General features: G+C 36.8%; 1 protein-coding gene across 1 annotated transcript; it reads right to left on the reverse strand.

Annotated features, from left to right (window-relative positions):
* Positions 1–18,082: 18,082 nt before the first annotated feature.
* LOC143559328 (ent-copalyl diphosphate synthase 1-like) lies at positions 18,083–54,761 on the reverse strand. The gene is made up of 12 exons (XM_077047934.1): positions 54,660–54,761; positions 53,852–54,194; positions 51,206–51,389; positions 50,909–51,123; positions 50,345–50,465; positions 50,161–50,273; positions 49,856–50,082; positions 24,551–24,666; positions 24,355–24,453; positions 19,029–19,368; positions 18,751–18,939; positions 18,083–18,292 (listed from the first exon to the last, which is right to left on the reverse strand). Exons 1-12 carry the CDS (start codon positions 54,759–54,761, stop codon positions 18,083–18,085), a joined length of 2,259 nt encoding a protein of 752 aa, XP_076904049.1.
* Between the last annotated feature and the right edge of the window lie 17,328 nt (positions 54,762–72,089).

Consider the following 72,089-nt stretch of genomic DNA (forward strand, 5'->3'; position numbering starts at 1 on the left):
ACTGACTCGTTTATTAAGTGCCTTGTCACCAGGTCCTCCAGACCATGGTACGTGTTAGCCAAAATTACACCCGCTCGACCTCCAGTCGAGTTTAGCGTTGGGTGGGGTTTGTCAAACCCAGTAGTACTACTCAACAGTGACTCGCTATTCAAAATATTAACCGGTTCGATGTGTAGGACTTCAAATGTTTCGTTTGCCACTTAGCCTTTACAAGTGATATATAATTTATAACAAAATCTTAAATGCGTTGTGGAGTATGTTATCTCCCCCAAGTGAAAAGCGTTTGAAAACAGTTTAAAGAGGGGAAAGTGAAACTCACTGTTTGCTAAGAATTTCCCAAATTAAATCACCAAGATGCGCGTCACCGAAAAACTCTCTCTAGCGTTCTAAAACAATAAAGAGATTTTTCTAAGTGTCGGAATATTATCGAGTCTCTAGACCCGGCACATAATACCTATGCACATAACATGTTTCGTATTTCGTTTGTGAATCATGTGTGACTTTAACAAGTGTTTTTGTGACACATTACATGTGTAAGCAATCATATACGTGTCATGTATTCATAAAGTACATCTCTATCAATTATTCACCGTAAGGGCATTTTGGTCAACAAATAACAATTAACTAGCCATTATTCCCCATGAGGGCAATTTGGTCAAATCATGGCAATCAATTAGCAATTATTCCCCGCAAGGGTATTTTGGTCAAAACAAAACAATTATATAGCAAGTATCATGTTTCATGCATTTTTACACAACTCAGCAGCTAGTTTCACCAAGACAGAAATTCTACTTAAAAGATTGTACTATTCCACCGATCATAGCATCACAATTAATTTACCAAAAATCATCACAGAAGCATATATGTCTTAGGTTTCCAGAACATATTTTATTATATTTTTATTCCACATAGTTTTCTCACAATCATCAAATCATTACAGCAAACTCATAACAGTCAAATTCATGCGCAACAGAATGTTATTTGCAATTCCCGTTAAACGAAAAATCCAATAAATGCAAGACCACTTGGGTTAGGTTCCTAACTCAATAAGTCAACTTCCAGAAGTGGAACCAACCCAATTGGTCTCGTAGTTCATGAGATATAACATTTACAACACAACCTAACAGCAGGTCTAACAGCTCAGCTTTGCACAATGTTTTTGTAAAATCATAAAAGTTAACCTTTACTTGTCCAAAAATTACAAATTTATATTCTATAGAAACTAGACTCAACCTAGTTTACTGTAGTACCAATAACCTCAACCTATTTTCATCTTTACTCTTCGTTACAATCACTTAAACATCAATAACACATTCTGTCCAGAAACTGTTTGTATCCAAACTCAACATATTAACAATCTATGAACTATCATGCATTCATATAACCCTCTAGACTCCATAGACACCATCCATGCACATCAATTACACATTGCATACAAGATTAGGGTTTTTGTTTGAACTCAAATCAAAGACACAACAATCAACATGTTACAATATCAATTCTACTTATCAAATCATTACTCAATCAACAACAATCATACTGATTACATGTATACATGAAATCGGCTGCTAGGGTTTGTTATTAACCCAACAAACATCAAAATCAAGTAGTAAAGATGTATAGGATGATCAATTATACCTTCCTAGCACCTAGTTCTTCAATCACAAGCTTGATTTCTTGATGTATGTGTGTGTGAAAGTCGACGGCAGCCAAGGGTTTTGGGTGGGAGAGTTCCGATCGGGGTTGGGGTTATAATAATAATAGTTAGGGTTTACTTGTTAATGATCTATTTATAAACACACAAGTTACACTCAAGTCCCTCTACTTTCAATTGTTGTTTTTCTAACTTAACTAACTAGTTTACATCTTGAGTTAATGTTCATAACCATGTTATCACGTAACACATAAGTCTAACACATAATTATCACATAATTACTGTTTTGACGTTTTTCGTTTATTCATCAATCGTTTGCGTCAACTCGTTTGCGTTTCGGTGCAAATCCCGAAAGACTACACATGTAGTAAGTGTTAAGCGTCATTTAAACCCTAGTTTAAATGTAATGAAGTGTGCGTTATAGATTCAATGATCTTAAGTTTGAATTGACGAAGTTGAGTTAACGGAGTTAACCTGAAATTGACGATTGTCACACTATACCAAAAGAAACTCAAGAGAATATCGCATTAATGGCGGGATTTATGAATTGTTACCATGCTTTTCTGGCAGGAGATTTAGTCCAACCCATGGCTGCTACTGAATTTGATCAGATTCACTCTGATGATGTTGAAGAAATGGACATCTCGTGGCAAATTGCCATGGTGGTTTTCCGTGCTAAGAAGTTTACTAAAAGGACGGGTAGAAATAATTGGAACATGCCAAATAACCAAACAGTAGGTTTTAACAAGGAGACTCTCAGGTGTTACAACTGTCACGAGCCGGTTCATTTTTCTCGTGAATGCACTAATCCGGCTAAGGATGGGAATACGGTACGGGCTTTGGTTTCAGTTGGAAATGCTCGGGGTGAAGCTGGAGGTAGCTCGGGAAATAGTGAAAGGGGTATGGTTGCTCAAAAGTTCTCTTGGGAAGATCAGATGGCTGCGCTGAACATTGGAAATCAGACTTCGAACTTCGCAACTGTTGAAGATTCTGAAGATGAAAACACTGCTGAGGAGAAGGTCAGGGAATTCTGTTTGCATACATGGCGTTCACTTCTTCGGATTTAACTGAGGTACGTTTTCAACCATGTTCTTTGAATTGTGGTGAGAAAATAGAAATGTATAAACTTCATAATGACAGTCTAAGTAGAGATATGGAAAGAATAAAATCAGAGAGTTTTAAACTTAAGAAAAATGAAAAGGGCTTTCTAGACAAAATAGAATCTCTTAACAAAGACATTAAAAAACTTAAGTCTGATTTTAGTATAAAAAGGTGTCATCACCTTAATGCCAAACAAGAAATCGTTGAATTAACTGCTAAACTGGAAGCCTCCAAGCTAGAAATCTTGAATCTCACTAGAAAGTTTGAAAAGGCTGAACTTGATTTTAAAAAGTTCGATGGTTCCAGTAAAGTAGTTGATTCAATGATTGAAAATCAACTGTTGTGGAAAGAAAATGAAGGTGAAGGCATAGGATATAGTCAGGTTCCCCCACCATATAATCACAATTATGTTCCTACTCCTGTCACCAAAGAACAGGAAGAAAAGATAAAGGGTATGAAGTATGGTAAACCAGACAAAGGTGATGGAACCAGCTCTACTGATGTTGTTTCGTCTACTTTAAAGATGAACGATTCTAATGTCTCTACTTCATGTACAGAAAGAGTAATTGTGAAGGAATGGACTGATGAGGATGACGACCCGTGTTTTGATTTTGATAATAATGCTGTTTCTGATATCTCTTTAGAACTTCCTGTTTTGAATTCTGTTGTTCCGACTGTTTGTGTGGGCTCTGTTTTAAAGAGCAAAGATTCTTGTGTGGTCAATTCGGTTGAGACTTTAAAATCTAATAATGTGGTTTCTAATAAAAGCAAAATTTCAAAAAATTCAAAAACATCAGTAAAATATGTTGCACCTAAGTTTGTCAAGGAGGGATGCTCTAATGACAAATAAGGTGATAAGTTCAAAAGGCAAAATGTGAATTCTCACAAATCTAAATAGACTGGTCCACACAACAAGTCCAGACAAGGAGCTGCCCAGATTGAATTTTTCATAAAACGTCAAACATGTTTTAACTGTGGCACTCCTGGTCATATTGGCAAAAATTGTCCACATCGTCCGTACATTCCATACTACGGATTTTATCAAAGGAATATGCCATTTGTGCCTCCTAATGCATATAGGAAAGGGTTTAGACATTTTTCGGCTAGTTCCTTTGACGATGATTGGAATCGAAACAAATCTGGCAGGTTTAGTCCTCATCAGACCAAACACAACATGATCAAAAGAAGGGTTAGTAAAGGTGTTTCAAGTTCAAAATCACATATAAACACTAACACTAGACCTAAACAGGAGAAGAAAACGGTTTCATCTAATCAATCTACGTCTAAAACACCGGAGATCATGACAACCATTCGTACATATAACTCCAAGTCTCACAGACACAGATGGTTGCCTAAATCTCCGGCCAAAGTGTCAACAAAATCTATTTTTGATGATCAAAAGGACATGTCATGGCAATCCGTGACAACTGTAGACGAATCAGGGTCACCCAGTGTAAGTATGGACTGGGTACCAAAAACTAACTAATCCCGCGTTTCGTGCAGGGACAGCTATGGAGGAATATCATCAGACCTTGGTATGTTGATAGTGGCTTTTCCAGGCACATGACAGGAGACATAACCCAGCTACACGACATTCAAACATTTAATGGTGGGTATGTGTCCTTTGCGGGAGGAGAGAAAGGAAAGATCACTCAAAAGGGTAATGTAAGTAACGGTGTTTTAAAATTTGAAAATGTTAATTTTGTTCCAGAATTGAAGCATAGTCTTTTGAGCGTGTCACAAATTTGTGACAAAGATTTTTCAACTCACTTTACTAAAAAGGAGTGCTTAATTCTGAAACCTGGTATAATCATACCAGAAGGGTGGATTCTTGTTCGATCACAACGAAAAGATAATGCTTATGTGATCGACATGAACAAAAATGTTCCTGACGAAATAACCTGTCTATTTTCAAAAGTATCAGAACATAATGCGATGCTTTGGCATCGTCGGCTTGGTCATGCAAATACTAAAAACCTGAATCGTCTTGCTAAAAACAATCTAGTGCGTGGTTTACCAATCAAGGATTTTGTGACTATTGAAAAATGTGTGGCTTGTGCTTTAGGAAAACATCATCGAAAATCTCATAAACCTAAGTTAATTAATACAATTTCGTCAGTTTTTTTCAACTACTTCATATGGACCTTTTCGGGCCAGTTCATGTTCTAAGTTTGTCTCGTAGCTCTTATTGTCTTGTTAATACTGATGACTACTCACGTTTTACATGGGTATTTTTCTTGTCAAATAAGAGTGAAACTGTAGATCTCAGCAAGAGGTTTATTGTGCTCATGGAAAATCAATTGAATCTAAAGCTGAAGGGAATTCACTGTGACAATGGAACAGAATTCAAGAATGCGACTTTGAATCATTTCTGCTCAGAAAAGGGAGTACTCCGTCAGTACAGTGCTCCACGAACTCCTCAACAAAATGGTGTGGCTGAAAGAAGAAACCGAACCCTTATCGAAGCTGCAAGAACAATGTTGTGCGATTCCAAACTGCCTTTGTTCTTTTGGGCAGAAGTTGTTAACACGGCATGTTATGTTCAGAATCGGGTGATAATCAACAAGTCAAAGATGAAAACTCCCTATGAAATTTTCTATGGTCATCAGCCCACGGTTGCACATTTCAGAGCATTTGGTTGCATATTTTAGAGTCGTATGAGGTTCGTTGGTTGGAAGAAAATGAGACTGATGCTCGTGTCGGTCCCGATTGGTTATTCGATTACAATGAATTTTTCAAACCATTCAATGTTTTTCCAGCCATCAACTCCGAACCTCCTTGTGATCCCTCGGTGGAAGTTGCAAAGGAAATTCCACAAACTGTGTCCCATATTTCCCCTCTGATTGATGATGATGTTGCAGAATCGAATGATGCCTTACCTGCCACTGAAAATCAGTCTAACAATACTCCAGAACCAAACACCAATGAAAGTGCACCCAATGTTGAGGGGAGAGTACCATTCGTTAGATCTTCGAGAGCACCTTGTTTACAAATGACATTCCAAATGAATATGTTGCTGGCACATCATACTATCACAGCACGGCAACATCTGGATGGAAAAACCCTCTTGTTGATGATATCGATAATTTGTCTAATCTGCAGCACACCAGTGATGTCTCTGAACAATTAATTCCGTCAAGAATTCAGAAAGATCATCCGATTGAATGTCATAGGTCCAATTGAAGGAGGTGTGTCCACAAGAAGTCAGACCGGACACATAAACAGTTGTATGTTTTCCTGTTTCATATCTCAAATCGAACCAAAGAACGTTGAGATGGCACTTCAAGAACCTAGTTGGGTCGATGCTATGCATGAAGAACTGAATCAGTTTGATAAGTTGAAAGTGTGGAGATTAGTTAAGCTGCCGAAAGGAAAGAAAGCACTTGATACAAGATGGGTGTTCAGGAACAAGAAAGATGACACCGGGGTTATTGTTTATAACAAGGCACGACTAGTAGTTCGCGGGTTTCGTCAGGTAGAAGGGTTAGATTACACAGAAGTCTATGCTCTAGTAGCTAGACTTGAGGCAATTAGAATTTTTCTGGCCTATGCATCGTATATGGGTTTTTACAGTTTATCAGATGGATGTTAAAACAACGTTTTGTATGGTGAGGTCAAAGAAGAAATTTATGTCGATCAGCCACCGGGTTTCGTTGACTCTAAGAAGCCAAATCATGTTTACAAGTTGACAAGGCTCTGTACAGGTTGCATCAGGCTCCACGGGCGTGGTATGCTACACTGACCACGCACCTACTTGACCACGGTTACAAGCGGGGAACGATTGATCAAACGTTGTTCCAGAAAACTGTCGGAAAGGATTTGATTCTGGTCGACATTTATGTTGATGACATTATTTTTGGATCCACAAGCATGGAGTTGTGTACAGAATTTGAAGAGGTGATGAAAAAGAGGTTTGAGATGAGTTCGCTGGGTGAGATGACTACATTTCTGGGGTTACAGGTTCGTCAGAGTTCTGAAGGGATTTTACTTCATCAAGGGAAGTATGTTGAGGATATGCTAATAAAGTTCGAGTTTCAAGATTCAAAGAGTGCCAATACTCCCATGGCGGAAAGACCACTGCTGTCATCTGATCATGATGGGAGTCCCGTAGATCAAACTTACTACAGATCGATGATCGGGTCTCTGATGTATTTGACGGCAAGTCGTCCTGACATTTTGTTTGCAGTTTGCCAGTGTGCTCATTTCCAGGCTAATCCTAAACTCTCTCACTTAACTGCTGTTAAACGTATTTTTAGATATCTGAAGGGACAACAGAAGTTAGGTCTTTGGTATCCCAAACAATCAGAATTTGATCTTTATGCTTTTGCTGACAGCAATTATGGTGGATATGATATTGACAAGAAATCCACATCAGCCGGTTACCAGTTTCTCGGAGACCGCCTCATCTCATGGCAGTGTAAGAAACAACAAACAGTGTCCACCTCAACCGCCGAAGCAGAGTATGTTGCCGCATCCGCTTGCTGCTCTCAGGTTATCTGGATGCAAAATTAGTTGCTGGATTACGGTTTGGAATTTCTTGATACTCCAATTTTTTGCGATAATGATGCGATCATTGCTATTGTGAAAAACCTTGTCCAACATTCTAAAACCAAGCACATCGATATTAAAGTTCATTTTATTCGTGACTGTTTCAATCGAAAATAGATTCATCTTGAACAGGTCCACACCGATAATAATGTGGCGGACTTATTTACAAAACCGGTCGGAATAACAAAATTTAATGTGCTTGTGAGTTTTCTTAAAATGCTTCGTTTCGAGGATTGAGTATTTTTGGGGATAAATTTGTACATTTTTGTTTAGTGTTTGCACAAATTTAGGGGGGGGGGGGGAATCAAAAAGACAAAAATAGTGTGTGTGCGTTGTTTTTTTTATTATTAAAAAAAAATTTGGGTTTTTCAAAACTCATTTTCGCTTAAAATTATGTCGGTTTCTCAAGTTTTAAGGACATATACTAGTATATGGTTGGTCCGGTGTTCTACTTGTAGTTTCACAGGATAGCCATTTACCCAACGACTGAAAGCACACTGGGCGACTATGATTTGTTTTTAGTGTCTCGTACTCTTTCACTTAAAATTATGCCGGTAACTCTGAGTTGGAGGGACATGTGTTTTCATGCATGTTTGGTCCGGTTAACCACTTGTGGTTACAATGGACAACCATTAACCTGAAGGCATAAAAGTGACTGGGGTGACTGAATGCTTAACACGTGTGTTTTACTTAACTCTCCGGGAAGTGATATTACTATTCAGTTGACAGCTTTTAAGAGCTTTAAAAGGTTTTCAAATGGAAATTGATCCAACCTTTCGAAAGTGATAGATAAATTGTTTTTGTGTGCCTAACGGGTGAAGTTATTAAGCTTAAAAGGCTCTAGAACAGTCATTGATATTGTACGGTAGCTTTCCATGATGCGTAAAAGTTAAAGTGATATAAACTATATTTGCTAAACTTAATGTGGAGGGTCATTTTGAAGACAGGTGCATGTCTCCAGATACATCTCTCCGAATGATAGGCAGAAAAGCAACTGCCCAGTCATACACGAGCCCGTTAGTGTCTTGATCACCAAAAATATTATGCTATTGTGTTTATTATTATGAGTTAAAAAAAATAAAAATAAAAAATAAAAAAAATTTAGCAAAAGAGTTATTTATGAGTTACTTATCTATTATTAAATTACTTTTAATAAAGGCTTAAAGGGACAAACTAGAACTACAGAGATGGGGGTGTTGGGTTTTAACAAGATTATCAAAGTGATAAAATCCCTATTTTACCAAAAACGCAGCGGATATAAAAGTTTTAAATCTTGTTAATATGATATTTATAAAACCAATTTTAAACATGCAAAACCCAAACCCGGATCCAAATACGAATTACACACTATCAAATACATGCATGTCACTATAAGTCCATGCATGTTACTACTACCTTTCAATATGACAAAACCGGGTGAAAGAGATGATGATTGAAAGGTAAGAACTTGAATATGAAAGATCCTCAAGCTAGCATACCCCAAGCTTCAACAACACACCACTTCTAGCTAGGATTTGCACTTGAAATTTTCTTCTTCTTTTCTTATGTTGGATGAAAATACCCAAGAGAGGAAGAGAGAAAAGTTTACTTGGAAATTATGTGTGTTATGAAAGAATGAAAGAGAAAGACTTGGTTTTATTTAAAGGCATCTTTCTCTCCACCAATAATAACCATTGCATGTCTCCACTCAAACATATAATAATATTACATTTGAAAGAGTTATTATCCTTTTCTTTTATAAAACTTTAAACATATATATATATATATATCCATACATATATACTTTTATAAGTTTATAACTTATAACTTATAAAACCTATTATATGTTAAGAGACATGCTTGGTTATTATTATTCACATATTGTTATTTAACCAACTTAAATAACACTATGTAATGTTCTTTCATAAAACATAAATCATCCATATGATTTGTTTATTACACAAGTACATTTTATTTAGAAACCCCTTTCCAAATAACTCAAGTGTTAATATTCATTTGTTATGATCACATCATATATGAACGAATATTATCGGTGTTTGTCTAGCTTGTTATTGGGTATGACCCGACTTGAATCATAACGCACTAGCCACATCAATTTAATATGTCTCTTGGGCAGACCGAGTCCAACAGGGGGCACACAAGTAAGTCCTGTCATGTCTCGAATGAAAGGTTTGTCAGTTTATTGGCACTAAATCCAACGTTCAACCTTAAAGCCTAAAAATTGCGTTTATCAAATTTTTGATCAAGCACTAGGGGGTTGGAGTCAAATTGGGTTGATATGGGGAAAGCCAAATACTCTTTGAGAAGAGATAGGAGGCACCACAGGTCCATGAGTGATGTCCATCTAAGCTTTATGCCGAACTGAACCTTAATCATATCACTGATGCAATGAAAATCATGCTAAGTATGTTATACCTGCTGTCAACCTGTTTCTTTATGTCATAATAACACTGAACATGAATCCTTGTGACAGCACCTTAAACAATATGATTCCATGTTCGGATCTTTTCATAAAAGGCGGCGGTTTTATCAAAAACTGAAATTTGATCCCGATGTTAAATATTTAAGGGAGTTAGTCTTTGTGTGGATAATTATTTTTTAAAATTTTTAATTTAGTTTTATTTGTTATTTTTTATTTTGTCCTGTCTAATATTGCTTTTCCTCAAAATTACTCTCCTTGAAACGTTTGTGTAATTTATGTTTTGTTAAATTTGGGTTATGAAAAATTTGAATCCTGTTATGGGTCATGAACTTACTGGGCTTCTTTGGTTTTTGGTTTATGTTAAAACCCATTGAAGGGTTTTCGGCCCATCAGATCTGAGTATATGTACTCTTATAAGATCTTATTTTTCTTTTATTACTCTTTTAAAATCCCAAACCCTCTCAGCCGAGATCGTCTCATTCAATCATCTTTGCCGAAATCACAATCTCTCTCGCTAATAACCATTTAAAATATTTGTTGTTGACTAGCAGGTACTGGACGAAAGATGTTTCCCATACGCTACTGAGGATCATCTTAGTGCTATCATGAACTGAGTTCATGGGTGACTTTGATTCGAAATTGGATTCATGAGCTATTAGAGCTTTGATGAGAATATTGATTTTGTTTTAGGGTTTTCGGCTAATGCTCTTTAACAAGTGGTTTCAGGTTTTAATGGAGGTTTAGGGATCTCGGTGGGATGATGTTGACTACATGTTTCCCAATGTGGAAACCAAGAGATTTTCTGTCTCCGGCTGTCAAGAATTCTCAGTTGACTTATGTTGACCGAAAACACCATGTCTTGACAGAAAACACTCTTTCTCGGTCAAGATGACCGAAAACTCATGTTCTCGGTTATTTTCTTTGATTTTTATTTTCGCTCTTTGACCGAGAACCCTTCCTGTTGACCGAGACCCCCCTTGCTGGGCCAAATTTTCACTGCTTGGGCCAGATTTTCACTGGGATATAATGTTGGGCCATTCCTTGTAGCCTGGACTTCCACATAAGTTCACTTGGGCCCTTCTATGCTTAATAATCCAAGTATATTTTAATTTATGGTTAACATGTCCATTATTATAATCTAACTTGATATGTTTGGTGCAGACATGGCTGATCAGAACACACTAAAGGTTGCTGAGTCACATAATGTAGCTGGATACTTATATGATCCACCCATGGCTCACAAGGAATTCAATCCGATAATAGTGGCTCTCAACACTTGCAGGATCTCTCATGCACTACGAGAAAATCCTGTCATATTTAAGAAGATGATCTCCGATTTTTGAAACAATGCGTCAATCACTCCTCAAGGACCAGATGGAGCTATGTCTATTGACTCGAAAATACAGAAGATGCCCATTGTTATCACAGAGTGTATTATCAGAGAAGTTCTTTTGTTTGGGGATCAGCCTGATTACCCGACCGAGTATTCTACTGCTGCTGTCCGAGAAGTTCTTACAAGGATGGGTTATGAGGGCTCCTATCCTCCAGCACTCAAGAAACTGTTCCACCCATATTGTAGATTCTTGATTCACACGTTTTTCACTTGCATGTCTGGTAGGAAAGGGGGCTCTGATGAGATCAGTAACACGCAGATGTCCGCAATCGCTGCTCTGATCATGGACTGGAATTACAATTACTCCAAATTCGTCTTCAATGAAATGATAAGCAACCTAAAGGCAAAGAAGAAGGAGATGTTCTTAATGTATCCAAGGTTTCTACAGATGATTTTTGATTCTCACTATCCAAATCTCGTGAAATCTGTAGATACTATGGACATGTAGTCTTTGGGACCCAACACCTTTGGGTTAATGAAACAAAACAGAAAGGGGGCCAAGATCGTCTATTGGGGCCTTCATGCTCTGGTGAAATTCGGATGATTTGCTGAGACAGAAGCTGAGCCTGTTCTGGCTCTGGTTGCTGATGAACATGTGGTACCGGCTCAACCACGTGTTGCCACTTTCGAACTTTCTGATGATGAAGATGAGGAAACTGAACAACGTCAGACAGACACTCCTCAAAGTACTGAAGATTTAAGTGCTTTGGAAGCTGTGAAAGCATTATTACAGTCAACTGTGCTGAAACCTCCTCAGTCTGTTGCTGAAGTCAATGAAGAAAACATAGCTGAAGATCCAACTGCAGACTTAGGTCCTCGAAAACGTAGAAAGAAAGATCTGAGGCCTGGAGTGCTGATAGATGAATATGAGACAACCACTAAACCAACAACAAACGAGACAACCATCCCAGTTTAACATTCCACACAACCTGAGACACCTGCTCTAGAAACACAAGTTGAACAAGTTACACCTGCTAATGAGCCATCGTTCCATGATTTACTGACTAGTGATTTTGGTGATGACTTTGATTTTGATCTTGAGGCAGAAATTCCTCACACCAACACTACAGACATTCCCTCCGGTTCATCTGGCCCAGACACTCAGGGTCAGTCAAGCACCAGTATGTTAGATAAAGTTGCCCAGATTCTGGCAATGCAGGAAACCTATCTTCTAAATAAAGGTAAAGGGGTGATTTTTGAAGATGCTCCTGTTGATGTTCATGCATTGCAACATAGAGTTTTTGAACTCGAACAAGATGCGGTAGTCAAAGATGTTCGTATTCAGGAATTGGAAGCTGGAAATTCTGATAAAGACTCCAAGATTAAGGGATTACAGTCCAATATGGGAGAGTTAACTGCACTATATCTTGACCTCCAACAAAAGATCTTTCAAAAGTTTCGAGATGAATTTAAAGGCAGTAATGATGTAACCTCTGAAGCACCCAATGTGAGTCAAGGTGCTAGTTGTACTGCTCGTCCTGTTGAAAATATTGATGACTTGGAATCTCTGCAACAATATCTAGATGCTCCTCCTGTCTCCAAAGAGAAATCTGACAGAATAAAGAAGAATCTTCTTGAAAAAGGAAAGAAAAAGTTGTTGGTGATGAAAAACTCAAATCAGAATGTGGAATCGTCGGATCATCCAGACAGGTTTGTTATTGAATTTCAAAAGGGTTTTAATGCTAAATATGGTGATCGATCGGGAGTTCTATCATGGGGTTTTGATGCGGATAAAAATATGTGGTGGGTAAAAAGGAAATCAGGGGCCACCGAAAACTACAAGAGGATGAAAGATTTTGGCTCCTGGACGAAAGTGGATTTAAGTGATTTAATCAACTCTCCATTCACTAATCCAACTAAAGATAAACGTGGTACTAAGTTCTGGAATTTCCTGAAACGAGAGGTTGATCGAGGATTCCCGAATATGAAGACTGCTGAATCCTTCCTAAAGAAAGCGAAAGGGGTTCAAGATCCTAGGACTGGAAAACTATGGTCAATGTCATGTGGCCTGCAACAAACAAAGCCACTCACATTCCTGTTCCTGACCAGATTCCAGTTGGCACCTTGGATAATATGAAATTCTGGATATATGATAGCATGTTTGCCACTGTCATTATTAAGCTAGAGAAAGGAAAGGGTCAGTACCGATTTGTTGAACCAAGAGACCTATTAAAGCTGGGAGAAAGAGACATCCACACCCTTAGTAATTTTCAAATAGTTGTTGATCCAATTTTTGAAACGGCCGCTAAAGAATTCACAAGTATGGTAGCCACTATTATTCGTTGCAAGTTTTGGGCAGGTGCTTTGAAGGATGCTGATGTTGATTACATGGAGCAAGATTGATGATAAAGCTACAAACCAAGGGGGAGATTGTTGGGCCTAGTTTTGTGGTTTGAGCTTTGTTTAAGTTTGTCTTATGTTATTTGGGCTTGTTTGTTGGGTTTGTAGGTGAGCCGATAACTACTCTTGGGTTCTCGGTGGGCTTAGGCTTGTTTTGGGGCGTCTACTACTAGTTGGTTCCCTATATATAGATGTATGATGTATAGGGTTAAGGTTGTTCATTCTTATTATTATCAAGTATTGTAAGTGCTTAAGCACCCGACGTATTCAATAATATACGTGTGTTTTGAAGCAATCTTGTGTTACTTTACTTGTTATTTTCGTGTTCTTGAATCACTGAGTGTTGGTATTCCACACCAATACTCGTCGGGTTGATATCATATTGTAGTGATCCAGATTCGGGACTTACAATTTAGTTATGTTTAGTTTTTGTATTTTAGGTCTATACCAGACTATTGTGGGTTTAATTGACCAGTGTAAAGTGTTTGTTTGTGAAAAGGGACTTCCTAGAAACGTTTATCGGGGTCAAAAGACCCAGATGTGAAGAAAATGGTTATTTTGAATAAGGTATATATTTGTTTTTCGAACTTAATTTGAATCGAATCGAATTCATAATTGAATTGAATCAAGTTCAGATTTGACTTGAATTAAAATATGATCACTAAAGTTTTCATAAAGGCAAAAGGAGTCGAATCGCATTCATAATCATTCCATTCAAATCGAATTTGATTCTATCGAATCGAATTTCATTTGAAGTGAATCAAGTTTCAGACTCTATTTGATTTGTTTGAAACTCGATTCGATTCGTTTCAAACTCGATTTGATTCTTTCACAGTTGGACATTTTTCATTTTTACAAGGTAAAAGGATTCATAATGACTGTGACCCTAATAAAATCGAGTCTCTAAAATATCAATCCAATCTAACTCAGTTTCAATCGAATCGAATCTCCAAACTCGATTTGATTCATTTTAAACTCGATTCAATTCGTTTTAGACTCGATTTGAGTTGTTTACTCTTTTGAATATTTTCTTTAAAGAATATCCAAATCAAACCTTTTAAGGCAAATCTTGATTCGATTCAATTATCCTAGGCAGTTTTCAAAATAGTTTTCATATTTGTTTTTATTTTTACTTTTATTTTTAAATTTCAATTTGTATTTTATTTTATTTTAATTTGTTTTTTTTGTTTTTGTTTTTTACTTTTGTTAACTATTTGTATATATATATCCTTATTTTTCTAACTGAATGATAAATCTTATCTTTTTGTTTGATAACGTCATTCCAGCAACACAACATGTGCTGTCCTTTGGATCTCCCAAGGAAGATGAAACACAAAGTATTTACTACAATGATCAAGGGGCTACAAGAATGTCCTCTGATGCATGCTATGTCGGCTAACCCGAACATACATACTTGTTGGGTTGAGGAATTGTGGATGAAAGAAAAAATAGTGAAGGATGCGGATTCTATCTCAACTGAGGTAGCCGAAAAGAAGGAGACAATGACAGAGGATGTTGTTCAGCGAGCCCTTAATATCAAGGATGCCTCACATCATTATTATGAGCATATCTAGAATAAGGAATTGGAGGATTATGTCAAGAAAATCGGGGACGATGTTGTTTGGTCCACATGTGAGAAAGACATCTGCCGGCATACTGGAAGTTCTTGTTTCATGTCGTAGTTCATTGCTTGTCTGAGCATAAAGGGGGGCTCGATAAGTTGACGATAAAATGGGTTGGGGTGATGGCTTACTTGATGAACAAGGTGGAATTCAACTTCTTCCGGTGGTTCTTTAAGTGCATGCAAACCAATGTGCTCTCAAAGAACACGTAGATGATGTATCCACATTTTCTTTAACTAATTCTGGATGACTTGTTGATGAATATCCCAAGGCTTGTGTTTGATGATGAAGGAAATGTCTTACCATCTTCTGAGCCTCCTCATTCAAAGATGGTCAAGCAAACTGTGTTCAAGGCTATGTTGTAGCATGTTGGAAGAAACGGGTACAAACATCGAGGATAAAAACCTAGTACTAAGTTTGGTTTATTTGCTGAAACCAAAACGGGTAATGAGGATACAACAGAGGAAGAAGATGATGGTGATAGTGACCAGGAATGTTCGTGAGGCCACGGATTCTGACACCGACATTGAAGGAGAACATCGTACCAAGAAGCTTCATGAGAAGAAAAGAAAGGCTATCATTAAACCTTTTACTTGTGGTTCATCCCAACAACAAGAGGAAGAACAATAAGAAGAACCTGATCAGCCTCTCAAAAGTTTGAAGAAAGGTGGGGATTCCAAGAAATCCGCTCATTCAAAGATGTCGACATCTGTTAAGGTAATCTTTCCCTCTGCTTCCACTTTGACACAACCACTTCCAACCACCCAAGCCGACCCACACCAAAAATCACCAACCACCCTATCCCGCACCTTATAAATCCTTAAATGCAAACAAGTTCATGTGCCAACTCTGAAACCCAAAGAGAAATCCAAACCCAAAGCCAAAACCAAATCCACCTCTAGGAGACTTCATGATTCACCCATCACCTTTCTCGAACTATCCCCCAAACACAAAGATGAACCCATCCATTGCCTTCCCTTTCCGCAAATAATCGAACCCGAAACTGAACTAACACATACCTCACCCATACCAAAACTACACCTCTCCCCACCTAGGACAACCTCACCAACTCATCCCCATTTAGCTCACCCTTTACCCCACCACTTAAGGGAACCACATTCTGGTCAACCACATTCACTGCCTCACCCACTACTTTAACCATAACCAACCCTACATAAATCACTAGCCTTTAGCCTTAACCTCAGCCTTAGCCACCCAAACCATAACCATGCCAACCCAAACCTCACCACAACCTATATTCTCAATCAGACCACCCGCAATCACCCAAAGCCTGGTCATATCACCCATTCCATTGTCAAGTGGGAAGTCTAGGAAGTCCCTAGTCTACAGGGATCCTATCCTTGATAGGAATCAGGCACTGGATGAGTCAAATGAGAAAGAGGTCAAACAAAAACACTTGTTTATCAAGTTTGTGAATGATAAACTAGTGATAAATGACCAAATTGTAAAGGAAAGAGACACGTTGGCTGCTCAAGTTGCTCAGTTGGAGCAAGACGACAAGGTTGATAGAGCCCTGATTGAGAGCCAACGTCTGTGGATCGAGACTCTGCAAAACCAAGTCAAAAATTAGCACACTTTATTGACAAATCAATTGTTGAATGTTGAGTGTCATGACGAGGTGACGCGTCTTGAATCGAGGGCCTCACGTCTTGAAACTGATCTACCTTCCTCCTCAAACTTGCAAAAAAATTGAGAGAGTTAGAATCAGGTGTTGATAAGATGATGATCGAATTTGAAGGACTTGATACTCGAGTCCGTATGTTGGAAGGTGAATCAAGTTCCGAAAGAAACATTGGAACTTTGATTGGTGAAAATGCTGAACTGCGAGCTGAAGTTGAAAGACTGAATGATCTAATCGATCAACCCGAGCGTTTCACAAATGCTAAAGTCCATGTGAATGAAAGTATGTTAAATCGGTATCTTAGAGTTATTGAGATCATGAAGATGATAAATGATGTTACTAAAGATCTCAAAAACCGACGAAGACTGTGTTCAAAAGCTGGACTAACCCTGAATCCAAGACTGTTGTTGATTCTGAAACCGTTGGTTATAAGAACAATGCGAGTGGTAGTGGTGCTGGTGTTGGTGGTAGTGAAGTAGCAATGTTCACTGGTACAATCATTGAGACCACTCTTGTTTTGACTGTTCAAGTGACTGCTTTAGGTGTTGGAGTAACTGTCGTTGGGAGCGAGGATAAAGTGGTAGTTGAAGAGGAGGAAGATGACGAGTCCAATGATGAGGATGATGAGAATGAAGATGACGAGGAAGGCGATGATGATCCTCGTTTAAAATGTTTACGGAATCGTAAAAGTAAACCATTTCAAAATAATAAACCATGTCCTCAACATGCACAAACCATTAATTAAATTATAAAGTAAAGCAAACTAATTGTTCATGCAATAAAGGTAATTCCAAGACATGCATGGAACGTGCTCCTTAACAGACCTAGCAACCTGGACAAGTATAAATACTCAACTATCAACACGGGGTTTGGGAGTTCACAAGTTATAATGTAAAACCGTGTATTTTAGCCACTAGTACAATTCCATAATATCTGGGTAGCTAATTTGTTTACAGGTTATTAGACATTTGATCCGAAGCTGAATGTTGAGTATGTTGTTGCCTTCTTACCCGTTCTAGCGTAAATGGTATGTCAATAAAACACTAGCGTAAATTATATGTCAATAAATAACCCGTTTTTATGACCAGTTGTGCTAGAGCGACGGGCCCGAGTAGTGTTTGTCAAATCTAGTAGTACTGCTCAAAATTACCCCACAAGAATTCATTCTCTAGCTGTTCAAAAACTGTAAAGACTTTAGTGGTCAAATGCAAACTGTACACAAGTAAGAGTACAAACATAACTTTTTTTATTCTCATATAATTGTATTATTGCGATAATATTTAGAGGTAAACTACAAAATAGGATTCCACTTGATGCATTTATTAGAGTAACTTTTCACTAGTACGTTGATGCACGAACTTCATATTACATTTATAAATAGTACTTTTTCAATGTGACAATCTATAGTTTCAGGACCAAAATAAGCCTTGTAGTAAGAAGTTTTGGCTACAGTTAAAAACGTTTGCTTCAACTCATGATCGAGATCGTCTTCTTGTGAATTAGAAAGCACGAGCTGCACAAGTTCTTGCATTTTGGACTCAATCTCCAAGCTTAGTGTATCATCATTCCCCTAAACACATGTATATAATACTTCCCTTAAATAAAATGATTTATCAATTAAGAGCTAGGTTTATTAAAACAATTGTTTTCATAAAGAGACAGTAGAACATGGAACCTATTATATAACCAGTCTGTTTGAACCGTCCCAATTATTTTCTTAAACGACTAAATGTTACACTCTACAAGAATTCCTGTCGGAAATTTCAGTTATCTTTTATTTTATTTTGTCTTCTTAAAATCAAACTATTCGATTCATTTACTACTTCTCCGTATTCTGATTATCTTAGGCTTCGTACTTATTAGCTTCAAATCGATAATTTCATATGCTACTTTTATGTTTGTTATGTCATTATTAGTTTTTTAAACCGCAGTGACCAATCCCTTAAATGGATCGATAATTCATCGATGTGATGTTAAGTCGGGTAATAAAAATATTGTTTAGATTACACCATTCGTTATGTTGAATACCTTTTGAGAAATTTGGTGACAGAGGTCATATGTGACAGAGGATATTCGTCGGTATTGAGGATGAGATACTGCATCCTTGTCGGGTAACCATCGTCCACTGCTCATATTAATTGTCCGAACTATAAGCTCGGCTTCTCCTTTTGCAGCCGCACCCACATTTTCTTGCTTTCTTAACAGCCATGATGTCCACTTATTTTATAAATTTAACAGAAAATTGGAGAAATAATAATTAATAAGCACTCGGTATATATGATTCACATATATGATGTAGAGCTTACAGCATTTTGGAGGTGTGAATGGATGTCTACACCATGATCTTCCCGGGCTTTCGATGAGATTTGGTTGATGGTTTCTTGCAGCGCGTTCATTATCGTATTCCATGGTTTTCCATCAATGCAATGATGCTTAGGGTTTGTGAGCTCTTCAATAAACGCTTGTGTGTTTGATAATTGCGATACAGCAAAGAAGGAGATAATAATTTCAAGTAGCATGTTGGTTTTGGCCCAAGCAATTCGCTCACTTCGTCTCTCGTGCTCAAATATGCTCGCTGCGGCCATGTAATATGACCATAAAAGCCTTGTGTTCATGTTCTGTCCAATGTTTAGATGTTCATACCATCTGTTTTGGATCTGACACAATGGTAACAGGGAGGTATTGAAGGGCAAGATCATTCTTTTCTTATTATAAAATACATACAATCGACAATGATAAATAGAGGAGTCCAAAGCTAATTATGGAGAAAATACACAATAATCACAGGAGCATTTCCCTCCTTAATTGTAGCCTAATTGAGGATCCAGAATATTCTAACACCCCCCCTCAAGTTGTGTAGTGGGATCTCCAATACCCAACTTGCTTAATACCGATTCGAATGTTCTTGCCGTAACCGCCTTTGTGAGAATATCAGCTAACTGATCTTCAGATCTCACAAACGGGAGTTCTACAGTACCATCTTCAATTTTTTCTTTTATGAAATGCCTGTCTATTTCAACATGTTTTGTTCGGTCATGTTGGACAGGATTTTCTGAAATTTTAATTGCAGCTTTGTTGTCACACATCAATTGGATCGGAAGCTTTACTGGAAAATTAAGTTCCTTCATCAATTTTTTTACCCAAAGGATCTCTGTGATCCCTTTAACAATACCTCTGAATTCTGATTCTGCACTTGACAAAGATACAACTTTCTGTTTTTTACTTCTCCAAGTGACCAGGTTCCCTCCGACTAAGGTAAAAAACCCTGCAGTAGATCGTCTGTCATTTGGATTTCCACCCCAATCAGCATCGGTGAACGCCTTAACATCTAGGTGCCCATTCTTTTTGAACACTATACCTCTTCCCGGAGTACCCTTAAGATATCGTATTATCCTCATAACTGCTTCCATGTGTTCCGACTGAGGTTGATGCATGAATTGACTTACTACCCCAACAGCATAAGCAATGTCTGGTCTAGTATGGGCTAAGTAAATTAGCTTTCCTACCAGTCTTTGGTACCTCTCACGATCTACTAGCTCATCTTTTTCATCTATCTTTAGCTTGTGATTTACCATCATTGGAGTATCACTTGGTTTGCAGTCCACCATACCTGTTTCTGCCAATAAGTCTAAAATATATTTTCGTTGAGAGATGAAAATTCCTCCTTTAGATCGAAGAACCTCAATCCCAAGAAAATATTTTAGCCCTCCAAGATCCTTCATTTCAAACTCTGTAAAGAGGTTCTTTCGAAGCAAGGTGATTTCTTCCTCATCACTCCCTGTTATGATCATATCATCAACGTATATTATTAGACATGTAATTTTATCACCTCTTTTCTTGAAGAATAGGGTATGGTCAGCGTTACTCTGTTTGTACCCATATTGCTTCATAACCATCGTAAATCTCCCAAACCATGCACGTGGAGATTGTTTAAGCCCATACAACGCCTTCTTAAGTTTGCATACTTCATTTCGTTGAAATTCGCCAGAGAACTCAGGGGGTGCTTCCATGTATACCTCTTCCTTGAGATCTCCATGTAGAAATGCATTCTTGACATCAAATTGATGAAGCGGCCAATCTTTATTTGCTGCTACCGAGAATAACACCCTAATAGTATCAATTTTTGCAACTGGGGAAAAAGTTTCAGAGTAGTCAATGCCATATGTCTGCGTATACCCCTTAGCCACCAACCTTGCTTTATATCGTTCAACGGTTCCATCAGATTTATATTTAATAGAAAAAACCCACCTACAACCAACAGGCTTCTTTCCTGCAGGTAACACACACTTTTCCCACGTGCCATTTTTTATAAGAGCTTCCATTTCTGTATTCATAGCATCTTGCCATTCGACTTTCTTACTTGCCTCTTGAACTGTCTTTGGGATATTCTCAGAGAGGAGGATGGCAGAGAATGCTTTTGCATTATCTGCAACTCCCTCTCTGCCTCCATTCACCGGGTACTTTGAAGTTCGAGATACATGTTCTGGAGAATATCGATTCGGTGGAACGCCTCTATTTATCCTCGGAGGCAGAACACGAGTCGGTGGTTCTTCTGACTGCATTTCTGGACTTGAAATATCATTATGACTTGTAACATCATCAAAATTGGACAAGAAAATATTATTTACCTCTTGTTGGACATTGTCCGAAGTAGATTCATTGGTTGTGTGTACTGGTTCGTCAGCCCCTTCTATGTTGGTTGGGAGGGACTCGGTGGCGCCATCTACAGGCTCTGTTAGAACAGTTTCAGAACAACTTAGAGTGTTTAACCAATCTAGAGATTCCCTAAGTTTCTCCCCCTGAACGCTAGATTGGTTGTTGAAATAAAATTCAGATTCGGAGAAGTCATAATCCATAGTGACATGAATACGACGTGTGATAGGATTATAACAACGATACCCCTTTTGATGAGTAGCATATCCTACAAACACACATTTTTCTGCGCATGGGTCAAATTTGTTCCTATTGTTCTTAGGAATGTGAACAAATACTATGCATCCAAAAACACGTGGTGGTAGGGTTAGAATAGAAGGGATAGTGACTTGACTTCCTAGAGTTTGTAAAGGGGTTTTATGTTCCAAAATTTGTGTAGGTAGACGATTAAGTAGATAAACGGATGTAGCTATTGCTTCTGGCCAAAAAGACTGAGGAACTTGAGATTCGATCATCATAGCACGACTTTTCTCAAGTAGAATTCGATTTTTCCGTTCAACGACACCATTTTGTTGTGGTGTGTTAGGACATGTAGTTTGATGAATAAGGCCATTTTTTTCACAAAAACTTTGCATAGACTGATTTATAAATTCTCCACCATTATCAGAGCGAAGAATCTGTATTTTTTTCTTAAACTGGGTTTGAACCATTTCATAAAATGCAAAGAATTTTTTAGGAACCTCTGATTTATGTTTCAGAAAGTATATCCAAGTCATTCGAGAACAATCATCAACAAATAGCACAAAATATTGAAATCGACTATTATTAGAGTTTGGAGCAGGACCCCAAACATCAGAATGTATCAATGAAAAAACCGACTTAACTCTAGTGTTACTTTGATCAAAAGGCACTCTATGATTTTTAGCAAGAACACAAGTTTCACACTTCATATCATGAGTGGATTTATTCAAAAAAAGACTCGGAAATAACAACTTAAGATACCCAAATGAAGGATGACCAAGACGACGATGCCATAACCAAAGTTGTCTATCAACTGTTCCGTGAGCAAGCATGGCATGTCCCTGGTGAGTCACCTCGTCAACATAGTAGAGACCTCCTTGCTCAGTACCACGCCCAATTATCTCCTTCGTAAGAATGTCCTGCAAAATGCAAAATGTTGGATACATTAGCACCACACAATTCAATTCTTTTGTAACATGGCTAATAGACAACAATTTTGAGGATAATGCAGGAATGTAGAGACAATTTTTCAGCTTCATTTTCTTAGAGAATTCAATTGAACCCCCTCCTTTGATCTCAACCCGTTCTCCACTAGCAGTTTCGATATAAGTTTTAGATGAGGATGACATATCTAAAAAATCTTTATAATCATACGTCATAGTGTCTGTAGCCCCGCAATCAAAAATCCATTCACTTAATTTTTTTGGATTAGAATTTGATGTATAACGAGCTCGACAGACTTTAGGTTCCAAATTAATGTTGCTAGGGGTATCCTTTTGGTCATTGTCAAAACAACAGGGTTTAAAGTATTTAGGGTTGAGAATGGAAGGACTTGGGGTGTAATTTCCACCAAGCCCTTTACCTGTTGCGTTTATTCCAGCAGCCACACCACCAAAACCAATTGCTTCATCCTGCCTTTTTGATGTCGCCGGTTCAACTTCGGCGTCTTGATTTCCGATGGCAGCCGCCCCTTTGCCTCGCGATTCTGTCTTTTCCCTGTGATTGTCTTCCCACCATTCGGGATAACCAACAAGTTTAAAGCACGTCTCCTTTGTATGCCTCTTCATCTTGCAGTGGCTACAATACAATTTTGCTTTATCTTCTTTTTCTTTATTCCGCTGCGATTCTGACCGGTTTTTTCGGTTTTGCGGTTGATTCCCTTGCTGCCAGTCCAAGGCCGATTTCAGATGACCTGTCAATTTCAGAATTTACAGGTTTTAAAATGTTGATTCTTGCTATCTCTCGTCGTACCATAGCGTATGCGGCTTCAACCGTAGGGAGTGGGTCTCGTTTCAAGATGTCCCGCTTAATTGGTTCCAACTTGTCATCGATAGCTATCAATAGTTGGTAGAGTCTTTGTTCTTGAATTTTGTTGTTGTAGATCTGAATATCTTCAGGGTGTTTCATTGGGTTCGGCTCTCTTCTGTCAATGGTCATCCAAATTTTTTTCAGTTTGTTCCAACATTCTTCTAATGTATCTCCTCCTTGCCTCAAAGAGTTGGCCCTTTTGTGAAGATCAAAGACTTGCAATGAATCTGCCTCAGAGCCATATGTAACTGCAAGGCCATCCCAAAGGGCCTTTGCAGTCGGATATTGCGAAACATTATTTACCAAACTAGCATCGATGTTTTGGATCAGCCATGTGAACACACACTGATCATCTTGTTCCCATCGTGCGTACGTCTGATCTGTTTTTAGAGGTGGTGACGGTTCCCCAGTAATGTGAGAGCCTCTCCCTCTGCCTCCAATAGCCTTTTTCATCAGGGCTGCCCATAGGGCATAGTTGTCTCCTTCTAGTTTGATTCCAAGAGATAGATTCTCGGAATTGGTTGTTATTGGCTGTGCTCCAAGACCATTTCTTAGAAGCGCAGCGATTTGTAGTGTTAATTCATCAGGGATGTTGGTTGCAATAGTAGTGTTGTCTGACATGTTGATGAATTTCTAGGTTCAAAGGATTATACCTTAAGCTCTGATACCATGACACAATGGTAACAGGGAGGTATTGAAGGGCAAGATCATTCTTTTCTTATTATAAAATACATACAATCGACAATGATAAATAGAGGAGTCCAAAGCTAATTATGGAGAAAATACACAATAATCACAGGAGCATTTCCCTCCTTAATTGTAGCCTAATTGAGGATCCAGAATATTCTAACAGGATCAATCTGGTTAGCTAGGAAACTCTTTTTGTATCATTCATGTTTTATAAAATATGACAGTCATCATGATCCTTACTTTTTAATATTGGTCCATTCCGACTGATGAATTGCTTGGCAATGGTTGTAGTCCAATTTGGCCATCTCAAGATATTTGTTATTATTAATGTTAGGGAGTCTATATTTCCAAATAAAATGATGAATTAGATTTTAAAATTATTACATAAAATGGATAGCATGAGGAATCTTTTTAACCGTTTCTGTATTGCACATACCGATAAAGGGTTTTACCGATCCAAACATCATCTTCGCCTCCGTATTGTTCCAAGTAAAATCTTGCTTCAAGTCGAGGTAAACTTGCATACCATGGCACGTCGAGTGCGTACCTAACCTGTTCACCAAGTTTAAAATTTAACTTAATGAGTTACACTGTATTGGTGTGTTTGAGAATTTTATAATGCGGATGTAACCCAATACAGTGTAACCCATAAATTTTATACTACTGCCACCATGTTTCTGTAATTATGTATTGGTATGTTTGAGAATTTTATAATGCGGATCCGTTAAGTAGATCAGGCTTCAAGAATATTAAGATTAGAGAGACGAGTTTGAGACCATTTTCTTCATATTTTTCATTCCTTTAATAATAATTGAACAAACCCTCTTATAGGCTAAACAAAGAAAATTAAAAAACAACCGGTATTCGAAAATAACTCAAATAATTAAAGCAAACTGTAATTGTTGCTACAACAAAGATAAGACCAATGATAGTGAATGGACTGGTTAGGCTAACAAGCTTCAAGGGTTCAGGTTAACCTAACGCATGTCGTGGTATCCATCTACGTTTGCAAAACGTAGAGAGAGGTTCACTAGTTTGTTGTTGTTTGTTATAGCTCACCGGAGATCCAAGACCGAGGTGTTTGAGATCGGTTTTTGGATGAAGTTCTTGGTGAAGCTATGATGTTTGTGAAGTAAGAAAGAAATAAGAAAAGTGCATACTTCTCAAGAAAGAAGAGAAGATCAAAGAGTATGTGTTATCTCCAAATCTGATCCCCTGTTGTTTATGGCTAAGTTCTCCTTTTATAGGGGGAGAGCCCAAGCCTTTAGTCCAGTAACTAAACTAGTTAGCCTCCAGTTTGCTAGAGAGTTGACCTTTATGGGCGGGAACCTTTTGACCGTTGGTCCGTGATTAAAATAATATTACTTTATCTGAGCTTGTCCCTTGTTCAGAGGGAACAGTGATGTGAATAGTGATTTGACGTTGTACTGTTGCACGTGGGTACTGTGCACGTACTTGTTTACATAAATTGGGCGGGAAACGAAGCTTTTAACCTTTTAACCTTTTTAGTGTTAATGTGTGAAAGCCATTTTATTAATTCCTTGGGCTACCCCAATCATCAGCCCCCCAAGTCAGAGGTGTTTGAGAAGTAAGCTCAAGGGCTTCTGACTTTTGCACACATTTTTTTATTGCTTGAAGGCTTCGAGGCTTTGTTCAGTTTTGGTTATTTTTTAATTTCTGACAAGACAGTTGATTGGATGGTTGCTGCATGTTGCACTTCCCAATAACTGCTCTTAATAGTGGTTATAACTGTTCACTTTCTTCAGAATTTCTTTTAAACTTTCACAATATTCTCCAAACATATTCAAGTTTCTTTCAATCATTCATAAGGTTAGTTCCAATCCTTCCTCTTTCTTTCAAAATTATGGGTGCTAAGAAAGATCTATCGGTTAGTTTTTCCGATTGATCCAAGAAGAGGTCGAATCGTTTTGTGTTGAATGGGGTATAGGTTTAAAGTTTAAACCGATTGCTCCGCCGGCCGATTCGTCAATCCATCGTTGCCCGGCGGGTTTCGTCGCTCTTTATTGCCGGCATTTTGAATTCTCGAACCTTCGCCATCCGTTTTCGGTTTTTGTTTTAAATGTGTTGGAGTATTACTTGTGTGTCGTTTGGTCAGATTCACCCCTTAGGGCTTGCTGGGGTTTTACACTTTGAGGTATTATGTAGAGCTTTAGGATATGATCCGACACTTTTGGGTTTTCGCCGTTTCTTTCGTTTAGCGAAGAACGGCGAATTGTACACTTTTGAACATACTCAAGTTGATACATGTTTGGTTTCCTCGACGTTTACGACCCTCGGTTCTTGAAAGGTACCGTTTTTTATTTGTTTCCGATTCCATTCTTCCTTTTAAATTCATTTGGAGACAACCCGGGGCTGTTTTAAATGAACCGGAGCCGGCCGAATCAGAGTTGAATGATGTATTTTTGAAGTCAAGTAGGAAATGTCCGTCGCGTCTCCGTCCTCTTCCCGAACATCTTCTTGTGTTGTTAGGAATTAGCATGTTATGGGATAAGCCTAATCGGGATCCCATGCTTATGAGGGATGATAAGGGTATGAAATTGCTTATCTTGCATGTGCTTTGTTTTCCTTGTATGCCTGTTGATAGATTTCTTTTGTTTTTGTAGTTATGTTGGCCTTGGATTTTTGGAAGAGTGATGATACTTCAGACGTTGGATTTACGGATGTTGCAGTTACTCCTGGGGATGATGCTGTGGTTCGAGGGAAAGAGGGTAGGTTCGAAGGTTTATGGTATGTTGGGGTTCCGAACTTTAAAGGCTTTACCAAGGCTGCTGCTCCTAAGGCTTCAACTCGTTGTTCCACACCGCATTTGTTGAAGTCTGTTGGTCCATCATCTTCTTATGAACCGGTCGAAGTTAGTGATGATGTTCAAGTTTCCGAAGATCAGGGTCCGAGTGTGGAGGTGGAAAAAGAGCAGGGTTTGGTTGTCTTTAAGAAGAAGAAGTCAGCTGGTAAGAAGGTTGCAATGGCGACGGTTCAAGGGTTGGATGGGAATGAAGTTTATGTTCCTGAGTGGAACGTTATGGTTGGTGATAGCTTCAAAGACCCAGAAGTCTGTGCTGATGTGTTAGCCAATTTTGCTCCTCCTGGGGTTCGTGAGACCATTTCCGGTATGGAAAGTGATTTCATGCTTTCAAGGCTAATTCTTAGCTCTTGCAACCTTTCTGCCCTTTTAGCTGAGGGCGTTACTCGTTTTCGAAAGGGGATGCAGGAGTATGAGGATTTTTCGAAGAAGAAAGAAAAGATGAAGGCTTCGATGACAGCCATGAAGAAAGAGGTTGACGGTTTTGCGAAGAAGGAGGAGGGTTATGTGAAGAAGATTGATGAATTGTCCCATGGCCACGAGGTTGAGATGGCAAGGTTGAAGAAAGCGATGGAAGCCGATAGAGCTAAGTTTGATGCTGACCGGGAAGCCTTTAAGGTGCAGATGAAAGCCTTTGAGATGGAGAAAGAAGGCTTGAAGGCTTCAGTCACCCAGACTACTAACGAAAACTGGTGGCTAATTGAGCACGGGTTTCATCAGATTGTGACTTACCTGCATCATTCTTCTGAATTCAACACGGTGTTGGGCGATGTTTACACGAAGCTGCTGAGCTATGGGAAGCAATTGAGATTTGTAGCTGACTTCAATCATCACGAAGCTGGTTAACCTTTGGAGCAGTCGCCTATGTTCAACCGTGAAGCTTCCAAGCTCTTCTCAGACTCAGTCCGTGCGATGGAAAGGCTCACTTACCCTTATGTGGGTGATGTTTCATCTTGCTATGGTAAGCCTCTTTCCGTTTTGCAGGGCTTGAAACCAGCCAGCCTTGATGAGAAAGTTTGCAAAGAGGTGCTTGAGTCCTTGTCTAAGAAGCGCTCCCGTTCCGGTGATAGCGAAGAAACTTTATCTGGAAGTAGCGACAGGTCTCATGTGGCAAGCCTTGAAGGTTCGGCCATTGTTGATGGTGACCCGGAAGTGAAGAAATCGAAGAAGGTTAAAAGTGTTGAGGCTACTACTTCAAAGCCTGCTGCTGGTGTTTAAACACTTTATTCGTAGCTTTCTTAGCACTCTTGAACAATGTTATGTAATCTTAAACACTTTAGGTTCAGCATGAAACCCTTAAGGTTTCTGCTTTATGGTTGTTATTGGCCTTTGTTGGCCGTTTAAACACATGTTATGGGAATCCTTGTGATTTCCTTGGCTTAGCCTAAATGGCTTATTATGTATGATGTTAGTTATGGCCCTAGGAGGCCTTGGTTATGAATCGTAATGTTTTATGTATTGTGTTTTGGTTGCTTGTCTTGTTAGTTTGATGTGTTTTTAGCTAACTTTCCTTAATAAGTTTTAGTGCTGCAGTCACTTCAGCTTCAAGGCTTCGTTAGGTAAAAAGCACATGTTGGCTATCCTTTGTATCACTACTTAGTGTACGTTTTGTTTCGTAAATTTTTTCAAAGCTTAAGGAACGAATTGGTGTAGGCTGTTCAGACCTGTCTATGAGACGAGTTTTAGTTGAAAAAATTTTCTAAGTCTCATGGAGTTGGATTGATATAGGAACTCACCCCTTATATAGGTACATTTAACCCTTGAACCTATTGAGCGATGTGGCCTGGGAGCTCATCCCCTTACATGGCCCTTGCCATGGAGTTTCTTGCTAGGTTCTCAACCTGATTATAGGATAGTAAAGACAAGTTATGAAAAAAACTTTATCATTCATTCAAGAGGTTGTTGTTCACAAAAAGGAGAATTATACATCTCTTGAAATACATTTTAAGACTTTGACTAGGCATAGAACCTTTTAAGGGTTTTTCCGTTCCAGTGTCTTGGAAGCTTTTTGCCTTCTATGTCGGCCAGCTTGTAGGATCCACCCTTGTGAGCTTCGAGGATTGTATATGGTCCCTCCCACTTTGGGCCGAGCTGTCCTTGATTTTCTTTCTTGCTGGCCTAGTTGTTTCGGAGTACAAGATCTCCAGGCTTGAAATGTTCATGTTTCACTCTTGCATTGTAATAAGCTTCCATTTTTTTCTTGTACTTAGCCTCTTGTATTGCGGCTTGATCATGAATTTCTTCAAGGAGTTGCAAATTCAACATGGTCTCATTGTTATTTGATTCGAGATCCATGTTGAGTGTTCTTTGAGTCACAACTCCGACTTCTGCTGGGATTACAGCTTCCGATCCGAACACTAGGCTGTAAGGCATTCGTTTGTGGCTTGACTTTTCGATTGTTCTTATTGCCCATAAAACATTTGGGAGTTCTTCAAGCCAATTGTTGTTATGCCTTCCCAGTCTCGCCTTGATTCCTTCCACGATGGTTCGGTTTGTTCTTTCAACTTGGCCGTTGGATTATGGGTATGCAACTGAGCTGAATACTTGGGTGATTCTAAATTCTTAGCACCATGTGCTAAAAGGCTTCTCAATGAATTGTTTCCCATTATCCGTGACCAACACTCCTGGCAACCCATAGCGACAAATGATGCTTTCCCACACAAATTGGATGACTTGTTTTCCCGTTATCTTTGCAAGTGGTTTGACTTCAGGCCACTTGGTAAAGTAGTCAACGGCTACTAGCAAGAATTTTACCCCACCCTTGGCTGGTGGGAATGGACCAACGATATCCATTCCCAACTTGTGGAATGGCCAAGCCGAGGAGATGGGGACTAGATCGTGTTTAGGGATTTTGGGAACCGGTGCATGAATTTGACAAGCTTCACATTTCTTGAGCTGTTCGGTTGCATCGCGGTGCATCGTGGGCCATAAGTATCCAAGGTTCATTAATTTTGCAACCACTGTTCTTGGCCCAAAATGAGCTCCACATATTCCCTCATGAACCTCTTTGATCAGATATTGGCTTTTTTCAGGGCCCACACATCTTAGTAGTGGTGCAAGGTAAGCCTTTTTATAAAGGGTTTCTCCTTGCAACACATACTGTCGGGACTTGATTCGAACCCTTTCATCCTCCGTCGGGTCCAAAGGTAATTCACCATTTTTTAGCAACTTTTCTATGGGAGTCTTCCAATTGGGACCTTCTTCAGTGATTACATCTTGAACCTACAATTCTTGGATTGAAGGAGTCTTCAACACTTCAACCAAAACTTTCTTGGTGAGGTGTGCAAATGTGAGGGATGCTAGTTTGCTCAGGGCATCGGCTCTTTCGTTTTGTGATCTTGGGACTTGCTTGATAGTGCACTCTTGAAACGTGATCATCAACCCTTTTGCCTTTTCTGGATTCTTCTTCATGTTAGGCTCTTTTGCTACATAGCTATCATTGACTTGACTTGAAACAAGCAATGAGTCTGTGAAGACTTGTAGCTTTTGGATCTTCATCTCTTTGGCAATATTCAGACCGGCGATCAATGCTTCATATTCAGCTTCGTTGTTGGTGGTCTGAAATTCAAGTCGTAGAGCATATGTAAATTCTAACCCTTCGGGGATTAAAATGAGCCCAGCTCCTGACCCTTCGATGCTGGAAGCCCCATCGGTAAAAAGCTTCCAGGCTTCAGGGTCAAAAGGTTCAGTGGTAGTTGTATGTACTTCAGGAGTGACTTGCTTCAAGATTTCTACAATGAAATCTGCCAAGACTTGGGCTTTGACAGCTTTTCTTGGAACATAGGTGATGTTATGCTCCCCTAATTTCACAGCCCATTTTGGCCAATCGGCCTGAATTTTCGGGTTTTTCAAGCACACTCTTGATGGGTTAGTCAATGACCACTTGTCAAGGGTGTGCTTGAAAGTACCTTCGAAGCCTTTTGGCCGTTTGAATTAAGGCTAGGGCAAGTTTTTCCAAAGGAGGATATTTGATCTATGCCAGTTTTAATGTTTTACTAAAGAAATAGACAGAGATCAGTTCTCCCGTTTCGGGAGCTGCAATGGCTGGAAGTGAAGCCAAGTGTTGCTTCATTTGGTTGAAGGCTTCTTCTACTTCTTCCGTCGACCTAAAGTCTTTTTTGTTCGTGCAACCCTTTAGTGTCGTGAAGAAGGGTAGGGATTTCACAGCGAGCTTGGAGGTAAAACGCTTCAAGGCTGCAAGCCTTCCGTTCAGACTTTCCACTTCTTTTTTGCTTTGTGGAGATTTAGTTTCAAGAACAGCCCTGACTTTGTTAGGATTGGCTTTTATGCTTTGTTTCCCCACAATGTGTCCCAGAAACTTGCCTTCTTCAAACCCAAATGAGCACTTGCAAGGGTTGAGTTTCATATTGATCTTCCTCAGGTTTTGGAAGGTTTCTTCTATGTCATCAAGCATTTGATGCTCGGTTTTTCTTTTGATTAACAGATCATCAACATAAGCTTCTAAGTTTCTGCTGATTTGGTTGGCAAATGCTTTGTCAATCAAACGTTGGTAGGTTGCTACGGCATTTCGTAGGCCAAAAGGCATCTTTTGATAACAAAAAATACCCTTGTCCGTGTGGAAAGTAGTTTTTTCTTCATCTTCCACTTTCATGAGAATTTGATGATATCCCTTGTAAGCGTCAAGAAAACACTTAAAGGGATGGCCGGTTAAAGAGTCAACCTTAAGGTCCATCTCGGGTAAAGGATAGCAATCCTTTGGACATGCTTTGTTCAAGTATTTGAAGTCGATGCACATCCTCCAAGACTTGTCAGGCTTTCGAACCATGATTGGGTTAGCCACCCAAGATTGATACTTGACCTCCCGTAGGATTCCAGCCAGGACAAGCTTTTCAACCTCCTGGCATGCTTCCAGCTTCGTTCAGGAGCTAGGCTTCGTTTCTTTTGGACAACAGGTTTGACATCGGGTGGTATATTTAGCACATGTTCTGCAATGCTTCGAGGGATGCCGTTCATGTCTTCCGGGCACCAAGCAAAGACATCGTTATAGTGTATCAACAGCTTCCCAATGTGTGAGAGAGTTTCTTCGGAAAGGGGTGTGTTTACCCGTACCTTTTGTTCAGGATACTTGGGGTTTATGATCAAGCTTTGTTCGTCATCTTCGTTTCTTGAACTTTCCCCTCCAATCATGTAAACCTCTTGGGTAGGTTGAAGGGTTGCAATTCCCATATCGGTGGGAAACTTTACGGCACCTTGACCAACCGAAACAGCCATGTTGAACACACATTGCCCTGGCCTTCCTATGATTACATCATAGTTGGAAGGTACGTTGATAACCACAAAAGTGAGTGGTTTGGTTTTCTTCATCTTGCCTTCACTAAAACAAACATCAAGGGTTAGTTGGCCTAAAGGCTTCAAGGGTATATCGACGATACCTTTTATAGATGGCCCGGAGGCTTGAAGCCTTGAACGCTCTTCCTTACTTAGCCGGTTGAAGAACCTTTCATACAGGATCTCTGTGGCCGCCCCTGTGTCGATGTAGGCTTTGTCTATCATGAGTGTTCCCACGTTCGCCGCTACTACCAAAGGGTTTGAGAGTAAGTTACCTTGAGGTGGTGGGAAGCAGACGCTGAACCTCCCAAGCCTCCAAGCGTTGTCGTTTGTGGGGAGTCTATATTCACCATATTCACTTCTTTGCTTTTTCTTTCAGCCATCTTATCTTTGACCCCTTTTACCAAATGAGCCAATTCTCCACACTTGACAGCTTCCTCAATTCTTATCTTGAGTTGAAAGCAATCGTTTGTGTGGTGACCTTTTTCTTCATGGAACTCACAAAACTGGGTGGAGTTTTCGTTCTTCTTGCTTTTGGGCAAGGGTCGAGGAGGTCGGAAGTTGTGTTTCACTTCTTCAGTGGCAAGGATCTCCTGAGGGGTTTTGGTTAAGGCTGTGAAGTTCACAGTCTTTTCCCTGCTTGGAGGGTTCCGACCTTCAGGCCTTCGTTGATTTTAGCTCCTTGGATATTTATCATAGGGATTGAAGTTCCCTTTCTTTTGGTTGGGGCTGTTGCCTCGCCAACTAAGAGCTCTTATTCTTTGTTCTTTGAAATCAACGGCCTCTTCACCTAGGATGTGAGCTTCAGCTCGTTCGAGAGCCTCTTCAAGGGTTTTAGGTAGGCACTTGTTAAAGTCCCTTGTGAGGTATTTGGAGGTGATGGCGTTCATGAAGCCTGCCACCCTCATTCTTTCATCGGCCCCACATATGTCAACCCTTCTTTTTTATACCTTTCGATGAAATCTCGAAGGCTCTCATCATCTCTTTGTTTTATCTGAAAAATGACCATGGTATCCTAGACTTACCTTCTCTGTTGTGAAAAGTTGGCCAAGAACCCTTTGCTCAGATTATCGAAGCTTCGAACGCTTTGGGCAGGAAGGTCGTTGAACCATATCCTGGCTGATCTGACTAGTGTTTGCATGAACATCAAACAACATTCAGCGTGGGACCACTTTTCGATTCTGGCTGCACCGGTGAAGACCTGGAGGTGGTCTTCAGGATCTTCGGTCCCATCATATGTTTTTATATGGGGTGGCATCTTAATTTTCGTCAGAGAGTCATAATCGGCAATTTGTTAAGAAAAACAAGATAGGTTACCAGGCTTGTAAGGTTTTGCCAGATCTTCATCAAGCCTTATAGCAGGATTATGACTTGTTGTTCCTTGGTCAGTACCCAGCGCTTGGTTGATGAGCTGGGTCCAAGGGAAGTGTGCCATCATTTGAGCAATCATCTGAGGCATGAGGTTAAAGCCTTGAAGGCTTTCAGGTGTTGCCGCTATTTGGTTTGTTCCCATGGGAGTGCTCATTGCTGCACTTCGAGCCAAGGGCAAGACCGACATGGCCTGCTCCCATTTAGTGGCTGTAGGAGGAACACTTGAAGCTGGTGACTGCCATATTTGGTCGAGAGTGGTCTCGTGTCCAAGGGGTTGTGAAGTGAACAAAGGGAAAGCCGTTGGGCTTGGTCTCCCATCGGTGTAAGGAGAGGGGTTAAAAGGTTGGCAGGTTATACTTGGACCAGCTTCTAAATGAGAAGCAGCCGGTCGTGAGCTAGTAAGAGGGGAAGGTGGACGTCCGAGTGATAGTGAGGGCTCTGAATCGTCATACTCCAGCCTTAATCTTATTCCCTTTTCTCTCTCTTGGCTCACGTGTCGGTTAAGAAGATGCCTTAGTTGCAAAAAATGTCGTTATACCCTTTCCATTGTCAAGTCAACACGCTCCAGGGTGTTCGTAACTCTTGCATGAGGAGAAGGAACTCCGGATCGTGAAGGGTTCGGAGTTCGGAAGGGTGAAAACTCGAGGAACAAAGGCTCCGTCGGAGTTCCTCCCGGGGTGGAAAAAGATGTAGTAGTCGCCTGAGTTTCTTGGCCGGCACTTGGTGTCAGTGTTCTTGACACTTGGTTGACTTCATCGAGAGATCCACCTTCCGACATGGTGATTTTGATGAATATGGAGCTACACTACTGGTCTTTAAGATAAAGTAAGCGTCGTAGCCCCACGGTGGGCGCCAACTTGTTGCTACAACAAATATAAGACCAATGATAGTGAATGGACTAGTTAGGCTAACAAGCTTCAAGGGTTCAGGTTAACCTAACGCAGGTCGTGGCGTCCCTCTACGTTTGCAAAACGTAGAGAGAGGTTCACTATTTTGTTGTTGTTTGTTATAGCTCACTTGAGATCCAAGACCGAGGTGTTTGAGATCGGTTTTTGGATGAAGTTCTTGGTGAAGCTATGATGTTTGTGAAGTAAGAAAGAAATAAGCAAAGTGCATACTTCTCAAGAAAGAAGAGAAGATCAAAGAGTATGTGTTATCTCCAGATCTGATCCCCTGTTGTTTATGGCTAAGTTCTCCTTTTATAGGAGGAGAGCCCAAGCCTTTAGTCCAGTAACTAAACTAGTTAGCCTCCAGTTTGCTAGAGAGTTGACCTTTATGGGCGGGAACCTTTTGACCGTTGGTCCGTGATTTAAATAATATTACTTTATCTGAGCGTGTCCCTTGTTCAGAGGGAACAGTGATGTGAATAGTGATTTGACGTTGTACTGTTGCACGTGGGTACTGTGCATGTACTTGTTTACATAAATTGCGCGGGAAACGAAGCTTTTAACCTTTTAACCTTTTTAGTGTTAATGTGTGAAAGCCATTTTATTAATTCCTTGGGCTACCCCCGTCATCAATAGTTATACGTGTATGAGAACACGGGCTGCCTTTCATGAAATAAGAACATGGGTGAGATGTTGGTTCATGTGAGATTGTGAGTGACAAGTATCATTTTACCTGGCCAGATTGGGTACGTTGGGCCCATCTCGAGTAGTAATGAAGCGCTTATGAAAATGGGCTCATTATTTAAATCAATTATGAATAAATTAACCAATGAGTTGTATTAATCTATGATAACTAATTAGATTTAATAAATAAACATGTTAGTTATATTTATGATTCTCGATAAATAAAATTAGGGAGTTAATCCATGATTTACGTTGTAGTTCTTTGAAATCCAATTGACACACCTTCAAAACTGACACAAAAAGTCAAGAACAAATTGATAACGGAAACACAAACAAGCACACGATGTTTAGGATAAACAACTCGTATTATTATAATCAAAAAACTAGCTCAAAACTTTAATACACTAATCACTCTCATAATACAATAACCCTAATCATGACTATGTATTTATAGGGTGACCCTAACTTGGCCAACAAGTAATTACTAAATATAAAACTCAATTGTATCCACATAAACTCATTACAACAGTAATGAATTCCATAGGCCCGATAAGTCTAATTCGGTCACCTACACGTGACGGGCCTTATAAGATAGAAATTACCAACAATCACCATCTAAGCAAGGAGGTCAACCTCTTTCAAATATACAACATGGATTCTGGAAATGCAATGTAGTTGGAATCTCATGTCGATCCGAACGAATCATCCTTTTCAAACTCGAAACTAGGAGATCTTCAACGCCGAGCAATCTTCTCATCTTGTCAAAATTTGTTCTTGCAGTGAGTATGTCAGCTCGCTGTTCCTTACCACTAATACGCTCCACATTCCTAAATATTTTGAAATCGGGACTTTATGTGCTTGCTTTGACAATGAAAAACTCGATTTTTAACCAAGGCAATCACCGATGTATTATCAATATTTAACACCACTTCTTGCAATTTCTTTCTGGTCAATTCCGCCAACAATTCACCCAACCATATGGCTTGTCCCGCGGCTGAACTCACCACCATGTATTTCGCATCACATGATGAAAGAGCTATGGTGTATTGCTTTTGTGAGCACCAAGAAATCAGGGCTCCCCCATAATAGAACACATAACTTGTAGTGCTTCTTCCATCATCTTCATCTATGTTATGACTACTATCATTGTACCTAATCAATTCCTTTGATCCATCTCGTTTATACCTGATCCCATTCAACAGTTGCTTGAATAAAGTGAAGAATTTGTTTAATTGTTACCAAGTGAGGCTTTTTTGGACTATTCATATATCTACTAACCATGCCAACCAAAAACGTCAAATCAGGTCGAGTGGTTAACAAGTAACGAAGACACCCAACTAACTTTCGGTACTCAGTTGCCTTTGCATCTGCATCAGCATCATCCTCGACTTTAGAAAATTTCTCATTAGGATCCATGGGTACACCTTTAGAATAACAATCCTCCATCCCGACTTCTTTCAATAACCTTTGGGCATAAGAACTTGATGGATTCGAATCTCATTCTCCATCTGTGAGACTTCAATTTCGAGATAATAAGTGAGCATTCCAATATCAGACATTTCAAACTTCTTGAGTTTGAAATGCTTAACGTGATCGTTGTTAAAATGCGTAACTACCAAATCATCGACATACACGCTGAAAATAATAATGCCAGTTCCAATCAATCTCCGGTGCACCTCTTGTTCTTTCGAGCACCTCACAAATTTAAAACCCGTGAGAATACCATCAAGCTTGGTATTCCACACCCGTGGTGCTTGCCTCAAACCGTATAAGGCCTTAGTTAGCTTGTAGACTTTGTTTTCCTCCTCAGGTTTAACTGATTGACAAACGAAGACCTCTTCTTGTAGCTTCCCATGTAAAAATGCCGAATTTACATTCAAATAATGTAATTGCCATCCTTCAGTATCTGCAATGGAAACGACCATTCGTACGGTTTCAAGTCTCGCCACTGGAGTATAGGTCTCGTCAAATAGACTCCGGGTTGTTGCACGTAACCCTTTGTTGCGATTCTTGCTTTATATTTATTAATCCGATAGCTATAGCCCCTCTAGGTAACTCGATCAACTTCCATGTGTTGTTTCGTTTAATGGATTTGATTTCCATTTGCAAAACCTTTATTCACTCCGTTTGGATTTTGCTTCACCAAAATTCTTTGGTTCACCTTCTTCTAACAAAAGAAGTTCAATGTTCTCCACTTCTGAACATAGGACATCATAATTGAACTTAACTGGTGCGATCGGAACACATGGAGATCTTCGTAAGTTAACTTCTGGTTCATTAAGTGTTGGTGTCGCTAAATCAGTTGATACTGGTGTCGCTAAACTTGTTGCTGAGTTTTTGGAATTAGCGACTAGAGTATAAGAATTTATCGCTAAAAGTGCTGATGGGTTGTCTAAATTAGAGACAGATGATGTTGATGATTATGTTGCTGAACTTGGTAAAAAACCTGAATCTTCGACACAAATGATTTTGCTCCGCATAGAATCGGTTACAATTTTCCCAACTCCTGTATCAATAACCTCGTTCCAATCAACCCAAAATGAAACCGGTGCTAGCTCCGTTTATTCATTGATTTGACTCGAATTTGACCAAACCCACGTCTTCTTCTCGTCAAAAACCACATCACGAGCTATCATAACCTTCTGGTTCTTCGGATCGAACAACCAGTAAGCTTTGGACCTGGTCTCGATTCCGATATGCACTGAAATCCTTGAACGGTCTCGAGCTTTATCAAGTGAGTGCCCACTATCTTTTCATACACCACACAACCGAATACTTTAGTGCACGAGTAAGAATCTGATTCTCGATGTACATTGCATGTCGAATTGCCTCACCCCATAAGTAATTCAGAACGTCTATTAATTTTAACATACTCCGTGTTGTAACAACTCGGGTTTTCCACTTAATATGTTATATCCGTTTCCCGACCCGTTTTATGTTCGGGAAATTTTATTAATAAATCTTGCGCCTATCGAGTATTTATTATTTTTTTTAATTGTTTATTATATTTATTTATTATATATAAATTAAATTTTGAAAGATGTACACTTTTAACCCTAAAATATACATTAACCCTATTTTGTTTCACCTTAATAGTCTAGGGACTAATCTGCAAATCTGTCATATATTATTATATTAAACCCATCTACTTAACAACCCAAATCCGTAACCAAACCCTTATACAAGTACCTGTGACCCGTTTGTTTGCTTGATGCGTATATTTTTACTTAATCATAGAAATTGAATCATGGATACTATTTCACTTGCCAAATCGGCCTCACCGACAAAGGGAATTAGGAAACGAGATCAATTTTAGATACGTATTGATCTTATACTCAGTCCTACCTAACTCGTTTATCAAAATACATCATAATGAACACTACAACCCAATTAAACTTGCCTGCACGATCTGATAACCAGCGCCATCAATACCCTTATATCCAATTACATTCTAGTCGTCACAAAGTACCAGTTCTTAATCTTGTTAGTGCCGTCGGGTCAAACCTGTGGTTCACCATCAACTCTTCCACATACTAGGTAATTACAATATACACTGTGTTCGTTTTGAATCGTTTATCAGAAACCCTAACTTTATTTGAACGAGCATCAATCAGATTAACCGATTGATTTCGTTAGGGTTCTTGAGTTATTTGGGATATATGCGTCTTCATGTTTATTAAATCGTTTCAGACTTTAACCATCTTAACCTAGCCCATTGGCTAGGGTGATTGCGATCAATGGTTGAGCCGCTAGGGGGCGCGGGATCGAACCCATAGCCCATTCTTGTTTTTTTTTTTTGGTAATTTAGTATATTAATAAATTTAATTAATTAAAGTTATATTCTAGATATTAAAACCATATTAAAAAATCTGTATTTTACTAAAACCAACATTTAAACTAGTCGTTTTCCGAACCTTGGTTAAAACCATATATTTGTGTGTGTGTGTGTGTATATATATGTGTGTGTGTGTGTGTGTGTATTTTAGTTATTAAAATATATACAGGTTTTAATTTATATAAAGGGTTTTAATTTGGAATATATATTTAAAATTCATCTTATTATATTAAAATATAGTATAAATTCAAGTGTTTTATAAAAAGATTATACTTTATATAAATATTATTATTATTATTTATTATCTATTAGTTACAATACTAATTTAAAAAAAATCCTTATTAATAATAAACATATAATGCACGTATTTTTAGTTTAAAATAAACATTTAAAGCAATTCTCTTTATATAATCTATCCAAAATTTTATAAATTTTTATTTAAGTATTCTATCTATAGTTATAATTTTTCATAATCAAAATATATTATTTATTAAAGTAATAATAAATCTATGTAACTTTCGCAAGAACACACTCGATCATCAGATTCCCAAATCTCTATCTAGTTATAGATTTGTTATTCAAATTATATCCATTTTCCGCAATTATTGTTACTTAGGATTTCTCGTCAGTAATTCCCGAAGAGCATGGTTTACCGCTTTCTTATCTAAGCATTCTCGCTTTGCTTATTTGATAACATGAGTATCTCACTTTCCTTTTTACTTATTCTAAACCTTTTGGGGACATATGCGCATCTTATGATATTTATCTGTTATATAGTATCCACAACTTCAACTGTTAATCCTTGTGTGTTTATCAGTTTGATGTCTAACTTGCTATATGTTTAGTTGCTCTATTTTACCGCAGATTCCATCATAATCATTGTCGTAGTGGCCGACGTCTAAACGCATGACAATGGTTTCACTGACAACTCATTTTTGGTAACCAATGCCCGCATCTTATGATATTTATCTGTTATATAGTATCCACAACTTCAACTGTTAATCCTTGTGTGTTTATCGGTTTGATGCCTAACTTGCTATATGTTTAGTTTCTCTATTTTACCGCAGAATACATCATAATCATTGTCATAGTGGCCGATGTCCAAACGCATGACAATGGTTTCACCGACAACTCATTTTTGGTAACCAATGCCCAATTCACATGGTAACGGTTTAGCCCTTTCTTTATTATCTGTTTGAAGTGTGCACATGTTATGGCTTAGTTGTTATCTCACAGGAATAGTTTGTGTTTTCTCTTATATATTGTTATTGTAGTGTCAAAAACCTGTGTTTTACTCACTCAACTATGTGTTGACAAAATTGTTTCTATTTTATGCGCATATGCTGGTTATTATATGATTGAATGCAAGTTGGTGAAGACTTAGTAATGAACTTACTTTAGAAGAATTTTAATCAATATCATTGGAAATATAAATTTGTTTTTGTTGTATTTATGGATTATGTACTTCTTTGTATTTGATTATTTGAATATTTAATTAAATTTTTAATAGATATTGTCACCTTTAATTTTACGTGATAGTACCTTAAGAACTGTGACCAATCAGCTCACGCCCCGACATTTCGCCTTAGGTTGGGGTGTGACATGTGTCATCTCCAATAAGGTCCGGTTACTTCTTTCAACCACCCCATTTTGTTGAGGTGCATATGGTGTCGTTAGATGTATTTGAATGCCTTCCATGTTAGAAAATTGGTTGAACTTATGTGAGGTAAACTCTCTACCTCGGTCGATACGAAACGTCTTGATCTTTTTCCCAACATCCCTTACAACCAATTCCTTAAACTTATTGAATGCTTCAAACGCCTCATCTTTAGCTTTCAACAAATACGTCCAAACAATTCGTGAGTAATCATTAATTAAAACAAAAATGTACATATTACATGCTACTGTTGGAGGAGTAATCGGTCCAAACAGATCACCGTGCACAAGTTATAGGGCTCGAGTCACCCTAAAATCCAACGAGTTAGGAAAGCATGACCTCGTTTGCTTCCAGACCAAACACGATTCACATATCTTGTTTTCACGGGTAACGCCACGCATCCCTTAAACCATCTCCCTCCTAGCCATTACCTTAATAGATTCAAAGTTCAAGTGTTCAAGCCTAGCATGTCACAACCAACTTGTTTTTTCAATTCGGCTAAGTACACTAACCGGTTTATCAATCTTCAATCGTATGCGGTATTGCCGATTAGAGGAACGAGTCACTTTCATTAATAACCTACCTTGCCATCATGCATCGTAAGGTAGTTATATTTTATATGAATATCACACCCGTGTTCCAAGGCTTGACCGAGACTAATAATATATTGCTTCGAAGACTAGGTATAAAATAAACATCCGTAAGCAAATGATGTTCACCAGTTTTAGTCTCAAAAACGATCGACCCCTTAACGCTTATATCAATATAGGAGTCATCCCCAAACTTAACCATTCATGTGACATAATTGTTATGTTTAGAAAAGAAAAACTTGTTACCCGTCATGTGGTTACTTGAGCCGTTATCCAAATACCATTCATCACCATCTTTGGACTCATAGTTTCCGGTTATAACCTTTTTTTCATTTAAGAACACCGTTTCTTGAACACACTTCATAACCTTGAACCTTTTGTTTTTGGTTGGAGCACTTATGGACAAAGTGTCCAAACTCATCACATCGATATCATTGAACCTTTGAATGGTCTTGGGGTTTTCCCTTATGTTCACGGTTTTCCCAGTTGATGGCGTTTTCTTGATGACCACGGTTTTGGCCCGACCCGCGACCACCTCGTCCTCGCCCCTCCACATCCACGACCTCCACGAGTGGACTCACGATCATTGTACTACCTACTTGAGGATTCAGACGTATGAAACATAAGCTTACCTTGGGTTTCGAAATGCGTGTCTTCTTCCCGAATCCGCTCCTTGTATGCTTTAAAACTTCCCACCACATCTTTAAACCCAAAAGTTTTGAGATCCAAAGTTTGTTCAAGGGAGGCAACAATTTGACTAAATTTACTTCGGGGTAGACTTGAAAGGACTTCTTGACCATCTTAGTTTCCTCGATCACTTCTTCTAAACTCGCTGCCTTCGATGTCGTACATGAGAGTTTCGACACAAACTCATCAATGGTCTCTGTCTCTTTCATCCTTAGACCATCAAAGTCGGTCATGAGGGTTTGCAATCTTGCCTGCTCATCCCCCAGATTACGTGTCTTAATTGCGTTAAAAATCTCGTTGACCGACTCAAGATTACCTACTTGCATAATTGTTGCTTCCGGGATCGACTGATAAGTCAACGCAGTCGCGATGCTATTTTTATCATTATCAGTTGCACCCGGGTCAATGGTATCCCAAACCTTGTGCAAGTTCAAGAGTACCTTCATTCGAATAGCCCATATCGTGTAATTAGTAGAGGTAAGCATGGGACTTTGGAACACATTCGGTTCCCGCTCCCCGCTTCCACCGCTCGTCTTCACATCCTTATCACCCATCGTTCATCGTAAAACCGTAACCACGAAAAAAATCAATCAACCTTTAGTTGAACGAAGGAAAAAAGAGAATTAAAACAAACATGTTTATTTTTTTTCTTCTGTATCGCAGAGAAAAATAGAAGGATCCAAATAAAAGATTCAACACCTCTGACTTCTTTTACAAGCAAGAATCACATATCTGTATACAATAATTGCGTGGAGTATGTGAACAATTTGATAAGAAATTCCAACAATTATCCTACACTAGGCATCATATGGCGCGTTGTGCCGAGCTGATAAAAACTATGTGTTGTTGCAGAGCATCGACACGATATTACTCAGTATCAATTTATGCACCGAAACTAGAAAAAATAATTTCAACAACCAAACTCGCCGCCAAGCAAAAAATCCTTGGTTGCGACTGAGAACCGACATGAATTTGGTCGGAATCGAAAGTGATGTCATAAAAAAATACAGCGGCTAACTAAAAGATAATAATAACTAACATAATGCAGTTGGTAAAACTCGGACGTTGGTCACACCCGAACGTTGTCAGTCCCGGGTGTTCAGACGGTGATACCGTTTACGTGAATTCGGTCAGCTCCCGATGGAGCTAAACATAATTGAAATCGTAAGTGGTTAAACAAATGGTTTTTATCTAAGAAAGATTAAACAAAAACAAATGATTTTTGCTGGAAAAATTAAAAGTGACAACTAAAAGACTCGATCCCAGGAGGTTTTAAAAGAAAAATTGTTTGCCATCCTAACTATAACCTTCAATGTAACATATCATTTTTTTAATAGTCAAGTATTGTTTCTTTTGTAGTGTACTCAAAGTAAATTTTATGACACCATCATTCAATAATTATTTTATATATATAATGGGTTCTTATTACTATAATTCTTATTTTATGTTTTGTAATTAAAATAAAAGAAAATATATTTTACTTCACGGTTTAAACAAAACCATATATTTGGTTTTTTGGATTTCGCCATGACCACTAAAATTGGAGTTTTGTTTGGTGGGTTTTGTGTGGACGACAAGCCAACAAACATATTTATAGGTTTTGTTTTTCGTTGGTGAGTTGTATTCTGCCAACCTTAAGTCACACGCAAGAAAGATTAAGAACATATTTTTGGTGTATTCCTCTTGTCAACAACAGAGAGGAAGAAAAATAAGTTTGGTGTTCATTCTTTTGGTGTTTTGAATATAAGAGACGCTCTAGAGACCAGTAGTTTCTCGTTGGTGTTACCTCCTTTTCTTAATTTGTTTCTATATAATTGATGCTAGTTTGTGCCAAGTATATGATGATTTGTGTATGCCTCTAGTTATATCTAGAGAAGAATTTGTATTGCTATTATTGGCCTGGTGATAGTGAATTTGAACCGGCTCTAGTAGCCTCGTGGTTTTTACTCTCGCCTAGATAGATTTTCCATGCTAAAATTTTGTGCCCCTTGTTATCCCTTTTTACGTTTTAATACCCTATTTGTTTGTATCCTCATTGGTTCATTCGGATCAGGAAAAAGTATAGCCAAACGAAGACTAATTCCGCATCTTTTTGTATATTGTTTGTGACTAGGTGGTCGTTTTTCCCAGCAGAGTGGTATTAGAGCTTCGGCTCTTGTTCTTGGGTTAAGACTTGTTTGAACGATGGAGGCTAATATAAGTAGGACTCTGAATTTCAATGGTTATAATTATCATGTTTGGTAAGACAAGATGGAAGATCTTCTTTTTATAAAGGATTTTAATTTGCATGTGTTTAGTACAGATAGACCAGAACATTAAACCGATGAGGAGTGGAATATTTTGCATAGGAAGGTTTATGGATATATTTAGCAATGGGTTGATGATAATGTTTTAAACCATATTAGCGGGGAGTCTCATGCTCGCACTCTATGGATCAAGCTTGAAGAGTTGTATGTTCGGAAGACCGAGAACAATAAATTGCTCTTTAAAACATTTGATAAACTTAAAATACATGCTACTGATCATTTGAATATTTTTCATGGTGTTATTAATCATCTTGCTGGTATGGGTATTAAGTTTGAAGACGAGATACGAGGTTTGTGGCTTCTTAATACATTACCGGATTCTTGGGAGACTTTTAGGACATCGTTGTTCAACTTCACAACAAACGGTATTATTACTATGGAATTGGATAAAGATAGTATTATAAATGAAGAGCTGAAAATAAAGTCACAAGGTTCCTCTTCACATTCAGATGCCTTAATTACCGAAAGCCGGGGGAGAAGCCATACTAGAGGTCCGAGTAATAGAGCGAAGCATCGCATCAAATCTAAAGGGAAGTTTGATGATTTTGAGTGCTATCATTATGGAAGGAAATGGCACACAATAAAATATTGCAAACAATTGAAAAAGGAGAACAAGAAGGCTAATTACAACAATAAAAAGAACAACCATAAGAAGGACGGCGATGATGAAGGTACTTTTGAAAAGTAACACAACCACTGAAGAGTTACATATTTGTTGTGATTATGATAGGGTGAACATTGCACGTGATGATTCGAGTTGTGTCATTGACAGTGGTGCTACTTGTCATGTGACATCGCAAAGGTATTTTTATTCATCTTATACTTCTGGTGATTTTGGGAATGTCAAGATGGGTAACTGTGGGCTATCAAACATCCTTGGTGTTGGGGATGTTTGCTTGAAGTTTAATACTGGGATGGATTTGGTTTTACACAATGTAAAACCTATTCCAGATATTAGACTTAATTTGATCTCCGCGTGCACATTAGATATGATGGTTTCCACAATACCTTTGGTGGTGGAATTTGGAAACTCACTTGTGGTTCGTTGATTGTGGCAAGAAGTAAAAGAATTTCAAAGTTATATATGGCACATCCAAAGATTTCCAGAGACTCGGTTCATTCATTGGTGAATTTTGATGTGACCGGTCTATGGCACAAGAGACTTGCTCATGTGAGTGAAAAAGGGATGTCTATAATATTGAAGAAACATGCCTTGTCCGGTATGAAAGATGTTTATTTAAAGAAGTGTTTTCATTGTATGAATGGCAAGAAAAAGAGAGTTTTTTTTCGTGGTCATCTGCGTCATAGAAAAGAAAGTATACTTGACTTGGTGCATTCAGATGTATGTGGTCCTATGAAGACTAGAACACTTGGAGGCTGCTTATATTATGTCACATTTATAGATGATCATTCGAGGAAGGTATGGATTTATACTTTGAAGTATAAAGATCAGGTATTTGATGTGTATAAGCAGTTTCATGCCTTACTTGAGAAACAAACTGGGAAGAAACTCAAGTTTGTTCGAATAGACAATGGAGGTGAATATATTGTTCCTTCCAATGCTCATTATAGATAGATAGGTATTCGACACCAAAGACCACCACCAAAGACACCATAGTTGAATGGTTTAGCAAACGGGTGAATAGAACATTGGTTGAAAGGTTTAAATGTTTGCCAGACTTGCCTAATTCCTTTTGGGGTGAAGCTTTACATACACCGGTACATGTTATTAATCTTACTCCTTGTATTCTTTTGCATAATGATGTTCCAGACAAGGTTTGGAGTGGAAAAGATTTATCATATCATCATTTGCGGGTCTTTGGATGCAAAGGATTTGTGCATATTCCCAGAGATGAAAGATCAAAGCTTGATATGAAGTCCAGACAATGTATATTCCTTGGTTGTGGGCAAAAAGAGTATGAATACATGCTATATGATATGGTTTCAAATAAGCTTGTAAGAAGTCATGATGTTGTGTTTGTGGAAGATCAGAGTTTGAAAGATATTTAGAAGACACAAGTAGTTCCTCAGTATACTGATGATCTCATTAATTTGGATCCTCTTCCTACTTAGCATTTTGAGCCACATCACGAAGATGGTATTCAAAATGATAACTACATGGTACAGATAATGTTGATAATCAAGAGCAGGTGGAGTTGGATGAGGATATTCATCCTGAGTTACCAGTATATATGCATGATTTTGACCCACTCAGGCGGTCAACCTTCTGCACGTTATTCTACTAGTGAGTATTTTTTACTCACTTATGGGGGAGAGCCCGAATGTTATAAAGAGGCCATAGAAGATAAACATAAAAGAGAGTGGGTTAAAGCCATGCAACATGAGATGGATTCCTTGTATGAGAACAATACCTTTGATTTTGTGAAGTTGCCTTAGGGAAAAAGAGCTTTGAAGAATAAGTGGGCCTACAAAGTGAATACTGAAGAACATACCTCACGACCTAGGTATATGGCAAGACTTGTAGTCAAGGGGTTCAGTAAAAGAAAGGGTATTGATATTGATTAGGTTTTTTCTCCAGTTGTGAAGATGAGTTCCAATAGAGTGATTATTGGTTTAGCAGCTAGTCTTGATCTTGAGGTTGAGCAAATGGATGTCAAGACAACATTCCTTCACAGTGATCTGGATAAAGAAATCTATATGGAGCAACCTAACGGTTTTCTGGTTAAGGGTAAAGAATATTATGTTTGTAAACTTCAGAAAAGTCTTTATGGGTTAAAGCAAGCATTGAGACAGTGGTACAAGAAATTTGAGTTAGTTATGGGGGAAGCAAAGCTACCGAAAGACTGCGTCGGATCACTGTGTTTTCTTCAAGAGGTTTGGTGATGATGATTTCATCATATTGTTGCATAATGTTGATGATATGTTGATTTTGGCAAAAATGCAGAAAGAATTGTCCAGTTGAAGAAAGAATTAAGCAAGTCATTTTCGGTGAAAGACTTTGGTCCAGCTAAGAATATTCTTGTGATTCAGATTACTAGAGATAGAGCTTCAAAGAATTTGCACATGTCACAAGAGATATACATTGAAAAGGTGCTTAGCGTATTCAAGATGTCCAAAGTTAATGTGGTTTGAAATAAAAGTTTATTAATCTAGGCAGTTAACTAAAAAAGATTTCCCTACTTCTAAGAAAGAGATTGAAGAGATTGAGGGTGTTCCATATGCATCAGCGGTTGGAAGCTTGATGTATGCAATTGTATGTACACGACCTAATATTATTCATGCAGTTGGTGTTGTTAGTCGGTTCTTGTCAAATCCAGGTAAGAAGCATTGGGAAGCAGTTAAGTGGATCCTTAGATATCTACGTGGTACCTCCAAATTGGGTATAACATTTGGAAATGTTGGTTACATGGATTTTGATATGGCAAGAAACAAGGACAACATGATGTTATTTGCGGGCGGAGCCGTGTCATGGCAGTCAAGACTGCAAAAGTATGTTGCTTTGTCTACTACCGAGGCAGAATATATGGCAGCAATAAAAGCATACAAAGAATTATTGTGGTTGAAAAGATTTATGCGAGTGTTTGGCTTTATACAACAACGCTACATGGTTGTTTGTTATAATCAAAGTGCTATTCACCTTGCTAAGAACTTTATGTGTCATAGAAGAACAAAACATGTTGATATGAGGTATCAATGGACTAGAGATGCAATTGAAGACAAGTTGTTTGAACTTGATAAAGTTCACACCGATGGTAATTGTTCCGATATTTTAACCAAAGCTTTGGTAAGGGAGAAACTGAACATATGTTGTTCGCTCGCCGAAGTGGTAAGCTCTTTCTTATAGACAAAAAGGGGGAGCTTTGTTGGGGTTTTTCCCCGTGAGAAAGCCCAACAATTATCCTACATGGGTTTTTAATACTATAATTATTATTTTGTTTTTATTAAGAAAAGAAAAGAAAAGAAAATATATTTTACTTCACGGTTTAAAAAAACCATATATTTGGTTTTTCGGATTTTGGCCATGACCGCTAAAATTGGAGTTTTGTTTGGTGGGCTTTGTGTGGACGACAAGCAACAACAAACATATTTATAGGTTTTGTTTTTCGTTGGTGAGTTGTATCCTGCCGACCTTATTTCACATGCAAGAAAGATAGAACATATTTTTGGGGCATTCCTCTCTTCAACAACAAAGACGAAGAAAAGAAGTTTGGTGTTCTTTTTTTGGTGTTTTGAATATAAGAGACGTTCCAGAGACCGGTAGTTTCTCGTTGGTGTTACCTCTTATTCACTTATTTGATTCCATATACTTTATGTTAGTTTGTTCCAAATATATGATGATTTGTGTATACCTCTAGTTTTATCTAGAGAAGATTTCGTATTGCTATTATTCGCCGGGTGATAGTGAATTTAAAGAAGCTCTATGGTGTTTACTCTCACTTTGAAAGGTTTTCATGCTAAAATTTGGTGTCCCTTGTTACGTTTAAATACCCTGTTTGTTTGCATCCTCGTTAGTTTATTCGGTTCGGGAAAAAATTTAGCTAAACGAAGATTAATTCTGCATCTTATTGTATACTGTTTGTGGCTAGATGGTCGTTTTTCCGCACACAATTCAATATAAAATTCTTTTAAGCAGCTCCCTTCTTTTGTGAAAAAAAAAATTCCGATTTAATACACAAACTAGATCCTGGGTCTTCAAGATCGCTAGTCTTCAATTGCTCCACGCCGATCAAGACTTTAATCAAACACGCTTTAGAACAGAAATCGGCGGATGAGAGCTTAACAGTTTTATTCGATGCAAAACATATGAACCAATAAAACAAAAGGAATTAAACCACAATGTTTTATTCTTTTCCTCTTTTCTTAATTCCTCAAAACAAACTCAACCAAAAAAAAAAGACAACTTGTTCGAGTTACTAGAACTTCCGATTCCGGTAGAGAAAAACTCAATTATAACTTTCTTTTACTTTTTGACATATTTTTTCTCTAACTAGCCGGTCAAGAGCTACATACAAAGATGATGGAATTTATTTTTCTTTTGCCTAATCACAAAACAATAAACCGAAAGCAAACAAGTAGCAACGATCGAACCTTTATTCTCTCTCTCGACTTGATCGATCTATTTCAAGAGCTTAACCGGCTCTGATAGTAATTCAATAATGAATTGATAATGGAAACACAAACGAGCACACGATATTTAAGTAAACTACTTGTATTATTATAATCAAGAAACTAGCTCAAAACTTGAATATAATAATTAATCTCATAATACAATAACCCTAATCATGGCTATGTATTTATAGATTGACCATAACTTAGCCAACAAGTAATTGCTATATATAAAACCCAATTGTATTCTCATAAACTCATTACATCATTAATTAATTATATAGGCTCAATAGGTCTGACCCGGTCACCGACCCGTGATGGGCCTTATAAGATGGAAATTACCAACAAAAAATTAGTATTTCAACTTATACTAAAAGCCTATACTCCCAAATCTTACGTATTATGTTATTTTTCCGAGTTATATTTATTGAAGTTAGGATATGTTATTTGGTTATGTAACTGATTTTTCTAGTAATGAAGGCTTTTGCGATTTTTAGTTTACTGAATATTTAGCTTCATAATTATCGATCGATATATAGTTACATACCTCGCCAGGTAAGTCCTTGGAGATGACCCATCTGTCCAAAAGCATGTTGGATGAAACTTTTTCCATCAAGAATTTATGGGAAAAGTTCTTGGCATCATATAGGATTTTCTCTCCCGGAAAAAGCACTTGAGAAGCTCGATATAGATTAAACATCACCGTTACAGTTTCTTTTGATTGCCCAGGATAACATACAAATTGTCCATTCTCCTCAAAGTATCGAAACACATCTGTCATAACATAAAAAATTTAATGGTGTCGTATATTTGTTATATAATTAGATATCTTATGTTATATAATTAGCTAACCAGCAGACACTGCATAACCATTAGTTCTTAGAACCCGAAAAGCCATAGCGGTGTCATCAATATCTGGTACATTGCAGTTTCTGGCAAACCCAATTCCTTTTTCATCCCAATATCTTCAGAAATTCATCATGTTCTATTAGTAATTTATCGTTTGAGTTTCAGTATATGTATATTATATACACACCTGTATATATAAGCAATACACATTTCTATCTCGGAAAGAAAGTAGCGTGCGATTCCTAGGCGTTGCAGGCGATCGATGAGCCAAATTCTTTCAAACATATCGAGAGGATAAAAGTTTGGGACTGCTAAATGGAATATCGTTTAATAACATGGAAATAGGTGAGTATTAATAACATTTTGTACGTAATTAATTAATTAACTTATATGATCAATTTATTAACTTCACGTGTAATTATAGCTTAGATCGAAGAATTTGTAAGCTTCATACGATAAGGAGCTGTATATATATGTGTGTACTATTGTATTATTTGAAGGACAGAAAGGCGTTAGCTAGTTAACAAATATACCCATTTAACACGTGTGTGTATGTATATAAATGTTTATATAGCAATAGCATATATAATCGATTCATATTAAAGATAAAAAACAATACTTAATATGATTTAAATAAAAAAAATATATGATGTATAAAAAGTGATCGGAATTTAAAAAAAGTGAGGGAACTTGCATATGCTAAGAAAATTTAGCCTTGATATGTTTTATGTTCTTCTCGTGAATATATTACCTCCTCCATTGAATTTTGCCACTGTATCGACTAAATATGAAAGACAGTTTTGGTCTTTAGTTTGCATGAATGCAAAAGCAGTTGCCGATGGAGAGCCCATGAAGGAACCATTTTTTGATTGAAGTTTTAGAAGCTTCCCCCATTCCAAATCTTGTATCCCTTCTAAGCTATGAAGTAAGATAGTTGGAATCATGTGAAATATGTCTTTTGGTATCCTTTCAATGACAAAACAAACAGCAACAAATAGTTATTTTTATTTCAGGTATATAAAATATGAAAAATTGAAGTTTGACTAACTTTCTGAGCTTCACATCTCGTCTTGCATATATTTCTTTCAAAACGGGAGAGTCGTTTGGCATTGTGATCTCTAGTTTCTGGGCGTGTTCAAGTAAACGTAGAAACAATAATTCAAAACCAGGTGTCATGTGTTCTTCCATCTCGTCTCCAAGCTTGTTTATGTTTTCTTCCACAAATTTCATTCCTGTATATATGAAAGTGTTTTCTTAAGCTTCAGTTTCGTCCCAACATTTTCAGTGTGAATAGATGAAATTACCACTTTGACTTAACGGCATCGTTAGGTCGGTTAGTTATAGGGATCAAAAGTGTTACAAAATGAATGCGGGCAACCGAAAGTGTTACAAGTTTGAAAGTTAATTGGTAATCAAATGTCAGCTTTTTATACCACTTTCATAAAAAAATATTAAAAAATTATACATGAATAGTGTATTCACAAATTTCCAAAGTTCACTTAACATTTTTTCACTCTTATACTCACAACCACTTATTATTCACAACCACTTATACTCACAATTAATTAAAGGATCTCATTACAACAGAGAGATAAATAAGCAGACAATAAGGTGCGATGCCACCCTCTTTTAACTGGCAAAACCGATTTTACTGAAAACAATGTTGTGTTTCTTTTAGTTGTCTAGTAACATATGCAAATATATATAGACGTTGTGATATGTCATACATACCAATTGCCAATATTTGAACATAATGGGTCAATATTGACAATTATGGCCTAATGGGATATACATGATAGTATTTGAGTTATATTAGGTCGTAACAAGTTCTAACGAGCCAGAATATTATTTATGGCTATGTATGACAATCGCTAACCAATATTGGCCTTAACAAACCATTGAAGTTCTTATTGGCCACTTTCAATCAATGTTTACCACCGTTGACCATTATTAACTTTCATTAATCAAATTTGCCTCAAATTGATCATAATTGGAGACTACGAATCATGATCAACCCTAACTACTCCATATTGATCTTATTTGACGCTATTTCAATTTACTTGCCCGCGGTTGACTTTAATAACCCAAATTGACTGCAATCGACCCTAGACCCTAGTTGTCCTTATTAACCCAACAAGCACCAATTACCCTTATTAACCCAACAAGATTTATTTGTGTGAGGGGGTTTTGAATTTTTTTTATTTTTTTATGAAACATGCGTTTTTCTATATATTTTTATCATAATGTTGTTTTTTATAGTTCTAGTATCGTAATAAATGTGACCAAACCTAACCAAATTTCTATCAACTCACAGCCGCAACCCTCAAATTTTACAGACCGGATAAACATCGTTTTAAGTATGTTATTTTGCATCGTAAGCTATGCGGGCTTTTTTTTATTGTTTCGATTCGAGTGTCATATTAACATAACCGAAACCGGGCATTGCGTTTGTGATTTTTGAAGATCTAATTTAAAGATAAGCCAAATTTAAAACAGGTTTACAAAAATCGTTGTTGACAAAGGTCTGCGTTAATTTGCTATGAACATTGCTATGGAATTTGGAAAACTAGTTTTAAATTTCTTTATTTTTTCGGCTACCCAATTTGCAACGAATTGATGTTAATACTTATTTTATTATTTCTTATTTTCTAAAATTTGCTACGAATTTCGCTACGGATTTTAACAAACTTTATTTTAAGAGGTTCTTAGCAATTATTTTCTTGATTTTGCAACGGATTTTGCTACCAATTTCTTGAAATCATTTTTATGATACGTATTTTCTCAAGTTTGCTACGGATTTTGCTATCAATTTTATGAAGTTAGTTTTATAATACTTGTTTTCTCAAGTTTGCTACGGATTTTGCTACCGTTTTTATGAAATCATTTTTATAATATTTATTTTCTCAAGTTTGCTATGGATTTTGCTACCGTTTTTATAAAGTCATTTTTATAATACTTATTTTCTCAAGTTTGCTATGGATTTTGCTACGAATGTTTTTTTGCTACGGAATATTCATAGCAAAATTGTAGCAAAATGTGTAATTAGCTAATCCATAGCTAATTCGTAGCAAAACTTGCAACGAATTTTTTTTGTAGCAAAAATCCGTGGCAAATGCCTGTTTATGTAGTAGTGCAACCACTAATAATTCACATCTTATAATTTACAAAACCGACTCCTATAAAAATATTTATAGGGAATGAATTGTGAATACTCATTAATTGGGTTAAAAAAGAAGAAAAGGCAAATAAAACAATCCCCAAATCCAATCTGAATAATTAACCTTCTTTTTCACTGCCTGAATCACCCCACGCCACCTAATTTACCATTTAAGTCTAGCTTGTATGCTATTTAGAGTAGTTCCATCTATTAAATAAAGACATAAAGTAGTCGTTCCTGCATATTTGTATTTCACTTTGTTACTTGACCCGCAAAACAAAAGCTGGAAACCACCCTCGTCTCCCTTTCGAAACAAGACTAACGAGTTGTTACAGTACAACTTGAATGTGTAACGTAACTACTTATTACACATGTTTTGATAGTCAATTCATGTAAAAAAAAGGAAATTAAAAACATTCTCTAGTAAATGTAAGTTAACTACAATACATATAAAAAATTGAATAAAGAAACTAACAAAAAAATAAGACGCTGTAAATCATATGGAAATTAAGATCAAGGGGTTATTTAGGGTTTTACCTTTTTTGCATTTGTTAGGATGAATGTTCCAAGAAGTTAGTGTGATAACACAAGCCAATGTGTTGAGAAGCCTATCAAAAGCCGAAAACATCAAGGGTTCGCCCCATGAGCCATCTGGAAGCTGATGGTTAACAACCCATTGTAAACTTGATGGGAACTGAGGGCCACCACTATCTCCGTTAACATCTTTTATGAGTGCAACCCAAGCTGTATCGTAAGCTGACGGAGTTATTGCACCATCATCGAGTGAACCAACAATTGATTTAATTGCTTCAACATACTCCTTGATCTTGTTAGTAAGAAGAAAGATGTTATAAACCAAACCAAAATGAAGTAAATGCAACTCTTAATATATGTGTTTTCCTTGAATGACAAATGACCGATTCATTCATTAACCAGATTAATCATCGAAAATCAGGAGACGTCCATAAGGCATTTTTAAAAAAATTTAAATTCTTAATATCTAACTATTTATATAATTTTCTACCAAAAAATCCTATGTGTCGCTCTCACGTCGCTCCCCACCCCTTCTAGAGCTACCAGATTACTTGATTTGTAAATGTAACACTCTCATTGATTTAGCCTGGTTTTAACCCATTTCTTTACACAGGTCATAACATCTCAACTACCCACATAACCCTTTTATCTTTCTTTTTACTTGTGAAACCCGATAGCATCACAACTTCATTGTTCGCTTTCAATACATCTCCCCTTCTTTATTCTCAACCTCTAGATCAATAATCATGCTCCCGTGTTCTCTTCTTGGTATAACTCTAAATTTTTCACCTCTTTCTAAACCCTAACTTACACTGCCTTCACCCTCTAAATCCTTAAATAATCTTATTTTTGGCCATGAATTCGTCGTGATGTTTTTCACCTTCGTCCATCTGATGTTTCTAAATCCACCCATGTTGTGGACTTAAACCAAATTTTGGAGTGTGTTGAGCCCAATTTCGTTGGTATCATCTGCTCATGGTTGTTCACACAAGGTTTGATGTTTATCCGAATCCGATTTGATGTTTTATTCAATCATACATAATCTGAATCTGAAATGTGTTTCTCAGTTGGAGCCAAAAACCATAATCAATACGCTTCTCTTTGCTCTGATCATCGCCGAGTTGCTTACAGTCAAACCTCCTTCAGTCGCGGATCATTCCAAATCAAAGGTTTTTTCACCTCACTCTCCAATGCTTTAATGGATTTCTAACCAGTGAAATCTAATCTTTGCTTTGATGTTCATCGTCCAGGCATCACGGATTTAATTTAATTTAATTTAGGTTTTAATCCGTTTTCACTCTAGATTATTATAACTTTTAGGTCAAATTTTAACCATAGGTGGATCAGCAAACTATCTTTTACATTAACAAGGGTTGTGATAGGGAACACTCGCATTGCAACGGATTTATCCAAATTGTAGTTTAATCTGTGAATTTGTGTATTATTTGTTTGTTACTTTGTTCGTGCATGTTTATAGAAAGAAAAAGGGATACCATAAGGATGCTTATCTCCGGTGGTATTGCTAACCCTGATGCAAGATACATATTGTTGTCTTATATGCAATTAGGTACCCAATAATTCTCCTAAATAAATATCTTAAATGATTTTTAATCATGTAACATACTTGAAAGCCTTTGTAATTTTACTTCATAGTGGTATAAGTTTTGTTATACTTTGGATTGTAATGCCATATTTCCTCCCATTAGTGATTAAACATAACGTGTTCGACCCATTAGAGAGAAAACATAACGTGATTCGAATAGATAAAACATTATTTATATGCAAGATCTTAATTACTTATCAAAAAAAGCTTAACATTTGTACAGATCTACGATATGAATAACATGATTGTTTAGATTAATAATTATATAATTGATTACTTTTTTATTGCACAGGTGATGAGCCTTAAGAGTTTGTAATCATACATATTTGTTTTTGAAATTGGTGGAATAATCTTGATTCTTGATTTTGGCAGTGGCGAATTTGCTGTTTCTTGAATCATCAGCAGGAGTTGGGTATTCGTATACAATCACAACGATGATAATCCTTTGTTAAGTATTCGCATACGGCTCTAGGTATATTTTCATGTTTTTTTTGTTAATCAGCAGTGTCATATGTACAACCTTAGACTCGACTGTATTTTCTCTTGCTATTACAGGTGACCAAAGTAGAAAAAATATAAACAGACATCCAAACTCTATCTTTAAGGATAAGACGGTTGCTGAGCTTGGTTGTAGAAACGAAAGGATATCCATAGCCATTGCTGACATATGGTTACCCTCACAGGTCATGGTTATTCTTATCCCTTAAGCTTATATTGGTTTGTTTGGAGTGAACTTCTATTACTAAATGAAATAAGTTTTTAAATAATATGTTTTACAGGTTTATGGGCTTGATATAAATCCAGAAGCAATAAAGATTTCATGGATGAATTTGTATCTAAATGCATTTGATGAGAATGGACGACCTGTTTATGACCATGAGAACAAAACTTTACTTGATAGGGTAGAGTTTTATAAATCTGATATAGTATCTTACCGCAGAGATAATCATATAGAGGTTGAACAGATTGTCGTCTGCTTACCACAAGTATTATTATCAATCATCTTATATGCCTTCGTTAGTTTACATGTGAATGAGTTGATTTGTTATGTTTTATCTCCGTTGATCGAACATATAAACACAAAGTAATTAGTTTAAAAGGAAAATGCTCAAACAAGTCAAAAGACGACCAAAGTGTTTGGTTAGACGGATCGTATTTTTTTGTGAAAACACGAGCATAAAAAAAAAGGTTGTCTATTATTTTAAAACCTACACGACATGTTCACAAATGTAAACGAACATAAACAAACAAACCTAAATGAACATAATTGAACAAACATAAATGAATACAATTGATTGAACATAAATGAAACAAACGAACATAAGTTAGCATTAATGAACACAAACAAAAAGCATTACAATTTAAAAGAGCTCCTTTTATGTTTATATTTTAATAAAAATAACTGCATAGGCATTTATTCACGTTTAAACAAACATAAACGAAAAATATAAAATAACCACGGGGCCAAAATATACCATTTTAACAAATTCATCATATGCATCTCAACATTGGTAAAAATTATTATAAACCTATCAATATTAATTAATTTAACACCCTAAACCACCAATAATAAAAAAAACACTACATGCTAAAACTAGTATATATATATAGAGAGAGAGAGAGAGATATAATAAAAAGTAGATTTTTCTTAAGTATATGAATTGTGTTTTCATCATTAGATTTAATAAAACACATCGCACAATAAACGCACCGCATAATTCATATTATTAGTGTGCCTTTTTTGTATTAATTTGATTCTTGAAACCAGAGTACCCAAAACCAGGGGCGGATCTACGGTGATATCGGGTGGTTCCTCGGAACCACCTGAGTTTTGAAATAATAGTGATTATATATATAAAATAATAAAGGAACAACCCTATAAATTAGAAAGAAACCACCATATAACCATTTGAAGTGCTTGTCCGTCTGGTAACATGTTGGTTTTGTAACCCGGAGGTTGCGGGATCAAATCTTGTTTTTGTAAAAGTTTTTTATTCTTTTTACTAACTTACCCTAACATCGGTTAGGGTTTTAAACAAACACAAACACATAACCAGCACAAACAACACAGCGCCTCTCCACCCTTAACCTGATTTCAGCCGCTGACTCAGTCACTCCCACACTCAGGCAGCCTCACTCAGTCGCTCCCGCACTCCGGCACCGTCACTCCGACCATCGTAGTCGGCCATCCCCGTTCTCTGTCAGCCGTCCCCTTACAGTCCTTACTCGAATCCTTTTAATCTCCCACTTTGAAGGTAATTTTACATTTATAATTCATTGTTAAATGTTAATTGTTTTTGACTTCTTGTTAAATATTGTTAATTGTTCTTAATTGTTAAGTGTTAACTACTTAATTGTTTAAGTTATTTGTTAATTTAGTTTTAGTTTGTTAGATTATCGGTTTTAATTTGTTAGTTTCTTAGTTTTAAATTTGTTAGTTTGTAATTGTTGATTTGTAGATATTTTGAATATGAAGAGATATTATCAAAGTGAGCTATTGAACCTCGGATCATAAGCATTTTTTTTCATTTGTAAAGACTATTATTGTATTGATATTATGTGTTTTTTTAATTTATAATGACAGTGTCTCTTTTATTATTTTATCGTATTTTTATTATGTAATGAACTTTTCCCAAACCATCGAACCAACCCGAACCTCAAACCGACGCGGAATTTTTTATACCCGACTCGGTGAAATTGAAACATCTAAAAGTAGTGCATCACCCGAAAAAAATTCTTGGATCCGCACTGCCCAAAACTTGAAATTTCCAAATCCTTTGTTCTCAATTTTTTAACTTATTATTCTAAGTTAACAACTTTAACAAATACAGTGAAAACCGTTATTGGTACAAGTACAATTAAAACATCTACTAATGTTCGTTTAAATGGTAGCTTGGTTGCTTGAATTTGATACTTTTGAGTTTTAAGATTTTTTTAATCTTGACCCACATTGAATAATACGTTAGATTTGGCCAAAATAATATCAGTGTTTAGAAAATAAACCCATTTTTTAATATAAACAACTGGTTCACCATCTTTATTATGATCTTCAAACTTTAAAGCCATGTCTTTAATCAATGTCGCTTCCTCCACATACGGAAAGTCCTTCATTCCAATAGAATTTATCTGCGATTGAAACCTCTCACTTAAACGGAGAACTTCATCACTATTAAATCGTTCGATCATATTCCGATCACTAAAAAAACAAACACGAAATGCCCTGATCGACTTCAGTATTTCTATAAAACAAGATTCGCCATTGAAGATTATCACCTAATTCCACCGATTTAGAAACAATATTTGAGTTAGGGTTTGGGTATTAAATAATGAATCACAGTTTGGTTTCACATAAGTAGTTCTAATCTAATTAAACGCATGATACTCAGACGACATGTCATATGTTTCAACTAATTTCAAATTTAAATAATTAAAATAAATAAAGAATTAAAAACTATCAAAATTTAAAAATTCAAATAAATAATACATATACATTAATAATAATAATAATACAAAAAAATATACATAAAACAACTTTAGGCGTGCACCCTCAAAACATTAGTTCAAAAAAAAAAATAAATAAGAAAACACAATACAACTAATAAAACATAAATTAGTTGTTAAGTACATGTAACATTTAATTTTAATACAAAAAATCTTTAAACACAATTCATACAACAAAATTTATGTTTAAGTTGAAAGCTAAACACTATAACCTAAAAACATATATATTTCAAAAAAAAATAAATACAATGAAAATTAAAAATTTAATAACACTGGTTATGAATAAGATGAAAACGGACAAATAAATAATCAAATATTAAATCACCTCGATTACAGAGAACAAAACAGTAAAACATGATACAACCAATAAAAACAACAAACATTACGCTATTACGTATAACAATAAATATAACTCATCTCAATCGAAACAAAAAAACTATAGCCAAAATGGCGTTCAAATGAACAACCATAGTCCAAATATGCTCAAAACATTATAACAAGAACAACAATAAAAACATAATTCTTAAAATGTTAAAACATAAATAATTAGTCCACCCATAAAACCATAGTCCATGTAAGCTGAAAACATTACATATATCTCATAATTAATATTAAATGTAACATATCAAAATAACATAAAAAAAAACCTAAGTAAACCTATGTAACACGTATATTAAAAGCTAGTATATATATATATATATATATATATATATATATATATATATATATATATATACAAATAAAACCTTACTACAGTCTTTCAAGTCATCAGATTCCTTTATTTGTAAATAGAGTTTTCTTATGTATTTGACCTGAATTTACTGGTATAGGTCTCACCAAACCCAGATAGACTTTAAACGGGTTATAACATCTCATTAAATTAGAAATTAATATTACCAAATATTTAATAGGGGTATATTAAAAATTAATATTTAATAAAAAAAGGAAATTAGTTAAAATTAAGAAACAATTTATATAGTAAAAAAAATAAGGGGGTCATACGTCTCACCAAATCCAAATAGTTTTTAAACCGGGTTATAACATCTCATTAATTTATGAAGCTCTTTCATTATCAAATTCGAACTATATTATTAACTTTCTTACAATAAAAAAAATTAAAATCCAAAAAATATTTATAAATATTTGAAACGAATAATGTAAAGCAAACCCGTAAGAAGGGGATAAAAACTAGCACAAATATATAAGTAATTTTAGAATAAAATAAGAAACTACTTTATATTTATGTGCGGATTGTAACATTAATATTTATTAAATTTTAAGTAAATTCAAAGAAAGGTTTTAAAATCAGGTTTGACCTTCCAATCAGGTTAGTGGTTCGACTAGTTTAATAAAGGCAGTTTAAATAGACTTAGCAGACAAATAAAAAGGAATATCGAAAATTCGAGTGGTTGAAGCTGAAGCAGCTACTTTCGAAGTAACAGAAAGAAAAGCAACGACTGGAGTGGGAGAGTTAGAGTCGAAAAGAGGATTCCTCACTTCTTTCTCTCATTCAAAAACGTGCATGAGACTTTCATCTCACACGGCTCCTAAGTACTACAGGGCGCTTACCTAGCCAACGCTTAGATCCGGCTCTACCCAAACTTTTCTGGTTCACCCCAACATTCCCCACTTGTCCGACTGTTGCTGAGCAATATATTTGCTCTTCCTATCCGGTTCTAAAAACACAATAAATAACTCAACTCACCCATGCCATGCGGGTGACTAGAAATGTTCAGGATCATAAAGAGTACCTTTTGATGTTCAGTTATAGAAGTGTCCACAATGGTGTGTTGCTTGTCAGCAAATGGAAAATCGCTTTGTTGTAGTGCACCTGCACACACTATGATGATGTGTCAAACAATTTTTTTTTGGAACGACCAACTAAGTAACGTCCGGAACTCCGTACGCGGCCCTCATTGGCTAAATGTAGCCTGAGCCGGCCACGAGTCCGGACGGACGGAGCCCCTAGCGGTCCACCTGTTGAGAGATTCCCCGAATAAAACCTGACACCCACGCCCGCCAAACGGCACGACAACGAGGAGCCGGTAAAACCGGGTGAGATCATCCCTCATATCTCCCATATAAATTGGTGATAGTGACGTTTGAACCTCTTACCTCTAATTAGTAAAGTAAGTACATTACCATTAAGCCACATCCAATTTATATGATGTGTCAGACAATCTTTTTCTTTATCTTTTTCCTTTTAATTCATAATTATCTATGTCGATTATATACAAGTAACATAGCCTTTTCAATAGAAAAGTTCAATAAAAATTTCAACATTGCTCAATTGCTGGTTGCTTCACTGTTCCATTTTTCTTCGTTTTCCATCTTCTCAACTATTAGATCTTGGGAAAGAGCCTCAACTTACAGCCTTGATATGCAGCTTTGTTTCAGTTATGGTTTCTATTCCAAATGTTCTTGGTTATGGTTTCGATTACAAGCGTTTTTGGTTATTGTTTCAATTTCAAATGTATATTGATTATGGTTTCTGTTGTTAAAAATTTCAATAAACTACCTTATTTTTTTCTACATCTTTAGTTAGTATTTTATTTATTTATTATTCAGAAAAGGATATAGTTTATATAATCCACCTAAGTATTATGAATTGAAGTAAAAGGTTATCGGACATGTCATTAAGTATTGCGCAAGATTGGAACGTCAAATGTGAGAGAGGTGAACATATAAAGACAATAAAAGTTTGGCTGACTTAAATGTAACAAACAAAAAAACTCGTCACCAAAAGGGGGCAGTGACATATTTCTCCTTTAAATGTCATCACCGGACCACCAACATACTCGATCTGCCGATCGAATATGCCACTTGGCACGATCTGAGCATCTTCACGTGGCCATCATATGATATACTTGGTGTCCAAAGATACCGGGTCTTCAGCCCATGTTTATTTTAAAAATTAGGAAGGCAATGCTCGTTTTGATCGGTCAAATATTGATTTTGGTAATTTTCCCCTTAATCAACATCGTTAACTAACTGATACTAATTAACGTGTGAATGAATACCTTTGTTGTTGGCTTGGCATCGTATATTGGTAAATTTTATCTCACCTACAAAATTGTAACTAAAAATTAAACAAACAAACAAACAAAAGAATAATCTATGGTTTAATAGAACTGATATTTAAATATGAGACAAGGAGGTTCAAAGAAATGAAATTTAATATAACTAATAACAAATCAAAGAAAAGGCCAGAGAAGAAGTCGATGCCTGCAAAGAAATGAAAGAGTCCGCGGTTAAGCGGTGTTGATGGTGGAAGAGGAGTGGTGGTGTAAGAGGACCGGCAACGGAAACTTGTGGCGAAAGGAGGTGGCAAGATGATTGTCATCTTGTCGATCTCTTATGCTAATTAAGTTCTTGCAAGGAGGGAGCCATATACATTCAGTATTTTATAGGCATCCAGTGATGTCATGTATGAAATTAATTTGATATATGCAATTATACATTTTTTATAATAAAGTTAGAAATTATCCCTAATGCTTACTTTTATTTTACACGAAGGATATTAAAAGTTTTTAAAGTATACGATATATATGTATTGTTATTTTATAATAGATTATGTTAATCCAAAAATCTATCTATATATATAATGTCTATCAAAAAAATTCTATGGTCACGTTCGATTTTGGACGGTTTTGATTTATACCCATAACCATAACCGATATTGTAGTTAATGGATAAACATAACCGATCGGTTATGACGGCTTCGGTTAGTCGGTTTTGATATTTATAGCGATATGGTTATGGGTCGGTTAAACGTGACCAAACAATGTAATTGAGCCTAAAAGTTTGGTGTTCAGTTTTGCCATTTAACATTATCACCTTTGTATATATTAGAACTAGAAGGGTGCCCGCGCGATGCGTCGAGAAACAAAAATCCTAGTAATCATGTAATAATTATGGTTGTTCAATCTACGTTTGAAACTTTGAAAACATTAAACCAATCACCGCTTTTGGTCAGCCGGTTTCTGAATGTTCAAACCATAGCAAACTTTGGTTTACGGTTTATATCGAAATCAGCCATATAGAAACAGACCAGACGATAAACTTATTATTGAAGCTCAATGCGTGAAACCAAACCATTAGTAACGATTCAGTTCAAATTTTCAACAGTTCAGTTTCGGTTTTCAATGACAAAAAATCGAGCCAACGGCACACGGTTTAACTTAGAAATCGTAAAACCGAATTATGAACACTTATACGGAACAAGATCTTTTTTTTAAATGAAAAAAAATATAGCAATACCATACCCAAATTAAAGACATTAAAATAATCCTTTTATGGTGTAATTTTTAAAAAAATATATTAACGTATGAAAAAGTTACGGACGTTGAAAAGTCAATCGTGGGAAGTTAGTTTGCCATTAAAATTAAAAGAAATAAATGGGTATAGATGAAGGTTAAAAGTTGTAACTATTTTTTAAATTTTTAAAAGTTAAGTAAAGTTGATGGTATTATAATTATTTCTATGCATAATTTCTAATTGATAAGTTTGTTCCTATCCTACATGTGATAAAAGATGCACCTTACACATTATAAGTTGTAAATTACTTAAAATGTAAGTGTATTTATTTTTTCATGTCTCATATATTATATATAGTATAAATAATACAAAATAGAAAATTGGAGCCCTGGTGACTTCAAACAAAAGATAATAACTTAAATTGCAGTAAAAGTAAACCACTAGTTTACCGAGAAAAAGATAATATAATAAAATGAAATTGGCATTGTATTATAGCATTTACATTCAAATCATCAGATTTGGTGGGTGGGAATTTTATAATTTGAGGATTGGTTTAAAATGTTATAAGTAGAAATCGTAAAACCGAATTATGAACACTTATACGGAACAAGATCTTTTTTTTAAATGAAAAAAACTATAGCAATACCATACCCAAATTAAAGACAATAAAATAATCCTTTTATGGTGTAATTTTTAAAAAAATATATTAACGTATGAAAAAGTTACGGACGTTTAAAAGTCAATCGTGGGAAGTTAGTTTGCCATTAAAATTAAAAGAAATAAATGGGTATAGATGAAGGTTAAAAGTTGTAACTATTTTTTAAATTTATAAAAGTTAAGTAAAGTTGACGGTATTATAATTATTTCTATGCATAATTTCTAATTGATAAGTTTGTTCCTATCCTACATGTGATAAAAGATGCACCTTACACATTATAAGTTGTAAATTACTTAAAATGTAAGTGTATTTATTTTTTCATTTCTCATATATTATATATAGTATAAATAATACAAAATAGAAAATTGGAGCCCTGGTGACTTCAAACAAAAGACAATAACTTAAATTGCAGTAAAAGTAAACCACTAGTTTACCGAGAAAAAGATAATATAATAAAATGAAATTGGCATTGTATTAGAGCATTTACATTCAAATCATCAGATTTGGTGGGTGGGAATTTTATAATTTGAGGATTGGTTTAAAATGTTATAAGTAGATTAGAGAGACAGTGTTTTTTTTTATATTTGAAAAACTACTATTCACCCCTACAATTTTTAAACATTTGTTGTGAGTGAAAGAGAAAAAAACGGTAATGGTAATTTTATAATAAAAAAAAATACTTAATTGAAAAGGAGAGTAAAAATATAATGTTCTTAGTATAATTTTAAATTTATACATGGTGGATTGAATAAGAAAGCTTTTAAACATGTGAATAGTCGTTCAAAAAACACTCTTATTAGTGTCCTTAGATTGACGAATTATGATTATGGAATTGAAATATATCAATAACTAGCTTGTACCTCACATGTTACGAAGGTTAGTTTTATGTTCTTTTTTTATAATGTGTGTAAGTATATGTATCAGCTTTTGTATGTATATCTCTAGCAGAAGCAAATGATAGACATGTGTCGGTCACGTTATCAAATTGAAATAATGTAAGTCCTGTAAATGGATCTTTCAATGTGATATCCTCTAAACTCATTATTAGGCGGAATCTAATATGAGTGGATTCAATATAACCCAAACAAACACTATAAGAACACGAAGAAACTGCTTCAAAACACACGTATATTGACGTTTGGTGTTTAAGCACAACGAGTTACCAAAACCAACAATACTTCTCTCGCCCCTCTTTATTACGTATGCACACAAATAAACCTAGTTACAAAGTTTATATATGGACTACACACAAGCCCAACATTACCTAAAAGCCCACCGAGATCCATGCGATCTCGGTTTACGGTGTAAGCCTAAACAAAGTACAAACCATATTAATAATAGCCCAACAAACTCCCCCATGGTTTGTATCTTCAACATCAATCGTGCTCAAGTATATTTGCGTCCGTCTCTTTGTAAGAACCGACCCATAAACCTGTACGTATAATCGATCCAACCATTCTTGTATATTCCTTAGCAGCAGGCTCGTACATCGGTTCATCCATGATTTGAAAATTACTGAGAGTTTTGATATATTTTTCACCGAATTTCAGCAACTCACATGGATCAACAAATCGAAACTGCCCCTTTCTTAGACGAACGACGATCGTTGTTGTCTCACCATCATATGTCCAGAATGTAATCTCATCCAATGCACCATCGGGAATTTTAGTAGAGAGCGGAATGTGTGTTGCCTTTTTAGTTGCCCACCACATCACATTAACCATAGTTTTCCCAGTCTTTGGATCTCGGACTCCTTTGGCTTTCTTTAAAAATGATTCGGCTGTAGTCATATTCAGGTATCCTCGATTGACTTGCTTCCTTAAAAAGTTCCAGAAATCTGTGGCCTTCTTGTCGTTATTGGGCTTGTGAAAAGGAGTGTTGATCAAGTCACTTAGGTCAACCCTTGTCCATGACCCAAAGTCTTTCATCTTTTTGTAGTATTTAGTATTGCCATACCTCCTTTTCACCCACCGCATAGCTATGTCAATATCAAATCCCCATGACACGACAGGACACCTGATCGATTACCATACTTGTCGGAAAATCCCCTTTTAAACTCAACAATGAATTTATCAGGGTGATCAGAAGACTCCACATTTTGATTAGAATTCTTCATTATCAAGATCTTCTTTTGTATTCTCTCACCTTGTTCGGCTGGTTTTAGAGGAGAAACAAGATATTTTTCCAGTGGCTCAAAGGCATCAATATTGGAAGTCGGGCGCACACTGGAACCACTTCCTGGATTATCACCGGTTGTCTTCGCACCACAATCATCTCCATTCTTAAATTCGTTTCCAAATTTCTGAATAAGGGTTGGAGATCTAAGTACATTGTAGTGAGGCCACCCATGTTTGATTGAAGTTCTTTGATTTTTGAATCTTTATCAGAGTTATTTGCTTCAAGTTCTTGGTTCGTACATCCTTCAACACCAAGTCTTGTTCAAGTTCAAAGGCTCGTCGTTGTATGGACTGTACATCAACATGTTCAGCTTCAAGAGGAATCCTCTTGCCCTTATCTTGCAGAAATTTGTCTTCATTGCCAGAATGTGTGCAATATTATCAGCGGTGCTTGAGCTTTGTTGACCAATCGGGTCAGACGATCCCGATGGTTCATCTGTGGACTGAATATGCGCTTCAAACTCGAACTCATGAGTAATGTCATCGAATTTCTGTTCTTGAGTTCGTTGATCAGCAGTGGACAGACTTTGATCAACTTGTGCGTCAATTGCTTCAGGCTCAGAGTCTTTAGGTTGGCTTGTTGGTGTAGTTTCAGTAACCAGCACACTCGGTCTCGGATCTTTCTTTCGTCTTTTCTTGGAATGAGATCGATGGCTGGTTCTTTTTGAATATTATCATCTTGTGTCGCAGTGACTGATTGAGGAGGTTTCAATGCAGTCGACTGGAGCTGATCTTTAAATGCCTCAAACTCTTTCAATTGATCAGTAGTAGCCACTGAATGTTCTTTGTAACACCCCGTAACCGCAGCGGAAACGTAACCGGGGCGCCACAGACACCTCTGATATCAACCACATTGTTTATAAAGAAAACTGAATACATTAATATACTTCAAATTACATTATCTCTTATTTCATTACCGTCTAGGTGATTCACACATCATACAATACGATACATAATTCTATTTAATAAAACGTATCATAACATCCTGCACGCAATCCTACACACATCAAGCACTTAGCACGTAAGCAATCACTTCATCTTAATCGTACCTGAAAAGCATGTGAGAAAACGGGTCAACTACGAATAGTTGGTGAGTTTCACAATTCGAGTAAATCATGATAAATCAATATCAAAATATAATATTATCGATGTAATTATGCTGAGCCCACAAGTGAAACCTCTGACTATCCACACACAACCCCCGTGGCATACTCCGCCCACGGACCTGCCCCAAACCGCTATGTCTAACATTACATAGCAAAATTATATAACAACAAAATAGACATGTGCAACTGGCTGGGAAACATCAGCAAATCCATGCCGGACCAGTTGGGTTTGTCAGACCAATAGTACTATCCACACTCTACCGGCTTTCAGCTAATAACTCGTGTTGCGGGGCCTTACAATGTTAGCAACTCAGACAATTACCATCTTAGTACATTTCCGTACGATTCCCGTACAATAAAATATATATAAATACACGCAAATCCATGCGTTCAGTATGTACTTAAACATTTCAGTAGTAACATGCTTCCGCCCCGGGAAAATATTTAAAAACAATTCAGAAAAAGGGGCTCGTGAAACTCACCTTATCGTTAACAAGCAGGTAACACAGTACGCAAGCTATCAATCCGGATCTGTAATACGAGCCCTAAGTTCGTTACTATACAATCACTATTAATATAACTTTAACCGTGTTAACCGGTACTTCTGGGGACACTGTTAACCCAGTACTGTACCCGTTCCGGGGGCAATGTTAACCCAGAAACACTTCTCCGGACTCAGATTGTGATATCGTTTAGAGTTCACTAGTCAAAATTACTATTAGTCGTTTTTCCCGTTTTGCGTGCCTTGCACGGCTATCTGTTTTTACGTTTCAAAAATGAGTTTGGTCACACACGACCCGGAAATAGTTGTTGTCTGATATTTTAATTATAGTTGTGAAATTAGAGCTCGGTTTAGACGCCCCGATTGGCCGCGGGACCCGTTTCCGTCTTTAGCGTACCGGAAACTGTTAAATCGGTTAGAATTACTCAAATCATCCGAATTATTTTCGGATGATTTACATTTAACTCTGATATATGAAAATAGTTCATTTTTAGGGTTTTTATACACCAGTCAGTTCGTTTAGGCGAACTTTACCGGTTTACGCGTTTTAAGCTTTAAAAGTTTGTTTTTACACAAATAATTATCCTTTTAATCTCGGATCTTGAAATTTTGCACAAATCACTTTTTGACAGTGAGGAATTTTATAAAAAATATTTCCAGAATTAATTTTTATATTTAAAATTTATTTATCTATTTTTAAACACCATTTAAACACTAAATATGTCGTAAATACCAAAAGATCTTAGAAAAATCCCAAATTTTTCCTGGATGACCCCTGCCATCCCCATAGTCCCCTGTAATTTTTCCAGAACCAAAATCTCTTTTTACATGCCATTTTCACTAAAACCGAGCTAGAAAACCCTAGAACTCGTTTAACCGAAAAGCCTACTTAGACTTCTCCAACGGACCTAAAATTTTGTGTGTGACTTATACATGTTATAAGAAGATTATCTGGAATTTTACAGAAATTTTCATGATATTTAACTATTTTTCACCATTTTTGGCCAAAACCGAGCATTAAATTCACCAAATATTCATCCTTTGTCCAAAAATTACCAAAATTTCATAGAACTCATATTTTTATATATCTAACACCTCTGTAAAATTTCATGACCTAACTCTAAACGTGTCACAATCTGTCCAAAACACAAACATCATACAAAAACCAAACTACCTTGTGTTTCTAGCTTCAAATCGCAAGGATCTCGTTTTCTAGCCTTTGCTAACAACTAGATACAACACCTACAAGCACAATAACACCACACCAAGCAAGTTACACCCACAATCAAGCCATTTCTTTCATGGTTTCGGTTATGATTTAAAAACAAAGATTTAACCGTAAAAATTCGTTTTTGATTCGTTTAACTCCTTTCTTGGACCAAGATCCCTTGTATAACCCGTATACATCACTTGATCATGCAAGAATCGGTTTTCATCTTTGAAACCTCATTTTCTTGCAAATAAACTCAAGAAACGAAGATGAACACGTAAATAACTCGATCTTTACCTCGGTTTTCTTGCTAAAATCTCGGGTTTTAGTTCATAATTTGGAGAGGAGATGAAGAATCTTGAAATGGTTGATAAAAAAAATGGGAGGCAAGGAGTTATCTCCTTGGTCCGATCGGCAATAAGGGGGGAGTGGGGTGGGACCCACTTCTCCATTCTTAGCCACTCATTTGGATCTCTGAAATCTGGATAACGTTTTGGATAATCTGGTTCAGTTCGTTTTTTCGGTTAAATGTTTAATCTAACTTAAAACGAGGCTAAAATGGTCGTTTTCGGCTTAAAAAATGAAATTTATATAAAACCGATTTAAAAACTTTAAAAACTTAAACCATGACATTTATTAACTTAAAACATCATATTATTAATTATTGCGCATCTTTTTCGGCTTGATCGATCGTCTCTTGCTCGGTTTGGTATTAAAGGTTTCGTTTAACGTACCGTCGTACCATTAAATCGAAATTCTTTTTCTGTGCCGTACTTTACTTATCCCGAAGCATTAATGCTTCGTAAAATCACTAAATATTATAGATATCGTCTATAATTGAACCCTCGATTCGTTCGGGTTTCAATAACTATCAATCGATTAATCGCATATTCAATACGATGAATTATATATTCACGTACAATCAATACAGTGAACCATGTATTCTCGTATAATTACTATGGTAATTCATGTACCCGACATTAAATATGACGTAACTATTGTCTAACGGTTAGGGTATACCTGGTTTCGTCGGAATCGTTACATTCTTCCTGGTTGTTGTGATGGAGAACTATCCGGCTCATCATTATCAGAAATCGTCTCATACGCAGCTGTGAACCTTGGAGCCGGTGTCACATGTTCATAAGCATCTGAGGCACTAGCACTAGCAGTGATAGCCACAGCTTCAGAAAATCTTCCAAATTTGACCAATTTATGAAGTCCTTTGTATACCACCTTGGCCCCCTTTTGTGGCTGCTTCATCAATCCAAACGTATTAGGACCAATGGCCTTCAGATCGAGTGTATCTACAGATTTGACGAGGTCAGGATAGTGAGAGTCAAATATCATTTGTAAAAACCTCGAGTACATCAGGAACATCTCTTTCTTCTTGCCTTTGAGGTTGGTTATCATTTCATCGAACACAAACTTGGAATAGTTGTAGTTCCAGTCCATGATCAAAGCAACCACAACCAACATCTGAATGTGGCTTATCTGATTAGAACTCCCCCTTTCGTCCTGAGACACACGTGAAGAAGGTGTGAATCAAGAACCTTCAATATGGATGGAATAACTTCTTGATTGCTGGATGGTAGGATCCTTCATATCCCATTCGCAGGGCTATTTCAGCTACATCATTAGTTGAGTACTCTGTTGGATAATCAGGTTGATCTCCGAACAGCAAGACCTCACGTACAATAGCCTCTGAGATAATAATAAGCTTCTTATGGATATTGGATTCAATCACCACAGCTCCCCTGTCACACCCTCAAAATCCACTAACGGAGTTTTACCTTCAGAGGGTGTGAACTAACAGGATCGGAATCATTAGTTATAGTCAAACACCATATTTAAAGTTTTCAAACCAACAAGACATCAAGTCTTAAATAAAATGCGGAAGCGTAAATTTGTAAACCAAAAAGTTTGTGCCACACAGGACGACTTAAAAACACAAATTATTAAGATAAAAATTAAAAGAAGTTTTCAGGCGAAGGTGTTTAGCGAATGCATGTTCCTATACCGCGCGCCCGCCTCGGCTACCTGAGAATAACATACTAAAAGTGTCAACACAGGGTTGGTGAGTTCACTAGTTTATATAAATAAAGCGTTTGCTTTTGCGTTTACGTTTTGCGTTACCAGATAGTGTTACGTCAATTATATATCAATAGGTAGCTAACCTATCAAGCATGTATTACTAAGTGTTCGACACCGAAGCTGACTGTTTATCAATTGCCTTGCCACCATGTCAACCACGACCATGGAAATGTGTTAGCCAAGATTAGACCCACTCGACCTACAGTCGAGTTTAGAGTTGGGTAGGGTTTGTCAAACCCAGTAGTACTACTCAACAGTGACTCGCTATTATCCAAATATTAACCGGTTCGATGTTATGAAGGACTTTAGTTGGTTTGTTTGCCACTTAGCCTTACAAGTGATATATAAAAACTAAACAAAATCTACAGCGTTGGAGTATGTTATCTCCCCCAATTAAAAGCGTTTAAAAAGAGTAAAAAGGGGACGTGAAACTCACTGTTTGCGAAGAAAATCAAAAAGAATCTGAGAGAGGTGTGCGTCATAGAAAATCCTCACTAGTGCTCTAACAACAAAAATGAGATTTTCTAAGTATTTAAACTACAAGTGAGTCCCTAGACTCGACACATACAACTTATGCATGAGATGCGTTTCGTGTTCCATTTGTTAAATAAGTGCGACTCGACAAACACGTTGGTGAAACGTTACATGTGTGAACAACTACTTATGTGTCAAGTATTAAAATTTTACATTACTAGAAATTATCCCCCACAAGGGAAATTTGGTCAAAACATAGCAAACATCGATCAGTTATGCACTTTTCATGACAATTCAAGTAATACAGCAGCTAAATTGTCCAGACAAATTTTCACTCGAAAAGATTAATCTATTTAACATATCCTAACATGTTCAATAAATCACCAAAAATCATCACAGAAACATACTTGAGTTAGGTCTCTAAAAATATTTTTATTATATTTTTATGATCTTCGGTTTTATCACAATGATTAAAACATCACAGCAAACACACAGAAATCATTATCATGCGCAAAAGAATGTAATTTGTTATTTACGTTAAATGACAAATCTAATTAATGCAAGACCAATTGGGTTAGATTTCTAACTTAAAATATCAACTTCCAGAAGTGGAACCAACCCATTTGGTCTTGTAGTTTATGAGATATACTAATTTCAAAATA

This window comes from Bidens hawaiensis, unplaced genomic scaffold (genome assembly GCF_021521415.1).
Source record: "Bidens hawaiensis isolate Kalapana, Puna unplaced genomic scaffold, B.hawaiensis_p1.1 tig00019809_1, whole genome shotgun sequence".
Taxonomy (NCBI): Eukaryota; Viridiplantae; Streptophyta; class Magnoliopsida; order Asterales; family Asteraceae; genus Bidens; species Bidens hawaiensis.

Coding starts and splice junctions, on each gene's coding strand:
- LOC143559328 (XM_077047934.1), bottom strand. CDS start 54,761: ATGGGTGGATTTAGAAACATCAGATGGACGAAGGTGAAAAACATCACG. Junction 50,466..50,908: donor GGCAAAATTCAATGGAGGAG/GTAATATATTCA, acceptor TCCATTTAGCAG/TCCCAAACTTTTATCCTCTC. Junction 24,667..49,855: donor CCAAGGACTTACCTGGCGAG/GTATGTAACTAT, acceptor CTTGGTGAACAG/GTTAGGTACGCACTCGACGT.